Source organism: Neolamprologus brichardi, chromosome 7 (genome assembly GCF_056152115.1).
Source record: "Neolamprologus brichardi isolate AB-2024 chromosome 7, ASM5615211v1, whole genome shotgun sequence".
In the NCBI taxonomy this organism is placed as follows: Eukaryota; Metazoa; Chordata; class Actinopteri; order Cichliformes; family Cichlidae; genus Neolamprologus; species Neolamprologus brichardi.
The window spans coordinates 14,982,298-15,054,386 of record NC_142110.1 but is presented as its reverse complement, the minus strand read 5'-3'; the positions used below and the strand labels follow the sequence as shown (position 1 = coordinate 15,054,386).

Sequence of the window (72,089 nt, the reverse complement as noted above, 5' to 3'; positions counted from 1 at the left end):
CATGAATTAACCACTAAATCATCATCAAGTCTGAAATGGAGTAGGAAGAAATATCCACATGCTTATTAATCTCTGATTGATTGATTGATTGATTGACCATGTTCATCATTACCCACACTTCCCCTCAGCACTTGTATACACTCATAAAAAACACAATAAATTAATATAATTAGAGTGAAATAGTTCAATGCAGATAGGAATTTCCCCATGGGGATCAATAACGTATAAATTATTATCATTATTATTATTATCAGTCATCAATTTCATTAATTTCACATTCTTCAAAAGCAGGTTTTGAAAAATTTATTTGAACTGAAAAATGCTTGAACATTGCTGTAGGTCCACTGGAAAACTGTTCCACAATTTTAGTTGACAAATGGAAATGCAAAAAGTTTGAACTGTTGTTAAAGATTTGTATTTTATGAGTTCCATGAACTTCAAGATTTGTTGACTCCAAAAATAAAATGTTAGTGTGGTTGCTGAATCCGGCTTCATTTAATGATTGTAGTTGCTTTTCCTGACATTCAGATAATGACTGAATTTAAGCTTTTTATACATTAACCCAGACTTCCAGACAGTACTCTTAAGTATGGCAATATGAGTGAACAGTTGAAGTTCACAGAGTGATTTATAATGCAAAAGACTTTATTCAGTACAGAGATGCTTCTTATATAATGTTAATTATAGATATAAATGAATTATAATTGTTAAAAAGATATTATCTTTCTTCTCAGTGTCAAACTGCCACACTACGAGGCCGGAGTACAAGTGGAAAGAAATGCAGTCTACATCAAGCTCCAGTCCAAAGTTGGCATTATTGTCATGTGGAACCTTGATGATGCAGTCATGGTAAATCCTTAAAATAGACAGATCCAATACGACATTATTTTAAACACATTTCTTTTTATTAATGACTAACAGCCCAACCTCCAGAAATACTTTGCCATACTTTTATATTTTGGTCTGTGTGGCATTTAAATAAATACATTGTCCTCTAGTTGAATTGCCGATTACCTGGTTCACTACAACAATAGTTACAGTGGTTACTATTGTCCTTGCATACATGTAAAGTCCTTAAATGTGGCAACTTTGATGCATTTGTTTCTTTTTATTTTGTCATATTATATATTTTAATATCTTAAACATGTCATGTCTGGTTTCTAAAACTTTTTCTAACCCTTTACTCCATATTTAAGGTGGAAATTGATAATGATTACACTAACCGCACTTGTGGACTTTGTGGAGATTTTAACGGTGTTCCAGTTTACAACGAGTTCCTCCTTGATGGTAAAACCTGTTCACTATTCATTAATTTTTTAAATCTTCAATATGCTGGCTATTGCATGTCCCTACTAATGTAATTGTATGCAAAAGGTCGGAAAATCAGCCCCATTGAGTTTGGCAACATACATAAAGTCCATCGTCCAAATGATGATTGTGAGGACCCATATGAAGAGGAAGATGTCTCACAGGAAGCTATGAATGTGCCAGAGTCATGCAAAGAGTTTGTGAGTTTTGTTACCTACTTTAGCCAGGTTTAACGAAAGAGATCTGATGTTTTTTTTGTTTACATTAAATAATTGTGCACGTGTTTACTGTCGTTTAGCAAAACACCTGTGAAAAGATGCTGCATGCAGAAACCTGGAGCTCCTGTACCAAACTGATTGACCCTGAGCCTTACATTCAGGCCTGTGTGCAGGACATGTGTGGCTGTACCAACCATTCAGATGACTTTTGTGTCTGCAGCACACTCTCTGAGTTCTCTCGACAGTGTTCCCATGCAGGAGGGGAGCCTCCCAACTGGAGGACTTCTGAGTTCTGTGGTAAAGTTTTGTTTTTTCTTTCTTTTTCTTTTTGTATTTTATATATTAAGTGGTAGAGAGAGTACCAAAACACTGAAATCACCTGAGCCAAGTATATGGTGAAATTTGGCAAATGTCGGAAGTAAAATAAGTGCACAAAAAAAATCTGTTGTTTTTACACTCAAGTGAAAAACTTCAACAAGTTGATGTTTAGACACTTTGCGTAAATTCCCACTTCCTTCACAGCCAAACAGTGCCCATTCAACATGGTTTATGAAGAGAGTGGATCCCCTTGTGTGGATACCTGCACGCATCAAGACACAAGCTCATTCTGTGAGGACCACAAAATGGACGGCTGCTTCTGTCCTCCTGGTTAGCGCGCTTGTCAAATAAGTTTCTTTCTACACACCTGTTAATGCTTCTCTTTTCATGGGATGTTACCTTCAAATGCCAACCTTCCATTTCAGGAACCGTGTTCGATGACATTTCCATGAGGGGGTGTATTGCTCAGTCTGAATGCCAGTGCAAGCATGGAAAAATCTATGAATCTGGTGAAGTTTACAGACAGGAGCGAGAGGAATGGTAATGTTCATAATGCTACCAGAATGTAATTTTTTACAATGTGTCTGCATATTTTGTTATCTTAATGAATTTGGGGGGTTTTTTCAGCACGTGTTTTGAAGGTAGATGGGCTTGTGAAAGTCTTTCAACACCTTCTACATGTGCGGTTGAAGAAGGTTCACATGTAACCACCTTTGATGGGAAAGACTTCACCTTCCACGGAGACTGTTACTACACCCTGGCCAAGGTGGAAAGAAAGGTAAATGAGCCTTAGTACAGTACAGTCAAATTTTAGACAATACTGTGTTGGGCATATGTAAGTAAAAATATATTGGATTAGGCTACATTTTTTTTCTTTTGCTTACATTATGCGTATTTCAGGATGATGCAAGCCCTAAGTTTACCATTCTGGTCAAACTGGTACCATGTGCACACCAAGAGTATGACACCTGTCTGAAGACCATCAAAATCCTGCTGAACAATGACAGACACAATGTGAGTTTAATACCGGGCTCGTGCTTTAAATAGATACTGACAGCTGCAACATTTTAATGATCAATTCTGTTTTTATTCAGGTGTTAACATTCACTGCTGATGGCGCAGTAAAGCAGAATATGCAGAGTATCAGTTTGCCGTACTTCTCAGGTTAGTCAGAAAATAAGGAACTTTCGATTTAAGATGTTACTTTCATTTATGCTGAGACGTAAGAACTTAGCCAAACTGATTTTTGTGTATCTCTTCATTCACAGGGGATATCAGTATATTCCACGCTTCGTCCTTTCACATCATCCTCCAGACTAGTTTTGGTTTGCAAATTCAGATCCAACATGTGCCTCTCATGCAAGTCTATGTCAGCCTGGAGCAGAGCTACAGAGAAAAGACACGTGGTAAGTTTTACATTAGTCCTAAAGAATTATATCACAAGGGCTAGTATGCATTTATTAAGTAACTATTTATTGCAAGACTTAAAGAATGCTGTCTGTTGAAGATGATTACATGATTTTGATGTATCTGTGCATTTCGAAACAAACTTTGCCATTTGCAGCTTAAACAAATGAAACACCAGCAGATTATGTTGACTTCAGTGATTCATATGTTTTTTTTTTTTTTTTATTAAACACTGCCAACAACCTTATTATAACCTTTTGGCTAAAAGGTTGTAATAAATGGCCTCGCCCACTATTAGAGCTACGGCGAGAAATTTAAAAAATAACGAGGGCGCTCGTAATAGACTGTTAGCTTCTTCAGATGAAAAGGAACCAGCTAAGATGGTGTGGGCAGCTAACTGGTATGCCAAAATAAAAAGGCTATTTTGAAGATCAGGTTTTTTTTTTCAGATTTTCAGTGAAAAGTAGACACTGAGGTAGCCAAAGAACATAATAGAGAAATTGTGTTTTATGTGACCAGGGATGATCTCAGGATTGTCCCACTCTGAATACCACCCAACTAGCAAGCCATTGAAAATAATTTGGTTTCATATACTTTTTTCTTTAGCATTCTTATTTGCATTTCATGATAATTTCCTTCATTAAGAATCTGTAATTTTTAGGTTTATGTGGGAACTACAACATGGTCCTGTCTGATGACATGAACACTCGTCAGGGAATTGTGGAGGGAAGTGCAGCAGCTTTTAGTAACTCCTGGAAGGCTAGCCATACATGCCAAGACAGAGAAGACAGACTCGATGACCCTTGTTCTTTCAGCGTGGAAAATGGTAAACTGGAAAGTTTTTTTGTCCATCAAGTTTATTTCTTATTCCTTATTTTATTGTCCACGTTTACGTTTTTTCTGAACTCCACCTATTTATTTAGTGGGTTTGGATTAATTAGTAACTATAAATTGGTCATAGGTGTGGATGTGAGTGTGAATGGTTGTCTATCCTCTATGTGTTAGCCCTGTGACACACTGGCAATGTGTCCACGGTGTGTCCAGGGTGTACCCTGCCTCCCACCCACCCCGCGACCCTGACAAGGATAAGTGGAAGAGAATGGATGGATGGACGGATGGAAGTTTATTTCTTTAATTGCTATCATTTGCTTGAAACTGATTTTCCATGCACTAATTGCAGCATATATAAACAAGCAAGAAATATAAGCAAGAAGTGACATTTTTACTCATCTACTTATAGAAAAGTATGCCAATCACTGGTGCGCCTTGCTACGACAGCCAAATAGCACCTTTGCAGAGTGTCATTCTTTTGTGGATCCTGAGATTTACTACAAGGTACAACACAATCTATCTGTGTTTCTTTAACTAAATACAGTGGGACTGTAATACAATAAAAATGTGTTCACTGTTTTCTACAGCGATGCACTTATGCTAGCTGTAACTGTGAGAAGAGCGAGGACTGCCTGTGTGCTGTTTTCTCCTCCTACACAAGAGCTTGTGCATCAAAGGGAGTGTTCTTGACAGACTGGAGAGAGAATGTGTGCGGTAAGTGTATCTGAAACAGCTCAGTAATGAAGTTTGATGAGCGTGTTCTTTTTTTATTAGTTAGTCCAGAACTATGAGGTAATCATTATCATATTTTCTGTAAAACAGAAAAATACACCAAGAACTGCCCAGCATCTCAGACCTTCTCTTACAAAAATCAGAGATGCCAGCTGACTTGCAGATCATTGAGCTTAAAGCAGCAGAGCTGCACCTCTGATTTCTTGCCTGTGGATGGCTGTTCCTGCGCTGAGGGTCACTACCTAGATGACAACGGCATCTGTGTCCCAGTGGCAAAGTGTCCCTGTTACCATAATGAAGTCTACGTAAAGTCAGGCAAGTCCATCAGCACCAACAACGAGCGCTGGTGAGTCACTTCAGGATTTCAAATGAAACATCCTAAACTAAGGATTAAACAGGACCGTAATACATGTAGTATGATGGATTTACACAGACTTTGCTTTTTGTTGTGTATCTTTATAATTTTGGTGACTTTTTCTAGCATATGCACCAACGGCGTTCTTCATTGCCATTCTGGGAGAACCCGCATGTCAAGTCAGTTTTTTTTCTTCTTCAATGAGAGAGTTTTGTTAAGACAATATACAGTATATTAAAGGAATTTGTACTTTTTTTCCTACAGTTTCTACAGCTTGTCCTTCTCCAAAAGAATACTTCAACTGCTCCACTGCAAGCGCAGGAGTTGTTGGAGTGCAGTGTGCTCGAACTTGTTTAAATCTGGACAATGATGATTGTGTGAGTTGTTTTTGATGCACCTCCAAGTCTGAAAAAACAATATCTAATAAATATTATTTTTTATTTATTTATTTTTTTTATCAATGTGGTCTTTCTATCCTCCCAGGATGCCACAGAGTGTGAATCTGGTTGTCGGTGTCCCAGTGGCCTCCTTGATGATGGTAAAGGTTTCTGTGTGAAAGAAAGTGACTGTCCATGCAAACATGATGGCCATCTCTATGTCTCCGGGACACAAATACCTAATCAGTGCAACACCTGGTAGGATCTTATTTTATTTTTTAGTTATTTTCTAATTAATACTTGTAGAGTAATAAACAGTATGTGATATATATGGCACGTTTTTCTCACAGTATTCAAATTGTACTGTATTTACTTTTTTTGATACATTTAGTACCTGCCAAAGTGGAAAATGGACATGCTCTGAGAAAAAATGTCCAGGAACTTGCATTATTTATGGAAGTGGTCACTACACCACATTTGATCAGAAAACATATGCATTTCAAGGACAGTGTGGCTATATTGCTGTAAAGGTAAATAATGTGTGCCAAAATCATCCAAAGCACAACTGTCACCTAAATTGACCTTGTCATGTCCTCATCCAAAGTTTCTCATAAAAATAAACTCTGAACAATTAGGAGTAAAGTCAGTTATGCAACTCTAATTTCCTTTGTAAAAAAAAAAGTTACATGCCATTCACACTGTATATTTTGTTTACCAAATACAATTACTTACTTAGAACTCATAGGTGAAATTGCAAGGAGCAAATGCCTTATATTGTAAATAATATCTGGATCAGGGATAAGGAAAATCTTTTTTTCTAAGTGCAAAGATTTGAGACACAGTTAAGAATTACCTACACTGTGTCTCCAAAAGTCATTACATAAAGATTCAAAGGCAGTTAGTCAATATATAACATGTAAGTGCATAATCTTGTTCCTGTTATCTTCTACTTTAGCCCCCAAAAAACACAAAGTTTAACCTTTTTTTTTTCTTCTTTTTTTACAGAACAACTGTGGCAATAAAACGGTGCACAACAGCTTTGGAGTTATCACTGAAAATGTACCTTGTGGCTCTACGGGCACCACCTGCTCTAAAAGAGTCAGAATTCAACTGGGGGTAAGATCACTTACAAACAATAGCAAAGCTTTCTTATGCCAACTATAGTAAATCTAAGTAAATATATTTTCAGCATTGCAATTGAACCAACAGAAATTTCCTTTCCTTCATTACAGAGAAATGTAATTAAACTATCAAGGGGAAGAGTTGAAGAGGATGATCTGGGACATGGACCTGAGATAGTGTACAAGATAAGGAACGTTGGCTTGTATGTGGTTGTAGAATCTGAGATCGGAATGGCAGTGATGTGGGATCGCAAAACAGCTGTTCGGATCCTGCTTGAACCAACGCACAGCGTGAGTCACAGTAACTGTTACATTAAATTCTTGCATTAAAGTTTTACTATTTTAATGCAGTGTACCCTTTTTGTCTGACCACATACTTCTGGTTTTCAATACCTCATATTGAAAAAATTAACAGAATCATTTCTACAAAAGAAAGAAAATTCCTAGAGGAGCCTAATATACTAATGAAATTATGATAAATGTAAATCACTAAATTATATTTATTAAGATCTCACATTGCTCGATTGACTCTTTTGTTTAATTGCACAGGGAGAGGTGTGTGGCCTTTGTGGTAATTTCGATGGTGATGGACAGAATGACTACACCACTCAGGGTCAGCTGGTGGTGAGCAATCCACTTGAGTTTGCAAACAGCTGGAAAGTGTCTAGCTCTTGTCCAGATGCTGAGGTGAACATTGATCCGTGCGCAGTAACACCCGGTCGACATCAGTGGGCAAAATTGATGTGTAGCATCATAATTGGAAAAACATTTAAAGAATGCCACAAAAAGGTAATGAGAATTTGTAACTTGTTCACATTCACGCAAATCTAAAACAATGCTCTAAAATAAAATCATCATCAAATTTGCACCACTGTTCAGGTTAGCCCTTTTCCATTTTATGAAAACTGCATAAAAGACTCATGTGCCTGCGACACTGGAGGAGACTGTGAATGTTTCTGCACAGCAGTTGCAGCTTACGCTCAGGCTTGCAATGAGCATGATGTTTGCATTGCATGGAGAACTCCAGAGATCTGTCGTGAGTAACAGTTTGTTTTTTCCCCCACCTTTTCTGACACATGACTTTGTCGTTGAGGCTTTAAATTCTTGTGAGCCTGGTGTTTGCAACTACAGAGATCTATATATCAATCTGCTCAGTAAACATACCCCATCATTTTTTGTATTTTTTACTTTGTTATTATAAATTAATAAACTTGATCTTTTCTGTATCAAGCTACACTCAATAACCAATAGGGACCAAAGTGGACACGTGCTTTTGCAAGCTTATAAAGCATCTGAAACTGAATTTTCTCATTTTTACAAACATAGTCAGACCATTAATTAAACAGTGTAAACTGTGTGTATCTTTATAAAATGTATGTATTAAATTTGATAAATAGATTATTTTGTTGTTTTTGAGATTATTAATCTGCCCCCCTCTCCGGACAACACATTTCTAAGTGTTAAATGCAAAAGAAAATGGATGTGGCAAAGTGATTGTTCCAGAGTCGGTGTTTGGTTTGTGTTAACTTAAAAAAATCCTGTAATATAACATGTTGGGCTCTATTGAAAAGGATATGCAATTGTAGTGGGATCATTCCTAAATACTGAGTGTAGGTCAAATGTGATTAACGATAATCACAACAAAAATAATATGTGGAAAAGTGAAAGGAAACACATTTTGCATCTGTAATAATTAAAGACATTACTTATGTAATCTAACATCAAATATACTGCAGACAATATTTGCATCAGTTTATAACACTTGCATATGTAACATATTCACTTCAATTTAAACTCAGTGTATATTATAGTCAGGGTTACTGATTTCCAAAATCAAATAAATAATCTCATTGTAATCTTTTTATTTTAGTGCAATCAGACAGAAATTCCAAAATATTTTCAATAACCTTATTAAATTTTAATGTGAGAGTGGAGTTTGAACTGCATTCACATTATAAATTGAAATTTCATATATTTCAGTCAACATTTTAATCATCTAAGTAAATGGTATAATTTGTATCTTTTTCTCCTAGCTGTCTATTGTGATTACTACAACAACCCAATTATATGCACGTGGCACTATAACCCTTGCCACTCTCCGTGCTACAAGACCTGTTTGAATCCAGAAGGTGTATGTTTGAATCCGATACCCACCCTGGAAGGTAGGAGGTTAAGTCGTGTCAGTTTGTATTACCTTGAATCAGATAAATGTGCCATTCAGAAATATTAATTAAGATTATTATGTGATATCCTTTTGTACAGGCTGTTACCCTGTATGCCCAGAAGATAAGCCCATATTTGATGAGAAAAACAATACATGTGTGGATGTATGTGAGCCAACTACGACAATACCTCCAATTACCACAACTACACCTACAACAACTACGACTACACCTACTACAACTCCTTCTCCTACTACAACTACACCTACACCTCCGACAACCACAAGTACAACTACAGCCACACCTCCTACTACAACAACTACGACTACACCTACTACAACTACTCCTCCTACTACAACTACACCTACACCTCCGACAACCACAAGTACAACCACAATCTCATCGACTACTTGCATTCCAAGTACCACATGTGCGTGGTCAGACTGGTATGATGTGGATGATCCAACGGACAAAAGTGATTGGGAAACATATAAAAACATCACAGATAGCGGTCTTCAAATATGTGAAGATATTCAAGACATTGAGTGTAGAGCGGTACTATACCCGGACAAAACCTTTGATGACTTTGTGACTGAAACTGGCCAAGTTGTTAGTTGTGATCAGGACACTGGTTTAATATGTAGAGCAGAGGATCAGACCAAACCTCCAAGAAAGTGCTATGACTATGAGATAAGGGTATATTGTTGTAAGATATGTTCAACAACCACATCTCCTAGTACCACGACTACACCTACTACTACAACAACTACGACTACACCTCCTACAACTACAACTACTCCTCCTACAACAACAACCACTCCTCCTACAACAACTACGACTACACCTCCTACAACTACAACTACTTCTCCTACAACAACAACCACTCCTCCTACAACAACTACACCAACACCTCCTACTACAACAACTACGACTACACCTCCTACAACTACAACTACTCCTACTACAACAACAACCACTCCTCCTACAACAACTACACCAACACCTCCTACTACAACAACTACGACTACGCCTCCTACAACAACAACCACTCCTCCTACAACAACAACAACTACACCTCCTACAACTACAACTACTTCTCCTACAACAACAACCACTCCTCCTACAACAACTACACCAACACCTCCTACTACAATAACTACGACTACACCTCCTACAACTACAACTACTCCTACTACAACAACTACGACTACACCTCCTACAACTACAACTACTCCTACTACAACAACTACGACTACACCTCCTACAACTACAACCACTCCTCCTACAACAACAACCACTCCTCCTACAACAACTACACCAACACCTCCTCCTACAACAACTACGACTACACCTCCTACAACTACAACTACTCCTCCTACAACAACAACCACTCCTCCTACAACAACTACGACTACACCTCCTACAACTACAACTACTTCTCCTACAACAACAACCACTCCTGCTACAACAACTACACCAACACCTCCTACTACAACAACTACGACTACACCTCCTACAACAACAACCACTCCTACAACAACTACACCAACACCTCCTACTACAACAACTATGACTACACCTCCTACAACTACAACTACTCCTACTACAACAACTACGACTACACCTCCTACAACTACAACTACTTCTCCTACAACAACAACCACTCCTCCTACAACAACTACACCAACACCTCCTACTACAACAACTACGACTACACCTCCTACAACTACAACTACTCCTACTACAACAACTACGACTACACCTCCTACAACTACAACTACTTCTCCTACAACAACAACCACTCCTCCTACAACAACTACACCAACACCTCCTACTACAAAAACTACGACTACACCTCCTACAACAACAACCACTCTTCCTACAACAACTACAACTACACCTCCTACAACTACAACTACTTCTCCTACAACAACAACCACTCCTCCTACAACAACTACACCAACACCTCCTACTACAATAACTACGACTACACCTCCTACAACTACAACTACTCCTACTACAACAACTACGACTACACCTCCTACAACTACAACCACTCCTCCTACAACAACTACACCAACACCTCCTACAACAACAACTACGACTACACCTCCTACAACAACAACCACTCCTACAACAACTACACCAACACCTCCTACTACAACAACTACGACTACACCTCCTACAACTACAACTACTCCTCCTACAACAACAACCACTCCTCCTACAACAACTACACCAACACCTCCTACTACAACAACTACGACTACACCTCCTACAACTACAACCACTCCTCCTACAACAACTACACCAACACCTCCTACTACAACAACTACAACTACACCTCCTACAACAACTACTCCTCCTACAACAACAACCACTCCTCCTACAACAACTACGACTACACCTCCTACAACTACAACTACTTCTCCTACAACAACAACCACTCCTGCTACAACAACTACACCAACACCTCCTACTACAACAACTACGACTACACCTCCTACAACAACAACCACTCCTACAACAACTACACCAACACCTCCTACTACAACAACTATGACTACACCTCCTACAACTACAACTACTCCTACTACAACAACTATGACTAAACCTCCTAAAACTACAACTACTTCTCCTACAACAACAACCACTCCTCCTACAACAACTACACCAACACCTCCTACTACAACAACTACGACTATACCTCCTACAACTACAACTACTCCTACTACAACAACTACGACTACACCTCCTACAACTACAACTACTTCTCCTACAACAACAACCACTCCTCCTACAACAACTACACCAACACCTCCTACTACAAAAACTACGACTACACCTCCTACAACAACAACCACTCTTCCTACAACAACTACAACTACACCTCCTACAACTACAACTACTTCTCCTACAACAACAACCACTCCTCCTACAACAACTACACCAACACCTCCTACTACAATAACTACGACTACACCTCCTACAACTACAACTACTCCTACTACAACAACTACGACTACACCTGCTACAACTACAACCACTCCTCCTACAACAACTACACCAACACCTCCTACAACAACAACTACACCAACACCTCCTACTACAACAACTACGACTACACCTCCTACAACAACAACCACTCCTACTACAACAACTACGACTACACCTCCTACAACTACAACTACTCCTCCTACTACAATAACTACGACTACACCTACAACTCCTCCTACTACTACAACTACACCTACACCTCCGACTACCACAAGTACAACCACAATCTCATCGACTACTTGCATTCCAAGTACCACATGTGCGTGGTCAGACTGGTATGATGTGGATGATCCAACGGACAAAAGTGATTGGGAAACATACAAAAACATCACAGATAGCGGTCTTCAAATATGTGAAGATATTCAAGACATTGAGTGTAGAGCAGTACTATACCCGGACAAAACCTTTGATGACTTTGTGACTGAAACTGGCCAAGTTGTTAGTTGTGATCAGGACACTGGTTTAATATGTAGAGCAGAGGATCAGACCAAACCTCCAAGAAAGTGCTATGACTATGAGATAAGGGTATATTGTTGTAAGATATGTTCAACAACCACATCTCCTAGTACCACGACTACATCAACACTTCCGACTACCACAACTACAACCACTCCTCCTACAACAACTACAACCACACCTCCAACTACCACAACTACACCTACTACTACAACAACTACGACTACACCTCCTACAACTACAACTCCTCCTCCTACAACAACAACCACTCCTCCTACAACAACTACACCAACACCTCCTCCTACAACAACCACAACTACACCTCCTACTACAACAACTACAACCACACCTCCTACAACCACAACTACTTCTCCTACTACAACTACACCAACACCAACAACTACCACAACTACAAATCCTACTACAACAACTACAACCACTCCTCCTACAACAACTACGACTACACCTCCTACAACAACAACCAGTCCTCCTACAACAACTACAACCACACCTCCGACTACCACAACTACACCTCCCACTACAACAACTACACCTCCTACCACAACTACGACTACACCTCCTACAACAACAACCACTCCTCCTACTACAACAACTACAACTACACCTCCTACTACAACAACTACGACTACACCTCCTACAACTACAACTACTCCTACTACAACAACTATGACTACACCTCCTACAACAACAACCACTCCTCCTACAACAACAACCACTCCTCCTACAACAACTACACCAACACCTCCTACTACAACAACTACGACTACACCTCCTACAACTACAACCACTTCTCCTACAACAACTACGACTACACCTCCTACAACTACATCTACTCCTCCTACAACAACAACCACTCCTCCTACAACAACTACACCAACACCTCCTACTACAACAACTACGACTACACCTCCTACAACAACAACCACTCCTCCTACTACAACAACTACACCAACACCTCCTACTACAACAACTACGACTACACCTCCTACAACTACAACTACTCCTCCTACAACAACAACCATTCCTCCTACAACAACTACAACCACACCTCCGACTACCACAACTACACCTCCCACTACAACAACTACACCTCCTACCACAACTACGACTACACCTCCTACAACAACAACCACTCCTCCTACTACAACAACTACAACTACACCTTCTACTACAACAACTATGACTACACCTCCTACAACTACAACTCCTCCTCCTACAACAACTACGACTACACCTCCTACAACTACAACTACTCCTCCTACAACAACAACCACTCCTCCTACAACAACTACACCAACACCTCCTACTACAACAACTACGACTACACCTCCTACAACAACAACCACTCCTACAACAACTACACCAACACCTCCTACTACAACAACTACAACTACACCTCCTACAACTACAACTACTCGTCCTACAACAACAACCACTCCTACTACAACAACTACAACCACACCTCCGACTACCACAACTACACCTCCCACTACAACAACTACACCTCCTACAACAACAACCACTCCTCCTACTACAACAACTACACCAACACCTCCTACTACAACAACTACGACTACACCTCCTACAACTACAACTACTCCTACTACAACAACTACGACTACACCTCCTACAACAACAACCACTCCTCCTACTACAACTACACCAACGCCTCCTCCTACAACAACAACCACTCCTCCTACAACAACTACCACTCCTCCTACAACAACTACACCAACACCTCCTCCTACAACAACCACAACTACACCTCTTACTACAACAACTACAACCACACCTCCTACAACTACAACTACTTCTCCTACTACAACTACACCAACACCTACAACTACCACAACTACACCTCCTACTACAACAACAACAACCACTCCTCCTACAACAACTACGACTACACCTCCTACAACAACAACCACTCCTCCTACTACAACAACTACGACTACACCTCCTACAACTACAACTACTCCTCCTACAACAACTACAACCACACCTCCGACTACCACAACTACACCTCCCACTACAACAACTACAACCATTCCTCCTACAACAACTACGACTACACCTCCTACAACAACAACCACTCCTACAACAACTACACCAACACCTCCTACTACAACAACTACGACTACACCTCCTACAACAACAACCACTCCTCCTACTACAACTACACCAACGCCTCCAACTACCACTACTACACCTCCTACTACAACAACTACAGCCACACCTCCTACTACAACTACATCTCCTCCTCCACCAGACTGCCCTGATTGGGGTGTCTCAGTAAGACCCATTAAACATAAAAAAAATTTCAATAACTTTGTATTTAATGAGATTTTGACTGTTTTCACTTTTCCAGTAATTAACTTATAGGTTATATCTTAATGAACTCATAGGTGTTTGGCAAAAAAACATCTTAAAATACCTTTACTATTTTTGTTTGTGCTATTTTCTTCAAGCAAAATGAGACTTTCTATTTGTGCAACTGCACCATGGCCAGATGCATAGAGAACAACACAATAGAAATTATTCCATATGAATGTCCACCTCTTCAAAACATAACTTGCACCAATGGAAAGAAACCAGTTCTGGTATATGACGAGTACTACTGCTGTCAATATTACACTTGCGACTGTAAGTTATTTTGTGAGTAAAAAACATTCCAACAGTTCCATTCATGTTTTTTCCCCTCCATTAATTTATTTTTCTTTCTTTTCAGGTGTATGTGAAGGGTGGGGAGATCCACATTACATCACATTTGATGGACTTTACTACAGTTATCAAGGAAACTGTACTTATGTTTTGATGAAAGAGATCTTACCGATACATAACCTGGAGATTTATATTGACAATGTCTTTTGTGATCCAACTGAAGATGTTTCTTGTCCACGATCGATAACAGTATCATATGTATCACAAGTCATCTCACTCATTAATCATAATCTTATTGGAGCTGCACAGTTGGAGGTAAATTTATGCATATATGATTGCCAATATTTTATTGTATTTTTCTGCAAAATAACCAAGATAGATTGTTTTATAGTATATTTTTTACATATGGTGCAATTATTCTTTTGTAGGCACTGAAAAATGGAGAAAGTTTGAACCTACCTTATTCTCAACAAGGTGTTAAGATCATGAATTCAGGCATTAACCTGATTTTAGAGATTCCTCGTCTAAAAGTGGTTGTTACATTTGGAATAACTGGCTTCAGTGTAACCCTTCCATTCCAGTACTTTGGCAAAAACACACAGGGACATTGTGGTGAGAATGTTCACTAAAATTGTCATATTTCATAACCCTTACTTTGAGGTTGTACTGCAATATTAACTGTTTAATTACTATTGTCAGGAACGTGCAACAATAATCAGGCTGATGACTGCATGTTGCCTGGAGGTAAGCTGGTGGAAAGCTGTGCAGTGATGGCTGACTATTGGCCCGTTGAAGACCTTTACCAGCCCAACTGCCCAACACCACCCGCACTACCTACCAGTGCACCTGAACCACCACCTACTTTAGCTCCATGCAAACCAGACTCCATGTGTGACCTACTTAAAACTAGGTAAGCATGATCTGATCTGTCCCAAAAGTTTATTCCTGTACTATTAACAGTTTGCACTTAAAACAAAATACATTAATTTTTGTGTCTTTTGTTAAAACAGTCTCTTTGCAGAGTGCCATCCATTTGTCTCTCCAGAAAATTTCTACAGAGGTTGTGTTTTTGATAGCTGTCACGTTTCAAATCCAACAGTGGAGTGCACAAGTTTACAGACTTATGCTGCAGCCTGTGCTCAGGCTGGAGTTTGTATTTACTGGAGGAACCACACCACACTGTGCAGTAAGCAATCCCTCATCATTTTGTAAATGTTTTGAAATGGATGGAATCACAAGTTAAACTTTGTCAGCATGTAGATAAAAATCAAAGCACAAAACAATGAAGTTCTTTTCTTCATCATCAGCTGGTGAATGCCCATTAGGCAAAGTTTACAAGCCTTGTGGTCCTGCAGAACAGCCAACCTGTCAAGACGAGTAAGTTTCTGCAAAACTATGCAAAAACATTTCTAGGCACTATGATAATAACAAAATGTGGCAAAATATAAATGTTTACAGTGGCAATAAGTAAAAGTGACACTGTCTATCAACTTAACTGAATGAATTTAACTGTTCCAACGTAACTTATTTTACAGTCCAAGTGGACCAACTATGAACTACACTACTGAGGGCTGCTTTTGTCCTGATGGAATGAAACTCTTCAACCAGGAGTCTGGAATATGTGTTGAAAAATGTGGTAATTACTTTTTGTGATATTTTCAGCTTACTACTACTGACCTAAGTATATGATATAGTTTTAGTGACTTTTTTATTTTCCAACAGGATGTCTTGATCCTGAGGGCATTCCTCGTGAGGTGATCTTCTTCTTCCTCTATTTTTTTTTTTTTTTTTTTTACCAGAAATTCTATTCTTTATTGTTTACTTACAGGAGAAAATAATATAAGTTGTGGTTTATTCTTTCAGTTCAATGAAAGATTTGAGTACAAATGCCAGGACTGCATCTGTGAAGAATCTACGAAGACTGTGACTTGCAAGCCTAAGGTGTGCCCTCCACCGTCAGCCACTACAGACTGCTCTGCTCCTGGGTTTGTCCTTGTCAACCAGACCAGTCCATCAGACCCCTGCTGTTCTACCTATGTTTGCCGTAAGACATATAGTATCAAAGCACTTTAAATTTTTCCAGAATGTTATTTGATTTTGGTAGTATCTCACTGTGCCATCATCTCTGCAGAATGTCAACCTAACACCTGCCCAGTCACCAATATGAATTGTCCAATTGGATATAAGCCAGTTGTCAGTGTCCCTGATGGAAAATGCTGTGCAGAACATACATGTGGTAATCTCATTCAAACAGTTTGAATCTATCTATCTATCTATCTATCTATCTATCTATCTATAACTAGATATATGTGTGTGTGTTTGTGTGTGTGTACTTTCATGCAATTCACCTCGTCTTTGTCCAACTCTTTCCTAGAACCTAAAAGAGTTTGTGTACACAGAGAAACTGAATATCAGGTAAATAAGAAGCAGATGACTTGTCATTTCTCACCTTTTTATCTTTACCCTCCTAAGACCCGAACTCTTTCTCTTTGATATTTGGACATATTGGGGCCTGATGAATGTAAAAACAAAGAATTAACAGATTTTTTTTTTTGCCTTATTTTTGTTTTTAAGAAAAATGAGAGCCACATATGAGCATATTCATTTAAAATTTTGATATAACAGTAGCAGTATAATGTCCTCGTAAGTGGATATCAGGCCCTTGTAGAGCAAAATTCAGTATTTTGGTCTAAATAACCCAAAATGTGATGTCCACATATGTGGACGCCAGGTCCAAGGAGGTTAATGATGGAATAATTATGTATGACCTTTTCTCTTTATTTGTCAGCCTGGTTCTTCAGTTCCTGTGATTGCATGTCAGGATTGTACCTGTGCCAATCAGATTGACCCCAAATCTGGTCTATTAAAAATAATTTGTGTGTTTCAACAATGCAAAGAACACTGTGAACTGGTAAGAGACAATAAAGCCATCATCTTCACTTACACCATACATCCCAGTTTGTTTTCCTTTGGTGGCTTTAGTGTGTCACTTGCTAGATTGGGCTTCAGAAGCTAACGTCGCTCTCGGTGTCTCACAGGGATATGGATATGTGGAAAGTGATTCAGATGAATGCTGCGGGAAGTGTGTACAGACACACTGTGTTGTCAACATTAATGGAACCAAACACCTTTTGACTGTAAGCTGGTTGTAACTTCATGTGTTAATTCATCTAAGCCAACCACCAATAAGTGCTTATTTGTGTGTTTAAATAAATACTACTAAGTTTGTGTGGATTTGTGTATACGTCTATCTCACTGCTTTCTAGCAAGGAGAAACCTGGTCACCATCGGAGAATAAGTGTGATCATTACACCTGTGTTAAGAATGGTGAGACTTTAACAGCAAGTCGTTCACAGACTGTCTGTCCACCCTTCCAAGAGAGCAACTGCCAACCTGTAAGTATGCTTTTAAAAAATAATCTTGATTGATTGACTGCATCTGTCTGAAATGAAATTAAACAAATTTTGTTAATGTTGTATATTTTCCTCGTTAGGAAACAATTCAAACTGCAGCAAACGGCTGTTGCAAAATTTGTGAGTATAACATTTTGATATATAATATTTTAATCAGAGGCAGCACAGTGGCGTGGTGGTTAACATTGTTGCCTCACAGCCGGAAGGGACTTGTTTTGAATCCAGCATCTAGCCAGGGTCTTTCTGTGTGGAGTTTGCATGTTCCCCTAATGTCTGCATGGGTTCTCTCCGGGTACTGTGTCTTCCTCCAATAGTCCAGAGACATACACTTAGTGGAGTTAGGTTAACTGTTGATTCTAAATTCCACATAGGTGTGAATTTAGTTTTTAGTTTTTAATTGCTGTCTGTCGGTGTTAGCCCTATGACGGAGTCGACAGAGTGTCGACCTGTCCAGGATGTACCTGCCTTTCACCCTATGACATCTGGATAAGCGGAACAGTATGGATGGATGGATTTACATTAAATAGAAATAAAAGAAACTAACTCAACATCTTTTTTTGTAAAAGGTGTGGAGAAGGAGAAGGGATGCAAGTTAATGTCCATGAAAACCCATATTACATTCAACGGTTGTCAGTCCTCCCAGGAGGTAGATATGCCATATTGTGAAGGATCCTGCAACACTTACACCATGTAAGGATAACCTTAATGTTATATGGTTCCCTGGAAAGTTACAAAAAGTGTTATTTTACACTTTGACTATATTAATAATCCTGTCCCCTGCTATCTTTAGGTACTCTGAAGCAGCAGCAGCTATGGAGCATTCCTGCTCATGCTGTAAGGAGATAAACTTCAGCAATCGCACTGTTGACCTGGTCTGCCTGAATGGAGACACGGTCCCCTACACATACATGTATGTGGAACAGTGTGGGTGTACCAAGACGGACTGCACCACAGCTCGACATCATGTTCGCAGGAAGAGAAGCTTCACACTGCTGTGATGAAACAGTCCGTCTCTTCACAGATGTGACATTTAAATGTTTCTTCCCATATTTTCTTAAAAATCATTATATATCTTACAAAGTAATTGCTATTGTAGTTTGAGTATTTATCTGCTGATCAAAATAAAAAAGAACTTGCAACTCAGTTCATGTCTCATCTCTTCCATCTTCTTTTTTTCTAGTAAAACAAAATCTAAACATTTATTTTGTGTTTACATTTACATCACACAAACCCTAAATGTACTGTCTTATTCTCCACGATAACATTAAAGTTTAGCCAGCTGTTTTTTTAAATATACAATAAAGTTGGCAGGGTGAAATTTTGAAATAAAAAAACCAGGAGAGTCTGCATTTTGACTGTTCTTGGTGAAGCAGTAATAAGTAAAAATAGGAAAGAGTGGAGATGTGCTTATGGACTGTAGATATAGATACAAAATCACTAAACGCATATTTGAAAAGTGGTAGGGGTGAAACAAGCTGTTACAATATTAGTAAGTATAAGAATGAAACAGAAAAGAATTCAGCAATAATGTTGTTCATCTACTTGGATGTGAGTGAAGATTGTTGGCCACATAGATGTGATTGAGTTACAGACTGTTAAGCTTCAGTGATACAGTTGGTGTTTATTTCAAAGCAATTATACAGCATGAAAAAAGACGCTAGAATTATGTGAGAGCCAGAGTTTCTATTACTTTGAAAAACACGAATGCTTTTTGTTTTCAGAATTTAATTAAATGTATTTAAAAATCTTGGATACAAACATTCTATCACTTCAGTCCTTTATTGATCACATCAGATCATTTTGAAATTATTATTATGAAAGTATTCTAGATTTATATACAATTTTTCATCTGAAAAAAGACACAATATTTTCAGCTTCTTATATTCAATGGCTTCACTGCATGCAGATGAGTGAATAAACTGTAGACTAGTTGCAATGATTTAATAGGTAGTAAACATAAAAAATAAGTGAAGAAGCACTTAATTTGTAAATCAATCAAATATAGCAACACACCTCTGCAATGCAAATTAGTATAACTTTTGAATAGGTTACTAAAACAACCAGAATACCTTAATAATCCATAAGCAAATTGTGTAAATAATGATGATGAATGCTTAAGAAAAACTGAAGTCCGGAATAGTTCATCCTATGTTTAGTGTCTGTTTGGGAGCTTCAGGGTTGTTTGGGGTTTTAGAATAAGCTGAAGCAATTGCAAAGACTTTACAGCTTTCTTTTTTCACATATACAGGGAGTGCAGAATTATTAGGCAAGTTGTATTTTTGAGGAATAATTTTATTATTGAACAACAACCATGTTCTCAATGAACCCAAAAAACTCATTAATATCAAAGCTGAATGTTTTTGGAAGTAGTTTTTAGTTTGTTTTTAGTTTTAGCTATTTTAGGGGGATATCTGTGTGTGCAGGTGACTATTACTGTGCATAAATATTAGGCAACTTAACAAAAAACAAATATATACCAATTTCAATTATTTATTTTTACCAGTGAAACCAATATAACATCTCCACATTCACAAATATACATTTCTGACATTCAAAAACAAAACAAAAACAAATCAGCGACCAATATAGCCACCTTTCTTTGCAAGGACCCTCAAAAGCCTGCCATCCATGGATTCTGTCAGTGTTGTGATCTGTTCACCATCAACATTGCGTGCAGCAGCAACCACAGCCTCCCAGACACTGTTCAGAGAGGTGTACTGTTATCCCTCCTTGTAAATCTCACATTTGATGATGGACCACAGGTTCTCAATGGGGTTCAGATCAGGTGAACAAGGAGGCCATGTCATTAGTTTTTCTTCTTTTATACCCTTTCTTGCCAGCCACGCTGTGCAGTACTTGGACGCGTGTGATGGAGCATTGTCCTGCATGAAAATCATGTTTTTCTTGAAGGATGCAGACTTCTTCCTGTACCACTGCTTGAAGAAGGTGTCTTCCAGAAACTGGCAGTAGGACTGGGAGTTGAGCTTGACTCCATCCTCAACCCGAAAAGGCCCCACAAGCTCATCTTTGATGATACCAGCCCAAACCAGTACTCCACCTCCACCTTGCTGGCGTCTGAGTCGGACTGGAGCTCTCTGCCCTTTACCAATCCAGCCACGGGCCCATCCATCTGGCCCATCAAGACTCACTCTCATTTCATCAGTCCATAAAACCTTAGAAAAATCAGTCTTGAGATATTTCTTGGCCCAGTCTTGACATTTCAGCTTGTGTGTCTTGTTCAGTGGTGGTCGTCTTTCAGCCTTTCTTACCTTGGCCATGTCTCTGAGTATTGCACACCTTGTGCTTTTGGGCACTCCAGTGATGTTGCAGCTCTGAAATATGGCCAAACTAGTGGCAAGTGGCATCTTGGCAGCTGCACGCTTGACTTTTCTCAGTTCATGGGCAGTTATTTTGCGCCTTGGTTTTTCCACACGCTTCTTGCGACCCTGTTGACTGTTTTGAATGAAACGCTTGATTGTTCGATGATCACGCTTCAGAAGCTTTGCAATTTTGAGACTGCTGCATCCCTCTGCAAGATAGCTCACTATTTTTGACTTTTCTGAGCCTGTCAAGTCCTTCTTTTGACCCATTTTGCCAAAGGAAAGGAAGTTGCCTAATAATTATGCACACCTGATATAGGGTGTTGATGTCATTAGACCACACCCCTTCTCATTACAGAGATGCACATCACCTAATATGCTTAATTGGTAGTAGGCTTTCGAGCCTGTACAGCTTGGAGTAAGACAACATGCATGAAGAGGATGATGTGGACAAAATACTCATTTGCCTAATAATTCTGCACTCCCTGTATATTAGGAGCCAGCAGAGTAGGCCAGTCCATTTAGCAACTTGTACATAATGAACACCCTCTGCTGGGTATACAAGAACACGGCACAAATAACTGTCAGATGCTATAAGATTTCTTTTTCCTTCCATCAGTCCATTTTCTTTGCTGCTTGTTCAACCAGGCTGGAAACCATTCCCAGCCAAAACTGGGTAAAAGCCAGGGGTACACCAGTCCATAACCAGTCTAAAACACAGAAATAGACAACTACACACTCACACGCTCACAACTACAGTCAGTTTAGCATCACCAGTCAATCACATGTCTTTGTACTCTGGGTGGAAACTACAGTGATGTTAGCCAATTTTCAGACTCAGCTTTATTGTCATTCAACTATTTGTAATGATAACTAGTTTCAGTCTCAGTATATGCTGTATGCTACTAAACACAATGCAGTATAAATAACTAAATGAAAAGCTAAAATAAACACACAACTAAGTTCACACACACACACACACACACAAACCTGTGTTTAAATGGAGAACTCAGTTAAGTAAATGTTTTGGGGATTTTTGGAGGCTCTAGCTGCTTTGGATGGTCATGTAACCTGTTTCTCATCCAACCACACTAAGCATGAATTGTATTTGCTAAAGTCTGTTTACTCAGTACTTCATCTGGGGTTCTGGCGTACAAACTGAAAATGCCAAGGTAATTTAAATGTTGTCGAACAAATACTCAGGTGAGAGCTCCTCCAAGGACAAATATGAGTTGGCAGTAAGAACAAGGAAGGAAGATTAAGTTCTCAGAAGCAGCACGCACTGCGTTTATTCAGGGAGGACAAATGATTACACTGAAGCAGTTTTGGTCACTAGGACAGCTGCACACTTAATCCACAAAGATATATTACTATTTAAGTTCCAACACCTTTTATCATCCTCTAAAACCTGTCTGGCGCTTTCAACTGTCACTAAGACGGTAGTGTGTCAGATTGCAGCACAAGTTTAAAATTAGAGACTTAGCAGTAATGTGATGAAACTCTGTGCGAGATGCTGTAAAATGTATGCCTAAATGTTCCCCCAGTAGAGTTTCATACTCGATGTTAAATAATAATAAATCAATAACAGATAATCTGTTGGGATGTGTTAGCACTTAAATGTTTTACTGCGTCTGTTTTTGACTACAATACTTTAAAGAAAACCTAACCTCTAAACCAAAAGGCAACCTTGCTAAATGCATAATGCAAGTTTTAAATGATTTTGTGAAAATGTAACCATCTCTTTTTATCGGTCTCTCATCACTGTATAATTTTAGGCACATATATTTATTACTTATTTGGAAGTTATTTGGCTTTAATTTAAACTGTCACTGGGTCATAAAAACGAAGTCACTGGTCAAATCTAATGAAAACCACTAAAAGAAACTTTTTAAATTATTATTATTATTATTATTATGATTTTTTAAATTTTTTTGGCCTTTCACCATCTTTGCTGTTACACAAATCTCCCAAGTATTTAAACCCAGATTTTTAACAGTACCACGTCTTCACATTGTAGCATATCTGGTCCAGTTCAGTGAAAGAAATTAGTAGAGATGGGGCCTGGTGCACAAGACTGGCTACAGCTACACCTGGCAATCAAAGCAGCCTTGCCTCTAACTTTAAGCTTGAACAGTTTCCAAATCAATGAATTCACCCATCGTATAGTTGTTACTGTTCAAAAGCTGTAGACATGCATTTTAATTGTTAATGTGGGCATTTCACCATAGGAGTCTGTGGGATTTTGTTTCTCCACTTTGGAGTCAATGTCAAACAGCCTTTCCAGGATCTGCGTTTCTGGCACTTCCGTGTGGACGTTTCTGCTTGACTAAATTTTCTGAGTTAAAGCCAGCTGATCTATTTGCTTTGAGTCAGACCAAGAGTTTCTGTTATCATTAAACCATGCAAAGACAACAGTGCATGTGCTACTATAACATACGAAAACCAAACATTGTCTACTTTGACATGTTTTTTGGGAAAGGTTTTGTTGACACGATTAACATTTGCTCTGGTAAAACAAGCAGTTCATTGTATCTGACCTTTAAAAAAAAGTACATGGGCAAGAGATTGTCATTATTTATTATGATTATTCTTAATCTAAAAGATATCAGGTATAATAATATATATCATGTAGGACTTATTCTGAATGTGAGTCTATGATCTTGATATAATATTTATTATTGTTTATAACCTGCCTATTAGGTTTGATTCTCACTCGTAAATCAACCAGTGACAAATGCAAGAGTCTTGTAGTCACTCACTTGTAATCACAGGAGGTTGCTGTTGCTAGCACCAGCCGTGGAAAAGTGCAAGAGGAGGGACAGCAGTCTCAACAACAGATTGAGGAAGAGAGAGGAAGGTGAAAGTAATGTGGTTAGAACCGAGATAATTAGGAAGAAAGAGATTCAAGGATTCAGATAAAATCAATGGCTACTTTTACCATGAGCCACTCTTAATACCTAAAAAATAGCTTTTAACTGTCATACACTTGAAGTGCAACAACTGTACCAACCCGATGAAGTTAAAAAAAAAAGGAATTTATAACATAATATGTGTATGCATGATAAATATACACCACCAGTCAAAAGTGTTAGAACGCCTCAATTTTAACATTTTTGTTGAAAATTATGAAGTTTAATATCTCATTGCACTCTGAAATGAATGCATAGTAAAAAAAAAATGTATACTAAACTTTTGACTCATCAAAGTAGCCACCTTTGGCAGATATACCAGCTGAACACACCCGTGGCATTCTTTCTACAATAGAAGTCAAATATTCTTCAGAAAGTTTTCCCATAAATGTGTTCCACTTGTCGGTTGTTTTGCTTTCACTATTTTGTCCAGTTCATCCCAAACCAGCTTGATGGGGTTTAAATCTGGAGACAGTGCTGGCCACTCCATGTTTTCAAGCATACCATTATGTTCTTTTTTTCCTGAGGTAGTTCTCGCATAGTTCGGACGTATGTTTTTGGGTCATTATCTTGCTGCAGGTTGAACCCCTGACCAACTAGATGCATCGCAGAGGGTATTGCATGACACTGTAGAATGCTTTGGTAGCCGTTTTGGTTCAGGGTGCCTCTCACTCTGTACCAGTCACCAGCCCTGGATCCAGCAAAACAGCCCCAGACCATCATACTTCCTCCTCCAGGTTTGACAGTTGATGCCACACACTGTGGAACCATCCTTTTGCTTACTCGATGGCGTACAAGGATCCTGCGTGATGAACCGAAGATTTCAGATTTTGATTCATCAGTCCATAATACTTTCTTTTAGTCTTCAGTTGTACAATGGTAGTGTTTCATGGCACAGGGAAGCCTCTTTGTCTTATTCCGATATATTAGCAATGGCTATCTTACTGCAACTTGTCCTGTCAAATCTGAGACTTGCTTACTTCGACCACTATTAAGCTGTGCTTGAAGCTGGTGTCCTGTGAGCTGCCTATCACGGAAGCTCTTAACGCTCAGAAACTTGTCCTTTGACTCACTTGTGGCTTTGGATCTTCCAGACCTCTTTCTGTCAGAGTTTGCCCCAGTTTCTGACTGCATTTTGATGGTGCAGGAAATTGTACTCACGAACACCATGACTTTCTTTGTATTTTCTCCATAGGAAAGACCTACATTTTTAAGTGATATGGTGGTCTGTCTCTCTTCCATTGTTTATTGCCTTTTTCTCACCCTTTTTTGGACCAACACACTACTTTCTGCAGTACAATACTGTTGAACCGATGCTGATGAGGGGATGGTACCACAGTGGGTTCCAACGCTGCTTTCATAAAGACACAGGGAGTTGTAAGTAATGCAGAAAAGTTGAAACACTTGTAGAAATTAGTAGCACCAGCTTTCAAGTCTTGATCAACCTCTATTGATGCAGAACAGCTCTAAAAAAGATTTTTTCAGGGAACCCATTGTGTGTTTCCTGAAAAAGGCCTTTTGTACAATTCTGCAATGTTCATTATTTTTCAGTTTTGGATAACCCACCTTTTTTTAACCTCTGGCAGTTTACCAATTACCTTTGTACCATTTCAAGCTATTCATTTGATTCAAACTGCTTTTGCAGTGAACCGGTTCAAATAATTTAACTGAAATAAATAACTTAACTGTCACGGTCTGCCGAGGCAAGCCGTGTGGTAGTAATTTAGGACCCAGAAGCGGCAGCTCAGGTGCAGATGAGTATTTATTTACAGAAGGAAAATACAACAGAAATGGCGCGGGTGAAGCTGTAACAGAAGCCTAAACTGTGCAAACTAACAAAACAAACCAGAAACGTGGAAGCAGGGAAGTCCGGGGAAAAACACACAGAGAGACGGATGGAGAGACGCAGGGAGACCGAGGGGAAACAACACAGACGAACCAGCAACGACTATGACAGAAGACACGACTTAAAAACACTCAGAGAACACAGGGAGATTACACACAGGTGGGGGACACAGCTGGGAGTAATAAACGTGACGAGACTAGGGAGGCAAACTGAAAACACTTACATAAGACGCAGACCTTCACAATAAAACAGGAAACACACACGCAAAGACACAGACTAGGAAACGTGGACTTAACACAGGAACAGATGGCAGAACAGAATACACTAAACAGGAGGAACAGAACCAAAATCACTAATAGAAAACACAAAATGCTGGGTCAAAAGGACCCAGGATCATGACAGTACCCCCCCCTCAAAGGCTGGCACCAGACAGCCCAACAAGAAACCAAAAACCACCAAAAAACAGAAAACAACCCAACCAGGGCGGGCGGTGGGGGTCCAGGACGGAGGGCCAGCACCAAAAGCAACAACAAAAGAACACACCGGTGCCCAAGAAAACAGAGTCCAAAACAAAAGAGTTCAGGGGGCCGGCCAGGGGGCCGACAGCACAGGAGTCCAAACAGTTCAGGGGGCCGACCGTGCGGACGGCAACGGTGGTGACACGGAAACAGTTCGGGAGGCCGACCGTGCGGAAGGCCACGGCGGCGACTCAGACGAAGGGGGTCCGGAGGCCGGCCGCGAGGAAGGCCACGGCGGCGACGTGGAAGCAGTTCAGGGGGCCGACTGTGCAGACGGCAACGGCGGCGACTCAGGCAAAGGGAGTCTGGGGGCCGCTTAAGACGGCGAAAGGGTCCGGCCAGTGGCCAGGAAAGTGGCCGGTTAGCTGCAGCCCCGGTTGAGGCTGGACCAGACGAGGGCGAAGAGGATGCAGCCGGACCAGACGAGGGCGAAGAGGATGCAGCCGGACCAGACGAGGGCGAAGAGGATGCAGCCGGACCAGACGAGGGCGAAGAGGATGCAGCCGGACCAGACGAGGGCGAAGAGGATGCAGCCGGACCAGACGAGGGCGAAGAGGATGCAGCCGGACCAGACGAGGGCGAAGAGGATGCAGCCGGACCAGACGAGGGCGAAGAGGATGCAGCCGGACCAGACGAGGGCGAAGAGGATGCAGCCGGACCAGACGAGGGCGAAGAGGATGCAGCCGGACCAGAAGAGGGCGAAGAGGCTGCAGCCGGACCAGAAGAGGGCGAAGAGGCTGCAGCCGGACCAGAAGAGGGCGAAGAGGCTGCAGCCGGACCAGACGAGGGCGAAGAGGCTGCAGCCGGACCAGACGAGGGCGAAGAGGCTGCAGCCGGACCAGACGAGGGCGAAGAGGCTGCAGCCGGACCAGACGAGGGCGAAGACTCGGAGGCTGGACCAGACGAAGGCGAAGAGGCTGAAGAGGCTGCGGCTGGACCAGACGAGGGCGAAGACTCGGAGGCTGGACCAGACGAAGGCGAAGAGGCTGAAGAGGCTGCGGCTGGACCAGACGAGGGCGAAGACTCGGAGGCTGGACCAGACGAGGGCGAAGAGGCCGCAGGCGGCGTGGATGATGAGGCCGCAGGCGGCGTGGATGATGAGGCCGCAGGCGGCGTGGATGATGAGGCCGCAGGCGGCGTGGATGATGAGGCCGCAGGCGGAAGCGCTGCAGGCGGCGGCGTGGAAGCCGGAGGCGGCGTCGAAGCCGGAGGCGGAAGCGCTGCAGGCGGAAGCGCTGCAGGCGGCGGCGTGGAAGCCGGAGGCGGCGTGGAAGCCGGAGGCGGAAGTGCAGCAGGCGGCGGTGTGGGAGCCGGAGGCGGCGTGGAAGCCGGAGGCGGCGTGGGAGCCGGAGGCGGCGTGGGAGCCGGAGGCGGCGTGGGAGCCGGAGGCGGCGTGGGAGCCGGAGGCGGCGTGGGAGCCGGAGGCGGAAGCACTGCAGGCGGCGGCGTGGGAGCCGGAGGCGGCGTGGAAGCCGGAGGCGGAAGCGCTGCAGGTGGCGGCGTGGAAGCCGGAGGCGCAGCAGGCTGGACGGGTCCCTCGGACCCTCCAGCGGAGACAGAAGACAAAGGCCGGAGCGGTCCCTCGGACCCTCCAGCGGAGACAGGAGACAAAGGCCGGAGCGGTCCCTCGGACCCTCCAGCGGAGACAGGAGACAAAGGCCGGAGCGGTCCCTCGGACCCTCCAGCGGAGACAGGAGACAAAGGCCGGAGCGGTCCCTCGGACCCTCCAGCGGAGACAGGAGACAAAGGCCGGAGCGGTCCCTCGGACCCTCCAGCGGAGACAGGAGACAAAGGCCGGAGCGGTCCCTCGGACCCTCCAGGTGAAGCCATCACTAAGCCAGCAGTCATGGAGGCTACTAGCTGACACAAAGGTGACCGGCAATTCACTGAGCACTGGCTCTGCCCAGGCAACGCTGACATGGTGCAGTTCTCAGGTGGCTGCTTAAACTTCAGGGGTCCAGAATCAGCTGGGGACTGAGACCTAGCCTCTGGGGAAGCCCTGGAGCGGCAAACTGTGCCAATGGCAGCTAGACCATGAAAAGCACCCTGAGTGGTAATAAGACTTTCTCCCTGCATGGAGTGAACGAGTGACACTGGAGGCGCAGGGGCCTGAACTACAGGTGACACTGGAGGCGCAGGGGCCTGAACTACAGGTGACACTGGAGGCGCAGGGGCCTGAACTACAGGTGACACTGGAGGCGCAGGGGCCTGAACTACAGGTGACACTGGAGGCGCAGGGGCCTGAACTACAGGTGACACTGGAGGCGCAGGGGCCTGAACTACAGGTGACACTGGAGGCGCAGGGGCCTGAACTACAGGTGACACTGGAGGCGCAGGGGCCTGAACTACAGGTGACACTGGAGGCGCAGGGGCCTGAACTACAGGTGACACTGGAGGCGCAGGGGCCTGAACTACAGGTGACACTGGAGGCGCAGGGGCCTGAACTACAGGTGACACTGGAGGCGCAGGGGCCTGAACTACAGGTGACACTGGAGGCCGCGGTGACAGTGGAGCTACGGGTAGCGGGGGCACTGGAGCTACGGGTGACACTGGAGGCACTGGAGCGCGAGCTGAAAGTGACTGCGGAGACTGAGCTGAAAGTGACTGCGGAGACTGAGCTGAAAGTGACTGCGGAGACTGAGCTGAAAGTGACTGCGGAGACTGAACTGAAAGTGACTGCGGAGACTGAACTGAAAGTGGCTGCCGGGCGGCTGACTGAGCTGACAGTGGCTGCCGGGCGGCTGACTGAGCTGACAGTGGCTGCCGGGCGGCTGGCTGAGCTGACAGTGGCTGCCGGGCGGCTGGCTGAGCTGACAGTGGCTGCCGGGCGGCTGGCTGAGCTGACAGTGGCTGCCGGGCGGCTGGCTGAGCTGACAGTGGCTGCCGGGCGGCTGGCTGAGCTGACAGTGGCTGCCGGGCGGCTGGCTGAGCTGACAGTGGCTGCTGGGCAGGCGGCAAGCTGTTCACACCATCATCTGCCGCGCAGAACACAGCCCCTGAATGAACAGTCACACAGTCAAAAAACGGAAAAGAGTCCCCACTCACCACAGCCGGCGAATTAGAAGTCCGAACGTCCGGCTGTGGGGTGGCGCGCCGGCGGCGCGATCGGCGTTTCCTCCCCGCAGACGGCTCCGACGAGTCGGGCAGCGAGGCAGGAGCGGCTGAGAGAAGGTGTGGAGTGTGCTGGAGAAACGCCTGCATGGTCGGGGGAAGTGATTTCAAAAGCCATGGGAGGCCGGAAAAGAGCCGTTGTAGCCGCTCTTCAACGGTGCGGCGAAGCTCGTATGGAGGGTTCTCCAGCCACAGCCCGAGGAGAATTTCCACGTTGTAGCAGACGTCATCCTGGAGCTCCTCGGACGGATCGAGTGCCGCAGGGTCCATGTTGGCTGGTTCGTACTGTCACGGTCTGCCGAGGCAAGCCGTGTGGTAGTAATTTAGGACCCAGAAGCGGCAGCTCAGGTGCAGATGAGTATTTATTTACAGAAGGAAAATACAACAGAAATGGCGCGGGTGAAGCTGTAACAGAAGCCTAAACTGTGCAAACTAACAAAACAAACCAGAAACGTGGAAGCAGGGAAGTCCGGGGAAAAACACACAGAGAGACGGATGGAGAGACGCAGGGAGACCGAGGGGAAACAACACAGACGAACCAGCAACGACTATGACAGAAGACACGACTTAAAAACACTCAGAGAACACAGGGAGATTACACACAGGTGGGGGACACAGCTGGGAGTAATAAACGTGACGAGACTAGGGAGGCAAACTGAAAACACTTACATAAGACGCAGACCTTCACAATAAAACAGGAAACACACACGCAAAGACACAGACTAGGAAACGTGGACTTAACACAGGAACAGATGGCAGAACAGAATACACTAAACAGGAGGAACAGAACCAAAATCACTAATAGAAAACACAAAATGCTGGGTCAAAAGGACCCAGGATCATGACATTAACTTAATAAATAATTTCTAAAACTTTTAACCAGTATTGTATAGATGAAGACTTGTTTATTCATTTAGTCCCAGTCCTGTACTTTCTAGCGATGGTGTGTGCATAAGCATAAATGATTCAGATTAACTTACACAAGTTAGAACGTGCATTTAGTGTTAGGCTGCCAATGTGTAATTAAACTTGATGGTGATGAGAGGAAATGCAAACACTTTGAAATCACAGTTTAAATTCTTGCTAAATTGTTGCAGTTTTTTTCCCCCATAGACATTTAATGCATCATCACAGGCCACACTGGTGTTGACGATTCACAATGAATCTCACTTAAAAAAAACAGTGTGAATATGCATGTATATACCATAGCATAAAACATGTACAGGGTCTGAATCAGGGGTGGCCACACATGCTAATTATCCATTCATCCTCTTCCACTTCTTCAATTCAGGGTTGTGGGGGTACTTTAGCCGATCCTAGCTACCATAGGGTGAGAGGTGGGGTACACTCTGGACAGGTATCCAGAGAGGGCTAATACAGAGGACAGACAATCATTCGCACCTATGGGCAATTATGTTGAATAGATAATAGGTTGTGATGCTTTAGCACTTAAGCTGATCACTACCTGGGCTGTTGGGGGGTTCTTAATTTACAGAGGGAGACATACTATGCCTCGATTTCCACTCCTGTTTTCATTCTGGTAGGTCTTCATCTCCAAAAAACATTACTCTCCAGTTTTCTGATTTTAGCTAGGTCGCTCTGAATCACAAGACTTCAGCATCTCACTTGTCAGAACATTCCTCTTTGAAGAACCCTATTCATGTTGATATACCAATGAGCTCTAATGACTTCTATCCAATGGGTCCAGTTGCAAGTTGTCTTCAAAGTATTCCACGTGTAGTGACCAAGCATAGTGCACACACAGATTACCTCCCTAAGGCAGATACCTGAGCACAACATTTGAGTCACTTATGCTCTAAATACACTGCATGTTATAAGATACATTGCTTCTAAATAGGAGAAACACTATGAAAACTAAAATAAATTGTCCGATAGTGCTAAACCTTTATAATACTGCAGTATTTATTAGTGTTTATTGTAATGGTAATGTATTGTATGGTAATGACTTTGAATACATCCAGTGTTTACTTTGATATAGCGGATAGTCCAGTAAACACACCGATTAACTAATGGTTATAGAATTATCAGCTGTTATCGAATGTAAATAAACAGTAGTAATACTTTTCAATGTATATAATGTTACAGTGCTCAGACTAGTTGGACACAACTATAAAACCTTACAAAAACCTAACCTAAAGCAATTGCAACCTGAATAAACACAAAATTCACATTTTAATTTATAATTGTATTTATGAAAGAAATGTAATTCTTTAATCACCAGTGTCAAAAAGTAATTGTGACCTTTCCAGTAACTGTTACTGGCACTTTACTGTTACTGTCAGAGTGTTATTATTACTGTTTAATGCAAAACGTGTCAGGTGATGAAGTACAACTTCTTTTTAATACAAATAAGTTTAGCCATGTAAGCCTATAATCTGGCTCTAAAATATTAATTCTTTAAATTGATGTGCCACATCTAGACAAATTTAGAGTCAATCCAGTAGAAATAGTACCTTTCTTTAGAGCACTTCCAGAAATTTAGGCAGTTTTAGTATAAAATACCAGAAAGGGTGTTTGGATCCAGATTTGGGCTAGACATTGTCTTGTTTCCAAAAGTTGATTCTGTTCATCTGGACGTAGCGTCCAGATTAAGAATGCATCAAGACGACATTTGTCTTGGTTTATGCCTTCCATGGATATTCTATAATGACCCAAATCACATCAGAAAGTCTGCTCTGATTGGTGGTCATGAATCAGTCCTCTTAATATAAATATATAAATGTTAAAGTAGGAAGTAGGGGAAGCCCAAGATGGGATGTAGAGTTGCAGCTTGAAGGAAACAACTGCTTAGATGGCACATAATAATTTGCATTGTGAGATCCAGTAGACTTTACTTTGTGTACAAGTTGAATTGTGTTGCTGCTCTTTCTTGATTTAGCCAGTCGAATTTAAAAAGGTAAAAGCTAATCTTGTCTAACTCCTAGATAGTATAAAGCTAGTATAATTCACCTTCATCACCTTAAAAATGAGAAGCCAAATACACTCAGAACAGTAGAGAGTATTGCTTCATGGGGGATAGAATTATAAAAGACTACAAACGAAGACTGCAATATATTGTTTAAAAAATAAACATCACAGAATTACCACCACATGCCAAATTGTCAAAAAGGACACACCGTGTCAAGCAGTTAATGGTCGTTGTCTTCGCAAATGTAATTTTGTCAAGTATTTCAGTTGTGACCTATGTATTGTTGATACTTTTTTGCTATTATTATAATCTGTGACTATTTTAAAGTAATACTTATGTAGTATTATTTTTAAAATAGTCCCAAGATTGTAACATCAAGAGTTTTGGCTTACGTGTATTACTGTGAGTTTCCATAGTTATGTGTATAGTCTATAGACCTCATTTCACATTTTATTACATTTGAAAAGCAATTACTGTTGGAAAGAAAGCATAAAGATGATGGACACAGTGTAAACAGATATATCATCATGCATGAAAGCAGCCAAATTCTCTGGAAAGACCTCATACTACTGCATGTTTGCTCGGGATCAGATTGCATCAGGAAAAAAACAATTTAAGTGCTCATAGAGGGTTGGAGCAAAACAAATAAGCAATCTCTATATAAAGGGCCACTGGCCACTGTCTCACTGTCAGCTTCCTTTTTAACTGCGAGCTCACAGCGGCAACAATGAAGTGGAAAGTTGTGTGGTTGTGTTTCCTTGCTTGTTCTGTTTCCATTGTTATTGATATCCAAGCCGAGTCGGGTAAGATCAGATTCATAAGGGTGCAACTGCTTGTACAGATATTTGTGTAATGTGCATAATGTACAGGAATCTTTTAATGTTCATTAACGGTTAATTGTTATAGCTTTATGCAAAGGTCAGGACACTGGGAAAGTGTCTGCAATAAGATAGACCAGTAACTGTGATTTTCTGTTGTGTTTATTTATGGGCATGGAAATAAATTTTGGTAAATGTCTTCTTTCTTTTTTTTGGCTTCCCAGTTTACAAGAGAACATGTAGCACATGGGGCCGTGAGCACTTCAAGACGTTTGATGGTGATGTGTACCAGTTTCCCGGTATGTGTGAGTACAAGCTGGTCAAAACATGCGATGAGTCTCAGAATTCCCAGACGTTCTCAATGGACATAAAGAGGAAGGAGAATCCTGGAAACTCTACAATATGTTTTGTGGTTGTGAAAATTAATAGTTATTTATACAACATCAGCAAGGATTTGGTCACTCTGGATGAGCAGAGGTAAAAAGCAAAACAAAACAAAACCATGCCAAGTCAAACAACATTTCTTTTGGTCCTCAAAATTTGAAAAGAAAACAACTGTACTATACTTTGTGTCATATTGCTTTTGTTTTTCTCCCAAGTATTCAACTTCCATACTTCCAGGCCGGGGTACGGTTGGAAAAAACTGAGTTTCACTTAAAGCTTTACTCCCAAGTTGGCATCACTGTCATGTGGTACAATGATGATGCAGTCATGGTAATAACTTAGACATCATTTGTTTATGAACACTGCTGAAACTTAGAGTAACTCAAGACAGATTTTTTCCAGGTCGCAAACATATTTCTGATACTTGTTGCAAAAAGTCTTAAGTCGATTGGAATTGCTTTACACTTGAGAAATGCCAGGCATTGGTTACAGAGTAACTTTTAAAAAATCTTTGAGAAACACAAAGTCTACATTGTATTGTGCTGGAAGTAGATTTAAAATAACTAGTATTGTGTTCCAGCTGTAGGTGACATTATGACAGTATCAAATGTAACTTTGTTTGTGTGTGCGCGCCTATGTGTGTGCTAGCATGTGTGCGTGTGTGTTGGGGGGAGGGTCTTGTTTTCTTTTCTTTTTTTAAGAAGAAGTATGTGTGTGTGAATGGGTGGATGACTGAACACGTAAAGCGTTTTGGGGTCCTTAGGGACTAAGTAAAGTGCTATACAAATACAGGCCATTTACCATTTACCAAGAAGTAACAATAAGGTTTTTCCTTTGATTAATCAGTGGTTCAGTCATCTCACTGTTTAATGAACAACAATAAATAAACCTATTTCTGCATTTTTCAGGTGGAAATTGATGATGAATATGCTAATCGCATTTGTGGACTTTGTGGAGATTTCAATGGCAATTCAGACCTCCGCGATAAAGGTGTATACTCATTTCATATTAATGTGTTTCATCGGTAGTATGCAGGAGTTAGAATGTAATGATTAATGTCATCAGATACAGGTCAACAAATCAGCCCCATTACGTTTGGCAATGGATGGAAAACCGCTAATCCAAATAATTGTGAAGACCTCACTGAAGCGGTACAGACATCAGGGAAGACTGAGAATATGACGGATTCCTGCAAGGAGTTTGTGAGTTTTTGTTATCCAGCTAGCTTTAAAAATAGATATGTGGTTATGTGTATTTGCATAAAACCTTCTACACAGATTAACAATGCCTCTTTTTTGCCCCTTTAAGGAAATCGTCTGCAAAGACCTCTTTAAAAATGAATCCTGGAGCTCCTGCATTCCTCTGATTCACCCTGAGCCTTACATTCAGGCTTGTGTGAAGGATATGTGTCACTGTAGCAATTTAAATGGCTCCTGCGTCTGCAGCACACTCTCTGAGTTCTCTCGACAGTGCTCCCATGCTGGAGGACAACCTCCCAACTGGAGGACTCCGAAGTTGTGTGGTAAGGTTTTATGTTGTCATTTTTATTTCTTTCTCATGAGGTTGACTCTTGCACATAAAGAGTTACATTTCCCTGCAAAATTAAATTATTAAACTTGCATTTTGAGAGCAATTGGTTTTCTTACTACCGAATTTAACAATGGAAATGTAGGACGCATACGTAGATTGAAATGTGTCTGTAACAATACTGAGTATTTTATGCACAGAAGAGTGATTAAACTCATTAGGAAACTGAAATCTAGCTGGTAATAATCTAAAAGAAATCTGGCATTCCCTTTGTAACACTAACATACTCCACTCTTTATTAGTGTCAGATGCACTACAAATATCTTGCAGTTCATAGTCTGAGATTCTGAAAAGATTGTTGGGAATGTTCACCAGTGTTGTTTATGTGGTTTGATGTCCAGACACTTTTTCTTAAAATTAATTACTTACATGTAAAGTGAATTAAGAAGAAAAAAGATTATTAATTCAGTGGTACAATAAATAGTAATAAATCTCATCCATGTATTCTACGTATTCTTTTTTTTATTTAGTTTTTATAGACATTCAGCAATCACTGTACAGTATAATGTGCATTAACTTCAATAATTTGCTAAAGATATCTGCCTACAAATCTATTTTTCTTCTATTTTTAACAGAAATAACATAAATATGAAAGAAAGAAGAAGAAAAGATTAGATAAGATTAGCAAAATAAAAATCTGGTCTGAGTGTTATTATATAGTCCATCCGTTTCTGACATGATACACACAGGTCCCTCTTGTAATTCCCATCTGTTTGTCCATATATTCTAATCTTCGCAGCTAAACATTGTCCGCCCACGATGGTATATTATGAGAATGGGTCTCCTTGCATCAGTACCTGCAGATTCCCAGACACGAGTTTAGTTTGTGAAGATCACAATATAGACGGCTGCTTCTGTCCTCCTGGTTGGTGCTGTTTCTTTGTACTCATCATGCCTAAATGTTTAAGTACCAGTAATATATACGGTCTAAAATCATGTCACGTCTTTATTAGAAACTGTGCTTGATGATGTTTCCACGGGAAGGTGTATTCCTCTTTCTGAGTGTCCATGCAAACGTGACAAAGTCTACAAGTCCAATGAGGTTTACCAAGAGCGGGGAGAAAATTGGTATGTTTCAGATTTCATGTTTTTCAAAAAGTATTATTTTTAATTCATTAGTGTGTGCTTTTTCCTTAAAGTCTTTGTGTTTTCAGTACATGCATTGCAGGTAAATGGTCTTGTGAGAGCCTTCAAATGCATGCTACATGTTCAGTTGAACAGGGTTCATACATAACCACCTTTGATGGTAAAGACTTCACCTTCCATGGAGACTGTTTCTACACTCTGGCTAAAGTGAAAAGCAAGGTGAATGAGTCAACGCCTCCAACTGTTAAAGATATGCAATCTTCTGATATTAAGGTGGCATTTTATATAGGCTGTACTCATAATGCTCTATGTGTATTTCAGGATTATGTGAGTCCAAATTTTACCATTCTGGTCCATTTGACACGATGTTCACGTCAACAATACGACTCTTGTCTCAAGACCTTGAAAATTCAGTTGAACAGAGACAAAAACAATGTGAGTGTAAAACTATAGTAATTATAATAATTTACACTGAGCCACACTCTAATAGCATTTTTTTTTATTCAGGCCATAATTTTCACCTCTGAAGGCAGAGTGAAGAAGAATGGACAGAAGGTCACTTTGCCTTATAACTCAGGTATATCAGAAACTAAGATTGTAGTTGATCATTTTATCCCAAATATGATCTTCTGACTTTTATTTTTCTGTTGACTCACAGGAGACATCAGTATATTCCATGCTTCATCCTTTCACATCATGCTCCAGACAAGTTTTGGTTTACAAATTCAGATCCAGCATGTGCCTCTGATGCAAGTCTATGTCAGTCTGGAGCAGAGCTACAGAGAAAAGACGCGTGGTAGGTTTTATATTAGCCATTAACCATAATCAGAAGTACAACTATCAGTTAATATGTATATATTAAAATATCAATATACCATGGGTCTTGAAGGTAACAGTAATTGTGATTATTTCTGTGTTGTATTTTTTTTCTCACCATCATCAGCCATCATAGTGTAATTAAAAATTCTGGTTAAAAATAAAAAAGAAGAATTACAAATACTTTCAATATGCTCAAAACTGTTATAGAGGCAATGTTTTTAGAGCCTTTGTACTTACTCGACTTCCTGCAATCTTTAGGTTTATGTGGGAATTACAACATGATGCAGTCTGATGACATGAAGACTCGTCAGGGGATGGTGGAGGGAGAAGAAGGAACTTTTAGTAATTCTTGGAAAACTGACTATTCATGCAAAGATGGACAAGGACGACTTGATGACCCTTGTTCTCTTAGGACGGAAAATGGTAAGTTGTTAACTATTATCATCAAGCATTATTCCTTTGATTTTTTTACTGCTCAAGACAGATTTTCTGTGATATATGTATCTAATCACACCAGAAATACAATAAATGCAAAAATCTTCAAAACTGATAATCTACTTGTAGAAAAGTTTGCCAAGCACTGGTGCTCCTTGCTACGACAGCCAAATAGTACCTTTGCACTGTGCCATTCCGTGGTGGATGCTGAGACTTACTACAAGGTACAAAAAAACCTCTCTGTTTTTTTTCTTTAATTAAATTCAATAGGACTGTAATACCATAAAAATATTCACTGTGTTCTGCAGCGATGTATTTATGCTAGCTGTAACTGTGAGAAGAGCGAGGACTGCCTGTGTGCTGTCTTCTCCTCCTTTGCAAGAGCTTGTGCATCAAAGGGAGTGTTCTTGATAGGCTGGAGAAAGGATGTGTGCAGTAAGTGAAACAGCTCAGTAATGACGTTTTTTGGGCATTTTCTCCTTCATTAGTTAGTCCAAAACTATGATGTAATGACTATCATATTTTCCATAAAACAGACAAACGCACCAAGAACTGCCCAGCATCTCAGACCTTCTCTTACATACATCAGAGATGTCAGCTGACTTGCAGATCGCTGAGCTCAAAGGAGCAGAGCTGCACCTCTGACTTCTTGCCTGTGGGCGGCTGTTCCTGCGCTGAAAATCACTACCTAGATGACAATGACATCTGTGTCCCCAAAGCAAAGTGTCCCTGTTATCATAATGATGAAACCATTGAACCAGGAAAGACCATTAACATCAACATTGACTACTGGTGAGTTATTTAAGGACTACAAATTAAACTAATGATTAACCATGACTGTAATGCAAGCAATATATCAGATTGGTACAAACTATAATTTAGTCCTTTTGTGTTGCATTGTGTTTTTCTAGTGTATGCACTGATGGAGTTCTTCATTGTGATCCTTTGGCAGCTGGCTCTTCAAGTCAGTTATTAATGATGTTCTTTTTCTACTATAAAACTGATTTGTAGTTAATTTACAGAATATTAAAGTAGTTCCTGCTTCTGTTACAGCATGCACTTCTCCAAAAGAATACTTCAACTGCTCCACTGCAGACAAAAGAGATGTTGGAGTGCAGTGTGCTCAAACCTGTTCAAATCCGGACAATGAATGCGTAAGCTGTTTTTGCTGATCAAGACCTACATTTTAGGTCTACTAGCTTTTTCAAAATGTAGATACAAAGTCTGCCTTTGTGTTATCAATGTCATGTTGGTTTTACCAATCATCTATTTTTTTATTTTTTGTGTTTTTTCTATGACTGTGATCTTTCTATCCTTCCAGGATGCCACTGAGTGTAAATCTGGCTGTCTCTGTCCCAGAGGCCTTGTCGATGATGGTAAAGGTTCCTGTGTAAAAGAAAACCAATGCCCATGTCAGCATGGGAAGAAACTTTATTCCAGTGGAGAAAAAATCTCTAAGAAATGCAACACCTGGTACGATTGATTGATTGATTGATTGATTGATTGATTGATTGATTGATTGATTGATTGATTGATTGATTGATTGATTGATTGATTGATTGATTGATTGATTGATTGGCATAGCATCACTGAAACTGATAATATATTATATTAGTTTTAGTCTTATTACAAAAATGTATTTAATTTCAATCCTTTCTGAAACATTTAGCACCTGCAAAAGTGGAAAATGGGATTGCACAGACAATAAATGTCCAGGAACATGTATTATTTATGGAAGTGGTCACTATATTACATTTGATGAGAACTCATATGGCTTTCATGGACAGATGTCTTACACTGTAGTCAAGGTAAGACATGCCTTTTTTATCAAAAATAATTGTATGCTCATTTTATTGTGATTACTCAGAGTTCTTTAGTGGTAACAGAGTCTTATCATATTTGTTCTATTTGTTCACAAGGTGCATTTGCATATGTAATATGTTTTTTAGTAACATCAGCTGTCAAATAAGCAATTAACTTTACAATATTTAAAGAGATTTAACACTTGATTTAGAATAGTACAGGACAACCTGAATTTTGATTTGATCAGTAGTCTCTGTATAAAATAAACATGCTAATGCTTGTCTCTTTTAAGAACACATGTGGCAATAAAACACGGGAGAACAACTTCACTGTTATCATAGAAAGTGAGATTTGTGAACTTCCAAACCCCATATGCTTCAGAAAGATCAGGATCCACCTGGGGGTAAGGCCATGTAGCTACCGGAAAGTAGAGGAAAATATTTTAACTGCAATCTTACATTACATTGAAAGAAATCTCTCTTTACTTTCCATTATAGGAAAAGGAAATCACACTTTTAAAAGGTAAATCATTCCTACCTGTGACTATCTACCTGTACAACTCAAATTGCACATTAAAGAAATGCAAAAAATACACCCTTTTGCACATTTTTACAGTGAAAACAACAAACAAAGTTAAACAGTGTAGTGTCAACCCTATATATTGAATCTGTTTGATTTCTGGATGTTTATAATTGAGCTATTTTTTATATGTTGGAGCTATTTCTTATATTTTGTTACTTTGTAATATAATGAATTATTTAATATAGTTTAGTCTGTTGCTGCACTTACTTTCTTGGAGCAACTGTAACCACATATTTTATTTAGGGATTAAGAAAGTATTCTTATTCTGATTTTGATTCTGAAAATGAAGGGGACGTCATTTCTCCAAATGGTACTGAGATTCAGTACACCAAAAGGAAGCTTGGTTTCTATCTGGTCGTTGAATTTGACATTGGTCTAACAGTTATATCGGATCATAAAGCAACAGTTAAAATCCGACTGGAACCACAGTACTCTGTAAGTGACAGTTTAAAAATGAATTATTGCATGTATGTAATGTAATATCTGAAAACATTTCTCTGGCAGCGGGAGTTCTTTGGCCTGCTGCAGCGGAGAAAGCATCACAGTGAGCTCTTGGGGCTGTGCAGAGGCGAGGAGAATAGGTGCACAGGTACATAAATTGACTGTGTGTCTACTTTCTCCGCTGCAGCAGGCCAAAGACCACACCCCTGCCACAATTTACAAGTGCATATTTGTGAGAATGAAATCCCTTTTCCCTTTTTGTTAGGCCCTTCCTGAAAGAGTCAAATAAACCTTTATCTTTAAATACACATCTTGTTTTTTATGTGAAAGTCAGAACACATACTTTATGGAACACATGTCATGTGTTATAAAAAAAAGCAATGAACTTCTTTTGTTTCTTCAGGGGGAGGTGTGTGGCCTGTGTGGAAATTTTGATGGTAATGCGAAGAATGACTTCACTACCCAGGGTCAGCTGGTAGTGAGCAAACCACTAGAGTTTGCAAACAGCTGGAAACTGTACAGCAATTTCCCAGATCAGACAGCTGATCTTGAAACTTGTACATCAGCACCCAGAGAAAACTGGGCAAAAACTATGTGTCATATCATAAAAGACACATTTAACGAATGCCACTATATGGTAATATGTTTGTAATTTGTCCAAATGAGTTCTATGGCTAATTTTAGCATACATATTGTCACATATTTTTAATACATTTTTCGTGATTAAATAGGTAGACCACCTTCCATTTTATGAAAACTGTGTGAAAGACGCGTGTACCTGTGACAAAGGAGGAGACTGTGAATGTTTCTGCACAGCGGTTGCAGCTTATGCTCAGGCTTGTGCTGAGGCCGGTGTTTGTGTTGCATGGAGAACTCCAGAGATCTGTCGTAAGTAGTTATTCTTCACTCACAAAATAAAATGACATTTCAGCTTTTTATAGACTTGATTAAATTTTAATTAACAAATATATTTACTACTTGTTTCATTACTGGGAATCAAGCAGGTTCTAATATACAGTAGAACTGAGCTGAGCTCTATACATGTGTAAATTTAAATTTAAAAAAATGTTAAGTCATCGGTTATACGTTAGATATAAGAGGAAAAAAAATAGAACAAAGGCACTGTTGTCGTCATGCCATAGGTATGTTCTTCAGGTTTGGCTTCTTGTTTAATATTGCTGATAGTGCTGTCAGCGTTAATCTTGTTAAATTGACATTAACACCATAACCGCATTAACACGGCAAGTACTCCGTTAATGCTAACGTGCATGGGGCTGCACAGCGTCACCGTGTTAGCTCAGTTAGCTCGTTAAGTTAGCTCCCTGAGCGATCCCTTGGACCACTGTGAGAAACAGTAGACGTGTGGACTGTGGTCACGCCAGCATCCAATCCATCCACGTTACATGGTTTATTAAAATTATCAAATCACAGCATTTACATTTATGTTAGACTACTTTTATTTAAGAGCTTTAGCCCACTTACAATGAAAATTTAAAAAAAAATCCTGTTCATGACCTGTGTAGCATGTTAACACTATTGGAAGTAAAAACTTTCTTCTTCTTTTTTTTAAATAAAGCTCTGACTTGTATTATGAGTATGGGTCTGTGGTCTGGGAGAGAGTCTTGTAACTCTCTGTCTGCAAAATACAGTATATGATGACCAGTGTTGGGCGATTAATTACATAGTTACTTATTCAAAAATGTTACTGAGTTTTGCAAACAACAAAGTTTTTTGTAGCTGTTTACCTAAAAATGCTGCCAAGGTGGTTTTTTAAATAAACATGTCAAACTATTTACAGAACAATCAGCTGTTCTGCATCAAATCTGATGCCACAAAAATTACTTGTGCCACTCCAAAAAATAATTTCTGTCCACTATGAGATAAAGGAGAACAACAGCCTGATACCTGCAGGCCTGACAAAAGAAGATGTATCACTCCTATAACACCTGTAACATTCAGCAGTCGCCTCATTGTTCTGACACACAACAAAACTACTGACTACACTACACACTAACTACACAAGATTTGCGCTAAACTTCGCAAATCTCTCACATATCAAAACACCGCCGTAACTCCTAAAACTTCCTCCCGTTTCTTAACAACTAAATGCCATGTTTTGATTGGTCGACATGGGTTCAACCAATAGGAAAGGGCGGGGGACGGGGGTTGTTTTTCCTCACAGGCGGAGAGTGTTTAGAGCGTTTTCCTTATAAAACACAGTTTGTACCATTTCTTCCCACAGTAAATATCAACAACGATAGTATTCAGGAAAAAAGAAAGCATTGCATATTTTTTTTTATCATAACTCTGGTTTTACGTGGCCTGTGGTATAGTCCACACTTTTTCAGTCAATTGTTCTGCTCAATTCTCCAATGGTTGTACACGTTGTCATTAACGTGGCTTCACTCCTGATCAGCCACACCGCTTTGGGATAAGGTGGCATCGTTCTAATCCCATTCGGGAGCAGCCAGTCACTTACTGACTAAAACTGCAAAACAGAATTGTTAAAGTTTTAATTTTAATTTCAATTCAGGTTTGATTTTTTTTGCAGATTTTTGGTGTGCAGAGACTGTGCCAGCAGTGCGCAATTGCGCACGCGCGCAGCTTAGAGGGAACATTGCTTGCAGCGTTAATGCGGTTATGGCTTTAACATCATTATAACAAGATTAACGCTGACAGCACTAACTGGTGAATGTTCCTATTTAGATTGTATTGCTGCTTTAGTGTACAAAGTTTTGATTTTTGTCTATTTTTTAATCTTAAACTTAAAATCTGAGATTCTTGCTTTGGGTTAATTATTCTTGTGACACATTTCAGTTTTATAATTATTGTATTTTTTGGTTTGTGGCTAAATGTATTATTCCTGCCTCCCCCGAGTCCTTATCTATGTTGAGCATGAGTTTTCTTGTCTCTGTGCTTAGTAGGTGTCTTTTATTATTTTTCTGTTATTTTAATAGTTTTTGCTGGTGTCTTGCCTTGACTTCCTGTTTGTTAAATTATCTTGATTATTTTCACACTTGTTAATTACTTCATATACTGTCTCATTCTCAGTTCCAATTCAATTCAATTTATTTATATAGCACAAGATCACAGTCCTCGAGAGCTACTGTCCTGCAGCTTTTAGATGCATCCCTACTCCAACACAGCTGAATCAAATGTTTGATTACCTCTTCAGCATGCCATCAAGTTTGGAAAAGGCCTGATAACAAGCCATTCATTTGATTCAGCTGTGTCGGAACAAGGATGCATCCAAAAGCTGCAGGACAGTAGCTCTCGAGGACTGGGATTGGGCACCCCTGCAATAGACTATGGGAAAACACACACACACACAAACCATCCAGCCAGCCATCCATCCATCGATCATCTTCCACTTATCTGAGACCGTGTTGCAGGTGCAGCAGCCTAAGCACAGAAGCACAGTCCTCCCTCTCCCCAGCCACCTCTTCCAGCTTGTCAGGAGTAGGGATGGGTACCGGTATCCGGTGCCATGATGGCACCGGTTCTGACATAAACGGTAGTAACCAGACCGAAAAGCAGCGCACATTTCAGTGCTTTATTTCGGTGCTTTTTTTTTCCTGAGCTGTGATACACTTTAGATTCTAGCCAATCATTTTACCTTTCCGAGGATAGTAGGCAGGTCCAGGTACATACGTTCTTTTAGAGCAGAGCTACAGATTAAAAACACCCAAGGCGAAGCAGTCAAAAGTCTGGCTGTACTTCACAGCAAAAGATGCAAACTCAGCAGCCTGCAACAAGTGCTTTAAGGTGATACTGTGCAAAGGAGGTAACTCCTCGAATCTGATGAAACACCTGGCGACCCATAGCGTTTTTTTTAAAAGCCGAGAAACGCGCCGTATTTGATAGCTTGCTGCAAGACCTCACACCGAGCACATCTACTGCGGGTGGGTTGCCTGTTATTGCACCGGAGTTAGCAACATTCCCCAAAAACCCGAAGAGTAGAGTCCTAGCCCCTAGCACTGCCAGTGTAGCAGAAATGATGACGGATGATGATGGCAGCAGCAGCCATTCTTCTCTGCGTGAGTAGCTTAATGTTGTTCGTGTGTAATTTACGTTGAGTAGGCTAACCACATGATTACATTAATGCAGTAATTTGAACTAGCATACACCATCATAGCTACATGCGGCTGTCTTCTTGTTTGATGGCAGATACTCCCTTCACCCTGGCCAAAAAGGCTAAAATGACCAAAGAAGTGGGAAACAGTTAAACATGAGAGGTTTTTGGACAAAGTTTGTGTTTTTTCCATTGTTTAAGCACTGCTTCCAGCCAAGAGTGATACCATATATGCCCCATAGCTGCAGAAAAGGCTAACATTGTTATCTTTTTACAAAAAAACAGATGAACATGAGAGGTTTTTGGACCAATTTTGTGTTCTCCATTCTTTAAGCACCGGTTTGAGCACCGTTTAAGCACTGGCACCATTTCAAAAGTACCGGTTTGGCACCGGTATCGGATAAAACCTAAACGATACCCATCCCTAGTCAGGAGGGACATCAAGGTGTTCCCAGGCCAGCAGAGAGATAACATCTCCCCAGCGTGTCCTTGATCTGCCCTGGATCCTCCTCCCAGTGGGGCATGTCCAGAACACCTCACCAAGGAGGCATCCTTATCAGATGTCCAAACTACCTCAACTGGCCACTTTTGATGTGGAACCTCTTCGAGGCAGTCCAAAAGTCTTTTTCCATGGCCTCTCCAAAATCCTCCGACACACCTGAGTTTTTGCTTCATCCACTGCCTGAGCCACATCCCCTTAGCCTGATGGTACCTATCAGCTGCCTCCAAAGTGCCACAAGATTAACCAAGCCCAATAGGACTTCAGTCTGGTGGCTCCCTTCACCTCTGGTGTTCACCATTTGGTTCGGGAGTTATCACCACAGCAGGCACCAACCACCTTGTAGCTGCAGCTCAGTGCAGTGGCTTTGGCAATGGAGGTGCTGAACACGGTCCACTTACACTCAATGTCCCCAGTCTCCTTCGCAATGCTGTTGAAGCTCTGCCGGAGGTGTGTGTTGAAGATCTTGTGGTCCGGGGCCTCTGCCAGGTGTTCCCAGCACACCCTTACTATATCTGTTTAGGTGCGCCAGGTTTGTCCAGCATCCTCCCCAACCACCTGATCCAACTCACCACCAGGTGGTGATCAGTTGACAGCTCAGCCCCTCTCTTTACCTGAGTGTCCAGAACATATGGCCACAGGCCTGGTGATACGATTACAAAGTTGATCATCGACCTATTGCCTAGGGTGTCCTCGTGCCACGTGCACTTATGGACACTCTTATGTTCGAACATGGTGTTTGTTATGGACAAATTGTGATTTCCCCAGAAGTCCAACAACAAAACACCGCTCGGGATCAGATCCAGGAGGTTGTTCCTCCCAATCAAGCCCCTCCAGGTCTCACTTGCATTGCCCACATAAGCACTGAAGTCTCACAGTAGGACAACAAAGTCCCTAGGTGGAGCACCCTCAAGCACCCTGCCCAGAGACTCCAAGAAGGCTGGGTACTCTGAACCGTCAGTCAAAAGCACAGACAACAGTCAGGACCCATTCTCCGACCTGAAGGCACAGGAAACAAACCCTCTCGTCCACCGGGAGAAACCCCAACGTACTTTCAACAAGCCACCTTCGCCTCTAACACTCAGGGCAACTCCAGACTGAGTCCAGCCCCTCTCCAGGAGACTGGTTCCAGTGCCCAAGCCATCCATTGAGTTGAGCCCGACTAAATATAGCTGGTACTTCTCAACCTCATGCATTAACTCAGGGTCCTTCAGAGAGATGACATTCCATCTCCCAATTGCTAGTCTTGGGAGCCGGGGATCTGCCAGGGCCTCCACTCCTGGCCACTCCTGGGATCTGCTGGAGCCATTCGCCTAGCTTGCTGGTCATGGCACTGAGTGCTCCGATTAACCACTAGCACATTACTACATCGGGTTGGTTAACCATCACCAGTTTCTGTCTGTATCTGCATTTTAAACTTGGAACTTCCATACTCTGCACAGATGTTCCTTTATACTATGCCAGCCACTTGGTTATAACATTCTGTGTATGCCCTCCCTGCTAGCATCCTCCTGTTAAGTGCCAGATTGTGTCAGCGACATCTTTACACAACCTGCACCTGGAGTCTTGCCTGGTGTGGTTGACCCCTTCCTCTCTGGATCTTATACTTAGAGTTTGTTCCCATGCTGCCTCTGTGCTGTCTTTCAGTCCAGCTTTGTCCTGTTACTGGAAGTATATCTGGATGTCAGCCAGTTCCTCTATCTGCCGGTGGTACATACTGTGCCATTCATTTTCTATGGAACACCACAGATGTAACATAGTTGATTAAAACACTCAAAATTCAACAAAAGAGGTCTTCATCACTTTTAAATGTTCAAGTGCATAGCGTGGAGGATGTTATAAGACCTTGAGACAATCGGATATAAAACACAATATTTATGAGTTTTTAAATTTCTAAATTGGTCAGATTCGACCCGAATATGACAGGAAGGGCTAGGGACCCTTACCAGATTCATATACCCTGGTCAGGAGTAGAGATGGCACGATACCACTTTTTTATGTCCGATACCGATATCATAAATTTGGATATCTGCCGATAGCGATATGAATCCGATATAGTGTGTTTTCTAATCAATAAAACAGTTTTTTTAATATCTTGCTGCATTTTGTATAAGTTCATACTCAAGTTTAAATAAACAACAACACTAAAGCTATTCTGTTACACCTGTATGTAAAAAAATACACTGCACGCCAAATATTTCATAGTTCAGCAACACTGATCAATCTAATAAACTTAAACCTACTCAATCCTCCCTATTTTGGTATTTTAAAGAGTACTTAGCAGAAATATTAAGCAACCTAACTAATAGTGTTGCAAACTCCCAGCAAAAGAAAATAGGGAACCACCCCCCACCCTCCACCTCCATGATGCTTAATCGATGTAATCAACTTTAATTTGATGCAGGGTGAAGAAAAAAAATTCACAGAAATAAATTATTTTTCAAGAATAATTAAATAGATTCAACATCTTTCTTCAACAGAACTGCAGACTGCACAGACGGTATCTTCCCAAAGGAAAAAGTAGTATAGCTTACTAGGGTTTATTAGACTTAACAGTTACTATGTACAGTAATGGACTTCTATACATTTTACATCAGATTAAAACTTTGGGTGTAAGATTCAGATAATTATTAAATAATTAAAAGCTAGACATTTTAGATGAGAATAAGAAAGAAAAGTATGTCTTTGTGCCCCCCTTTCCCTGTTAATGCCCTATCGGCCCCCCTGGCTAAACTTTGCTAGATCCGCCCCTGCACAGTTACCAGCCGTCAGCTACGTAGAAAAAGATCCTGGTGTAGAAAGTAATATTAAATAAATTCTAACAACAGCTTATCAAGCTTAAACGTGCTGCTGTTGCTCAGCCGCTGGTTTCCTCTTTCTGGTGTAAAGTGGGCCAAAAACAAAGAAGAGAGACGGACTCCCGACAGAAAAGCCGTTCAGCTGATCATTAAGCAGTTTCACGATTGAAGTAGCAGCAGGAGAGGGAGAGAGAGAGGCAGTCGCTCCATATATTGGTTGTTAAGCTTAATGTGGGAATGCTTTACAAACAATCAGAGATGAACTTACACACTTGCTTTACTTCTCTCTGGGAAAACTTCCTCGGAGATGAGATGCTGGTTTGGTAGCGAGGCTACAAATACACACAGCCGCTCTATCACGTGAGCACACTGCTCCGAGTGCTACGGTTATGAGCCGAGTTACGCCATGTTGCAAGTTTTCCGAGGTGCTTTTTTTTATATTTAATGGATCGGATTACATTTTTTATTTCTCGCCGATATCCGATCCAGTAATTTAGGTCAGTATCGGACCGATACCGATACGTAATATCGGATTGGTCCATCTCTAGTCAGGAACCCCTGACCTGAAGTTCCAAAGGCGTGTGTCTGTGTGTATGGGGTTTTTTGTAAAATATGACACTGACAATTTTTAAGAGGTGATAAGGTCATAAGATTCATACTTAATTAACATTTTTAAAAAATGTACATCAGGTCTTCTATTTTAATTTGATTTATTGAAAACTAGCATCTAGTAAATAGGCTTAAGCTTGCTTTTTCATTTACACACATTTCTGTTGGTTTTTTTCTTTCTAGCTGTATTTTGTGATTACTACAATAAACCAGGTGAATGCACATGGCACTATAAAATGTGTCATAACAACTCCAATCACTGCCTCAAGACCTGTGACAATCCGGAAGGAATTTGTACTAAATATATGCACTCCCTTCATATACACCAACTTGAAGGTAAGCATATATGTATATATTCGATTGTGTTAAAGGTGAGAACTGAAGACATGAAAGGTAGCAAATCCCCACTTCACTCATTTATTTAAAAAACTGTGAAACTAGTTGGACCACTGTCCTACATTTCAAGAACTTTTTAATAAAAACAAGAAAATGAAATCAGTATATTAAATTGCTGTAACTTAACAATGTCTTTGTTTTTCATTAATGCAGGTTGTTACCCTGAGTGTGGAAAAGACACGCCGTATTTTAATGAGGACATACAAAGATGTGTAACTCATTGTGGAACAACCACAACAACTACTACGCCTGGAACACCGACTACAACACCAACTCATTCTACAACTACAAGTGGAACACCGACTACAACAACAGGTTTTACTACAACAACACCAACTCATTCTACAACCACAACTGGAACACCGACTACAACACCAACTCATTCTACAACTACAAGTGGAACACCGACTACAACACCAACTCATTCTACAACTACAAGTGGAACACCGACTACAACAACAGGTTTTACTACAACAACACCAACTCATTCTACAACACCAACTGGAACACCAACTACAACACCAACTCATTCTACAACTACAAGTGGAACACCAACTACAACAACAGGTTTTACTACAACAACACCAACTCATTCTACAACAACAACTGGAACACCGACTACAACACCCACTCATTCTACAACTACAAGTGGAACACCGACTACAACACCAACTCATTCTACAACTACAACAACGACTACAACAACACCAACTCATTCCACAACGACAACTGGAACACCGACTACTACACCAACTCATTCTACAACTACAAGCTGGACTACAACAACAGGTTTTACTACAACAACAACAACTCATTCTACAACTACAAGTGGAACACAGACTACAACACCAACTCATTCTACAACTACAAGTAGAACACCGACTACAACAACAGGTTTTACTACAACAACACCAACTCATTCTACAACAACAACTGGAACACCGACTACAACACCAACTCATTCTACAACTACAAGTGGAACACCGACTACAACACCAACTCATTCTACAACTACAACAACAACTACAACAACACCAACTCATTCCACAACAACAACTGGAACACCGACTACTACACCAACTCATTCTACAACTACAAGCTGGACTACAACAACAGGTTTTACTACAACAACACCAACTCATTCTACAACCACAACTGGAACACCGACTACAACACAAACTCATTCTACAACTACAAGCTGGACTACAACAACAGGTTTTACTACAACAACACCAACTCATTCTACAACTACAAGTGGAACACAGACTACAACACCAACTCATTCTACAACTACAAGTAGAACACCGACTACAACAACAGGTTTTACTACAACAACACCAACTCATTCTACAACAACAACTGGAACACCGACTACAACACCAACTCATTCTACAACTACAAGTGGAACACCGACTACAACACCAACTCATTCTACAACTACAACAACGACTACAACAACACCAACTCATTCCACAACAACAACTGGAACACCGACTACTACACCAACTCATTCTACAACTACAACCCCGACTACAACAACACCAACTCATTCTACAACCACAACTGGAACACCGACTACAACACCAACTCATTCTACAACTACAACCCTGACTACAACAACACCAACTCATTCTACAACTACAAGTGGAACACCGACTACTACACCAACTCATTCTACAACTACAAGTGGAACACCGACTACAACAACAGGTTTTACTACAACAACACCAACTCATTCTACAACCACAACTGGAACACCAACTACAACAGCAACTCATTCTACAACCACAACTGGAACACCGACTACAACACCAACTCATTCTACAACTACAACCCTGACTACAACAACACCAACTCATTCTACAACTACAAGTGGAACACCGACTACTACACCAACTCATTCTACAACTACAAGTGGAACACCGACTACAACAACAGGTTTTACTACAACAACACCAACTCATTCTACAACCACAACTGGAACACCGACTACTACACCAACTCATTCTACAACTACAAGCTGGACTACAACAACAGGTTTTACTACAACAACACCAACTCATTCTACAACCACAACTGGAACACCGACTACAACACCAACTCATTCTACAACTACAAGTGGAACACCGACTACAACAACAGGTTTTACTACAACAACACCAACTCATTCTACAACCACAACTGGAACACCAACTACAACACCAACTCATTCTACAACTACAACTGGAACACCAACTACTACACCAACTCATTCTACAACTACAAGCTGGACTACAACAACAGGTTTTACTACAACAACACCAACTCATTCTACAACTACAAGTGGAACACAGACTACAACACCAACTCATTCTACAACTACAAGTAGAACACCGACTACAACAACAGGTTTTACTACAACAACACCAACTCATTCTACAACAACAACTGGAACACCGACTACAACACCAACTCATTCTACAACTACAAGTGGAACACCGACTACAACACCAACTCATTCTACAACTACAACAACGACTACAACAACACCAACTCATTCCACAACAACAACTGGAACACCGACTACTACACCAACTCATTCTACAACTACAAGCTGGACTACAACAACAGGTTTTACTACAACAACACCAACTCATTCTACAACTACAAGTGGAACAAAGATTACAACACCAACTCATTCTACAACTACAAGTGCAACACCGACTACAACACCAACTCATTCTACAACTACAAGTGCAACACCGACTACAACACCAACTCATTCTACAACTACAACAACGACTACAACAACACCAACTCATTCCACAACAACAACTGGAACACCGACTACTACACCAACTCATTCTACAACTACAACCCCGACTACAACAACACCAACTCATTCTACAAAAACAACTGGAACACCGACTACAACACCAACTCATTCTACAACTACAACCCTGACTACAACAACACCAACTCATTCTACAACTACAAGTGGAACACCGACTACTACACCAACTCATTCTACAACTACAAGTGGAACACCGACTACAACAACAGGTTTTACTACAACAACACCAACTCATTCTACAACCACAACTGGAACACCAACTACAACACCAACTCATTCTACAACCACAACTGGAACACCGACTACAACACCAACTCATTCTACAACTACAACCCTGACTACAACAACACCAAATCATTCTACAACTACAAGTGGAACACCGACTACTACACCAACTCATTCTACAACTACAAGTGGAACACCGACTACAACAACAGGTTTTACTACAACAACACCAACTCATTCTACAACCACAACTGGAACACCAACTACAACACCAACTCATTCTACAACCACAACTGGAACACCGACTACTACACCAACTCATTCTACAACTACAAGCTGGACTACAACAACAGGTTTTACTACAACAACACCAACTCATTCTACAACCACAACTGGAACACCGACTACAACACCAACTCATTCTACAACTACAAGTGGAACACCGACTACAACAACAGGTTTTACTACAACAACACCAACTCATTCTACAACCACAACTGGAACACCAACTACAACACCAACTCATTCTACAACTACAACTGGAACACCAACTACTACACCAACTCATTCTACAACTACAAGCTGGACTACAACAACAGGTTTTACTACAACAACACCAACTCATTCTACAACTACAAGTGGAACACAGACTACAACACCAACTCATTCTACAACTACAAGTAGAACACCGACTACAACAACAGGTTTTACTACAACAACACCAACTCATTCTACAACAACAACTGGAACACCGACTACAACACCAACTCATTCTACAACTACAAGTGGAACACCGACTACAACACCAACTCATTCTACAACTACAACAATGACTACAACAACACCAACTCATTCCACAACAACAACTGGAACACCGACTACTACACCAACTCATTCTACAACTACAAGCTGGACTACAACAACAGGTTTTACTACAACAACACCAACTCATTCTACAACTACAAGTGGAACAAAGATTACAACACCAACTCATTCTACAACTACAAGTGCAACACCGACTACAACACCAACTCATTCTACAACTACAACCCCAACTACAACAACAACAACTCATTCTACAACCACAACTGGAACACCGACTACTACACAAACTCATTCTACAACTACAAGCTGGACTACAACAACAGGTTTTACTACAACAACACCAACTCATTCTACAACTACAAGTGGAACACAGACTAAAACACCAACTCATTCTACAACTACAAGTAGAACACCGACTACAACAACAGGTTTTACTACAACAACACCAACTCATTCTACAACAACAACTGGAACACCAACTACAACACCAACTCATTCTACAACTACAAGTGGAACACCAACTACAACAACAGGTTTTACTACAACAACACCAACTCATTCTACAACAACAACTGGAACACCGACTACAACACCCACTCATTCTACAACTACAAGTGGAACACCGACTACAACACCAACTCATTCTACAACTACAACAACGACTACAACAACACCAACTCATTCCACAACGACAACTGGAACACCGACTACTACACCAACTCATTCTACAACTACAAGCTGGACTACAACAACAGGTTTTACTACAACAACAACAACTCATTCTACAACTACAAGTGGAACACAGACTACAACACCAACTCATTCTACAACTACAAGTAGAACACCGACTACAACAACAGGTTTTACTACAACAACACCAACTCATTCTACAACAACAACTGGAACACCGACTACAACACCAACTCATTCTACAACTACAAGTGGAACACCGACTACAACACCAACTCATTCTACAACTACAACAACGACTACAAAAACACCAACTCATTCCACAACAACAACTGGAACACCGACTACTACACCAACTCATTCTACAACTACAACCCCGACTACAACAACACCAACTCATTCTACAACCACAACTGGAACACCGACTACAACACCAACTCATTCTACAACTACAACCCTGACTACAACAACACCAACTCATTCTACAACTACAAGTGGAACACCGACTACAACACCAACTCATTCTACAACTACAAGTGGAACACCGACTACAACAACAGGTTTTACTACAAAAACACCAACTCATTCTACAACCACAACTGGAACACGAACTACAACACCAACTCATTCTACAACTACAAGTGGAACACCGACTACAACAACAGGTTTTACTACAACAACACCAACTCATTCTACAACTACAAGTGGAACACAGACTACAACACCAACTCATTCTACAACTACAAGTAGAACACCGACTACAACAACAGGTTTTACTACAACAACACCAACTCCTTCTACAACAACAACTGGAACACCGACTACAACACCAACTCATTCTACAACTACAAGTGGAACACCGACTACAACACCAACTCATTCTACAACTACAACAACGACTACAACAACACCAACTCATTCCACAACAACAACTGGAACACCGACTACTACACCAACTCATTCTACAACTACAACCCCGACTACAACAACACCAACTCATTCTACAACCACAACTGGAACACCGACTACAACACCAACTCATTCTACAACTACAACCCTGACTACAACAACACCAACTCATTCTACAACTACAAGTGGAACACCAACTACAACACCAACTCATTCTACAACTACAAGTGGAACACCGACTACAACAACAGGTTTTACTACAACAACACCAACTCATTCTACAACCACAACTGGAACACCAACTACAACACCAACTCATTCTACAACAACAACTGGAACACCGACTACTACACCAACTCATTCTACAACTACAAGCTGGACTACAACAACAGGTTTTACTACAACAACACCAACTCATTCTACAACCACAACTGGAACACCGACTACAACACCAACTCATTCTACAACTACAACCCCAGCTACAACAACACCAACTCATTCTACAACAACAACTGGAACACCGACTACAACACCAACTCATTCTACAACTACAAGTGGAACACCGACTACAACACCAACTCATTCTACAACTACAACAACGACTACAACAACACCAACTCATTCCACAACAACAACTGGAACACCGACTACTACACCAACTCATTCTACAACTACAACCCCGACTACAACAACACCAACTCATTCTACAACCACAACTGGAACACCGACTACAACACCAACTCATTCTACAACTACAACCCTGACTACAACAACACCAACTCATTCTACAACTACAAGTGGAACACCGACTACAACACCAACTCATTCTACAACTACAAGTGGAACACCGACTACAACAACAGGTTTTACTACAAAAACACCAACTCATTCTACAACCACAACTGGAACACGAACTACAACACCAACTCATTCTACAACTACAAGTGGAACACCGACTACAACAACAGGTTTTACTACAACAACACCAACTCATTCTACAACTACAAGTGGAACACAGACTACAACACCAACTCATTCTACAACTACAAGTAGAACACCGACTACAACAACAGGTTTTACTACAACAACACCAACTCCTTCTACAACAACAACTGGAACACCGACTACAACACCAACTCATTCTACAACTACAAGTGGAACACCGACTACAACACCAACTCATTCTACAACTACAACAACGACTACAACAACACCAACTCATTCCACAACAACAACTGGAACACCGACTACTACACCAACTCATTCTACAACTACAACCCCGACTACAACAACACCAACTCATTCTACAACCACAACTGGAACACCGACTACAACACCAACTCATTCTACAACTACAACCCTGACTACAACAACACCAACTCATTCTACAACTACAAGTGGAACACCGACTACAACACCAACTCATTCTACAACTACAAGTGGAACACCGACTACAACAACAGGTTTTACTACAACAACACCAACTCATTCTACAACCACAACTGGAACACCAACTACAACACCAACTCATTCTACAACAACAACTGGAACACCGACTACTACACCAACTCATTCTACAACTACAAGCTGGACTACAACAACAGGTTTTACTACAACAACACCAACTCATTCTACAACCACAACTGGAACACCGACTACAACACCAACTCATTCTACAACTACAACCCCAGCTACAACAACACCAACTCATTCTACAACAACAACTGGAACACCGACTACAACACCAACTCATTCTACAACTACAAGTGGAACACCGACTACAACACCAACTCATTCTACAACTACAACAACGACTACAACAACACCAACTCATTCCACAACAACAACTGGAACACCGACTACTACACCAACTCATTCTACAACTACAACCCCGACTACAACAACACCAACTCATTCTACAACCACAACTGGAACACCGACTACAACACCAACTCATTCTACAACTACAACCCTGACTACAACAACACCAACTCATTCTACAACTACAAGTGGAACACCGACTACAACACCAACTCATTCTACAACTACAAGTGGAACACCGACTACAACAACAGGTTTTACTACAACAACACCAACTCATTCTACAACCACAACTGGAACACCAACTACAACACCAACTCATTCTACAACCACAACTGGAACACCGACTACTACACCAACTCATTCTACAACTACAAGCTGGACTACAACAACAGGTTTTACTACAACAACACCAACTCATTCTACAACCACAACTGGAACACCGACTACAACACCAACTCATTCTACAACTACAAGTGGAACACCGACTACAACACCAACTCATTCTACAACTACAAGTGGAACACCGACTACAACAACAGGTTTTACTACAACAACACCAACTCATTCTACAACCACAACTGGAACACCAACTACAACACCAACTCATTCTACAACTACAACTGGAACACCAACTACAACACCAACTCATTCTACAACTACAAGTGGAACACCGACTACAACACCAACTCATTCTACAACTACAACAACGACTACAACAACACCAACTCATTCCACAACAACAACTGGAACACCAACTACTACACCAACTCATTCTACAACTACAAGCTGGACTACAACAACAGGTTTTACTACAACAACACCAACTCATTCTACAACTACAAGTGGAACAAAGATTACAACACCAACTCATTCTACAACTACAAGTGGAACACCGACTACAACAACAGGTTTTACTACAACAACACCAACTCATTCTACAACCACAACTGGAACACCAACTACAACACCAACTCATTCTACAACCACAACTGGAACACCGACTACTACACCAACTCATTCTACAACTACAAGCTGGACTACAACAACAGGTTTTACTACAACAACACCAACTCATTCTACAACCACAACTGGAACACCGACTACAACACCAACTCATTCTACAACTACAAGTGGAACACCGACTACAACACCAACTCATTCTACAACTACAAGTGGAACACCGACTACAACAACAGGTTTTACTACAACAACACCAACTCATTCTACAACCACAACTGGAACACCGACTACAACACCAACTCATTCTACAACTACAACCCTGACTACAACAACACCAACTCATTCTACAACTACAAGTGGAACACCGACTACAACACCAACTCATTCTACAACTACAAGTGGAACACCGACTACAACAACAGGTTTTACTACAACAACACCAACTCATTCTACAACCACAACTGGAACACCGACTACAACACCCACTCATTCTACAACTACAAGTGGAACACCGACTACAACACCAACTCATTCTACAACTACAACAACGACTACAACAGCACCAACTCATTCCACAACAACAACTGGAACACCGACTACTACACCAACTCATTCTACAACTACAAGCTGGACTACAACAACAGGTTTTACTACAACAACACCAACTCATTCTACAACTACAAGTGGAACACAGACTACAACACCAACTCATTCTACAACTACAAGTAGAACACCGACTACAACAACAGGTTTTACTACAACAACACCAACTCATTCTACAACAACAACTGGAACACCGACTACAATACCAACTCATTCTACAACTACAAGTGGAACACCGACTACAACACCAACTCATTCTACAACTACAACAACGACTACAACAACACCAACTCATTCCACAACAACAACTGGAACACCAACTACTACACCAACTCATTCTACAACTACAAGCTGGACTACAACAACAGGTTTTACTACAACAACACCAACTCATTCTACAACTACAAGTGGAACAAAGATTACAACACCAACTCATTCTACAACTACAAGTGCAACACCGACTACAACACCAACTCATTCTACAACTACAACCCCAACTACAACAACAACAACTCATTCTACAACCACAACTGGAACACCGACTACTACAGAAACTCATTCTACAACTACAAGCTGGACTACAACAACAGGTTTTACTACAACAACACCAACTCATTCTACAACTACAAATGGAACACAGACTACAACACCAACTCATTCTACAACTACAAGTAGAACACTGACTACAACAACAGGTTTTACTACAACAACACCAACTCATTCTACAACAACAACTGGAACACCGACTACAACACCAACTCATTCTACAATTACAAGTGGAACACCGACTACAACACCAACTCATTCTACAACTACAACAACGACTACAACAACACCAACTCATTCCACAACAACAACTGGAACACCGACTACTACACCAACTCATTCTACAACTACAACCCCGACTACAACAACACCAACTCATTCTACAACCACAACTGGAACACCGACTACAACACCAACTCATTCTACAACTACAACCCTGACTACAACAACACCAACTCATTCTACAACTACAAGTGGAACACCGACTACAACACCAACTCATTCTACAACTACAAGTGGAACACCGACTACAACAACAGGTTTTACTACACCAACACCAACTCATTCTACAACCACAACTGGAACACCAACTACAACACCAACTCATTCTACAACCACAACTGGAACACCGACTACAACACCAACTCATTCTACAACTACAAGTGGAACACCGACTACAACACCAACTCATTCTACAACTACAAGTGGAACACCGACTACAACAACAGGTTTTACTACAACAACACCAACTCATTCTACAACCACAACTGGAACACCAACTACAACACCAACTCATTCTACAACTACAACTGGAACACCGACTACAACAACAGGTTTTACTACAACAACACCAACTCATTCTACAACAACAACTGGAACACCGACTACAACACCAACTCATTCTACAACTACAAGTGGAACACCGACTACAACACCAACTCATTCTACAACTACAAGTGGAACACCGACTACAACAACAGGTTTTACTACAACAACACCAACTCATTCTACAACCACAACTGGAACACCGACTACAACACCAACTCATTCTACAACTACAACCCTGACTACAACAACACCAACTCATTCTACAACTACAAGTGGAACACCGACTACAACACCAACTCATTCTACAACTACAAGTGGAACACCGACTACAACAACAGGTTTTACTACAACAACACCAACTCATTCTACAACCACAACTGGAACACCGACTACAACACCCACTCATTCTACAACTACAAGTGGAACACCGACTACAACACCAACTCATTCTACAACTACAACAACGACTACAACAGCACCAACTCATTCCACAACAACAACTGGAACACCGACTACTACACCAACTCATTCTACAACTACAAGCTGGACTACAACAACAGGTTTTACTACAACAACACCAACTCATTCTACAACTACAAGTGGAACACAGACTACAACACCAACTCATTCTACAACTACAAGTAGAACACCGACTACAACAACAGGTTTTACTACAACAACACCAACTCATTCTACAACAACAACTGGAACACCGACTACAATACCAACTCATTCTACAACTACAAGTGGAACACCGACTACAACACCAACTCATTCTACAACTACAACAACGACTACAACAACACCAACTCATTCCACAACAACAACTGGAACACCAACTACTACACCAACTCATTCTACAACTACAAGCTGGACTACAACAACAGGTTTTACTACAACAACACCAACTCATTCTACAACTACAAGTGGAACAAAGATTACAACACCAACTCATTCTACAACTACAAGTGCAACACCGACTACAACACCAACTCATTCTACAACTACAACCCCAACTACAACAACAACAACTCATTCTACAACCACAACTGGAACACCGACTACTACAGAAACTCATTCTACAACTACAAGCTGGACTACAACAACAGGTTTTACTACAACAACACCAACTCATTCTACAACTACAAATGGAACACAGACTACAACACCAACTCATTCTACAACTACAAGTAGAACACTGACTACAACAACAGGTTTTACTACAACAACACCAACTCATTCTACAACAACAACTGGAACACCGACTACAACACCAACTCATTCTACAACTACAAGTGGAACACCGACTACAACACCAACTCATTCTACAACTACAACAACGACTACAACAACACCAACTCATTCCACAACAACAACTGGAACACCGACTACTACACCAACTCATTCTACAACTACAACCCCGACTACAACAACACCAACTCATTCTACAACCACAACTGGAACACCGACTACAACACCAACTCATTCTACAACTACAACCCTGACTACAACAACACCAACTCATTCTACAACTACAAGTGGAACACCGACTACAACACCAACTCATTCTACAACTACAAGTGGAACACCGACTACAACAACAGGTTTTACTACACCAACACCAACTCATTCTACAACCACAACTGGAACACCAACTACAACACCAACTCATTCTACAACCACAACTGGAACACCGACTACAACACCAACTCATTCTACAACTACAAGTGGAACACCGACTACAACACCAACTCATTCTACAACTACAAGTGGAACACCGACTACAACAACAGGTTTTACTACAACAACACCAACTCATTCTACAACCACAACTGGAACACCAACTACAACACCAACTCATTCTACAACTACAACTGGAACACCGACTACAACAACAGGTTTTACTACAACAACACCAACTCATTCTACAACAACAACTGGAACACCGACTACAACACCAACTCATTCTACAACTACAAGTGGAACACAGACTACAACACCAACTCATTCTACAACTACAACGACGACTACAACAACACCAACTCATTCCACAACAACAACTGGAACACCGACTACTACACCAACTCATTCTACAACTACAAGCTGGACTACAACAACAGGTTTTACTACAACAACACCAACTCATTCTACAACTACAACTGAAACTCCAACTACTACTCCTACATCAACAACACCACTTCATTCTACAAGTACAGCTAAAACACCAACTACAATTTCAACTTCTATAAAACCTCATACTAGTAGTATAACTGGAACACCAAAATCCACCATATCTCCTACCACTTATGTTACAAAGGTATGATTGAACCTTATTTTATAATTTTACAGCCATATACTTTCTCTAGTTTTGCAATCATGTTTTTTTAACATCCCCCCCCCCCCCCCCCCCCCCCCCAATTTGTAACAGGAGCAAGTGCCTCTTCCTTTTTGCAAGTGCGCTGAGACCATATCCCTTGGCAACAACACATTTAAAATACTTCATCATCACTGTTCACCCATTGAAAACATAACTTGCAGCAATGGAAAGAAACCAGTTCTTCTATATAGCGAGTCCCAGTGCTGTCAACATTATGCTTGTGATTGTGAGTCTTTTTTTGTAAATTTGGTTAGTGCTTTTGTTTTTTTGTTTTTTAATGACATAAGTTTTTTTTGTTTTATCAATTTCAGATTTTAATTTTTTGCCCTCTTTTTCCAGGTGAATGCAAAGGATGGGGCAATCATCATTACATTACATTTGATGGCTTCTATTACAATTATCAAGGAAACTGCACTTATGTTTTAATGCAAGAAATTAATCCAAGGCATCGCTTAAGGATTTACATTGATAATGTGTTTTTTGATTCCACTGAAGATGTTTCCTGTCTTCGATCTATAATTATTTTAAATGGATCACAAGTTTTCAATTTGACAAATCATAACCTTACTGGAAGATCAAATTTGGAGGTAAAGCAAGGACCAGTGATTCTCTATTGTTGCTTGCACCGGCAGTTATACAGTATTTGTATACAGTATTTATACAGTATTTTTATTTGCCTAAAGTCATTCAAAGATAAGAGAACAACAAATAGAAACACTCATTGTTAATTTTGAGTATTCAACTTTTTTTTTCATGGCACTGTTTTCTGATATAGGCACTGAAAAATGGAGTACGTCTGAAACTGCCCTATTCACAAAATGGTGTTACAGTCATGAATTCAGGATTTGACTTGGTTTTGGAGATCCCTTCACTAGAAGTGGTCATTACATTTGGAGGAACTGGCTTCAGTGTTAATCTTCCATATAAAAACTTCGGCAATAATACCAAGGGTCATTGTGGTAGGAACTCTCTCTCTCTCTCGAGTAGCCACATTGCTTAACCCTTGGTTTGAGGTAAACCTCTATATTAATTGTATTATAATTACTGTCAGGAACATGTAACAATAACCCGAGTGATGACTGCATATTGCCTGGAGGTCAGCTTGCTGAAAGTTTTGCAGCGATGGCTGACAACTGGACTGCAAAAGATATTGGCCAAGGCAATTGCACTGTACCGCCTACAAAACCTACAAGTGCACAAGAACCACCACCTCTATACAAAACAGACATTTGTGAGCTGCTTAATAGCAGGTAGACATTATCCAATCTATTCTGCCAGATTATCTCCATTCTGTTTGCATTTAAAACACAATATTTTTCTTTTCTTTTTTACAGTCTCTTTGCAAAGTGCCATCCTATTATCTCGCCAAATAATTTCTACAAGGGTTGCATTTTTGATAACAGCAATGTTAACAAAACAGAAGTGCTGTGCACAAGTTTGCAAACTTATGCAGCAGCCTGTGCTCGTGCTGGAGTTTGTGTTTACTGGAGGAACCACACTAAAACAGAAAAGTGGTGTGGTAAGAAAGCTTGCAATATTTAATTGTAATTTCATTGGCTTGTTTGAGGAATTTTTTTGTTATCCTATAGTATTTAGGAGATAAAACAGGCTACGGTACATGTTATTTAACAAAATGGTTTAACAGGATGTATATTAAAAAAAAGATTTGTTTTTATATTTCACAAACAGCCAGTCACTGCCCATCACACCAAGTTTATCAGCCTTGTGGTCCTGCAGATCAGCCAACCTGTGAAGACAAGTAAGTTGTAATGGAAAAAAGGCATGTGTGTAAAGTGTCAAGCAACAAATTAGAAAAATATCCTTAATCTTGAAAACTGAAACAAATTTCAGAGTGACTCCTGAATGTTTTTATTAGAGGAAATGCTTTAAAAATAAATAAAATAAATATAATAAATAAATTATGTAAGCATTTGTATTAGTTTCCAATGGGTCGTAGGGTCATAGTCAATTCAATTTACATAGCACCAAATCTAAAATAATATTTGCCTCAAGGCACTTTAAATTTTAAGGTAACGACCCTAATATTATACAGAGAAGACCCTCTGTAGTTTTGCTGGATTATGGCAAAACAACATTTGCCTCATTCAGCTAGGGGGTGAAGAGAGGGAGACAGGACAAAAGATGTGCTGTGGACGAAAGTCAGAGATTAATAAAAACTATTAATAAATGCAGAGTGGTATATAAACACAGAGAGAGTGAAAAGAGTTCAGTGAGCAAGAGACACTCGTGGTATAATGCAAAGCCAACAAGCAGACTATTCCTACTGCAGCAAATCTAAAGAAGGGTTCAAGAACAATAAAGTAGTTCTACACATTTCCTGGTCAAAGTGACTCCAAGTTTCCTTACAGTGTTACTGATTCAAACCATCATCAACCAGGGCCTTACTCAGAGTTCCTGTCAGAATTCTGACTTTTTAAACAGATTTAGTCCTCAAATCAGATAAAATAATCCAAAACACTTGCACTCAGTACTCAAGTACTCAAGTAAATATGACTCATTCAAACACACATTCCTTTTCTGCATCTAAGTGTTTTCTTTTCTAACATTCACTCACACTCTGATAAACACACCATAGGTAACTTCAGTTAAGTATTTTGATTAAGGATAGAGATTGGAGCAACCAGGGATTACATCAAGTACTTGAGGGTGGTTATGGCTCAAGAGGTAAGCCGGAACAGAGGGTTATGTGCAATACGATAGATGATGCAGAGATGGATGTATGTGCTATTGTATGTTTCTCTGTATGTCTGAGTTTGTCAAGGTGAATGCTGTGGCAGGCAGGATGAGGACCCAATTGCAGAACTCAAACACAGATAACAAAAAGAGGCAGCTTTTTTTGCTGTAAACAATTTGTACACTAAAACCAAGAAAAAAAAACAGACTGGGAGACTTCAAACTAGGAACTAAGAAACTGGAACTGGAAACAACAAGTTAGAAACTAAAAGTAGAAACAGTGAGTGACGAGGGAAATGAGGAGCATGGTGGAAATATGCACAGCACGATTAGGGAAGACATGACAATGGACAGAGGGAAACAGAGAACCTAAATACGCAAAGGATAACAAGGGAATGAGACAGAGGAGGGAAATACAGCTGTGACTAATCAGACACAACAAGGCAGGGAAGAAGCAAAACTGAGTACACTAAACACAGGATGTGAGATGGTCAAATAAAACAGCAAACATGAGGCACACACTAAGATGCAGACTGAACATAGGAAACAGAGGGAGGGAGAAAAACAGAGACATGACTGGGGAACAGGGAAATAAACATAAGGACAAAACTATATGTGGGACATGAAACAGTGAAGAAGAAAGACCAAAAGACTGGAAATCAGAGGAAACTAAATTATTAAACAAGGTCTAGGAACTAGAACATTTTAAAAAAAACTCAGGAGGCACTCTAAACTGAACATCAGAACTTCAGTATTCATTATTCAATATTCTGGGACTTTATGATTCAAAGGTCGATATCAAATTTCTGTCATTTGATGTTTGGAGTACCATTACGTCCTTATACCTTTTCACATTTCCTGTCTTATTATGAAGGATTGTAAATAAAATGAGGGCTAAATTAAATGCAACATCTGGTACACTGGCCACCCGACACTAGTAAACAGAACCCGCAAAATAACCGAGCTAACATTAACATTAGTCCAATCAATCCTTCTTTTTTTTTATCAGAACTTTAAAAGCAGTATTGAGCTAAGTGAAAACTAGGAAGCATTCATAACTAAGCTACATTTTTCCGCTCGTTCAGTTTGTATTACTCTACAAATTATACAAAAAAAAGCAGCCAGACTAGAGATTCTGATGAATGCACTGAAAAATTGAGCTTTTTCTCCCAAAGCTATCATAATATAATATAATAATAATACAGTGAAGACATAACATCACTAACAAGATAATGGGCCTCTGTGAGAGGAATTTAGGTAGCTTCTTTGCACTGGGTTGGCACATGGCACTGAAGAAGTGGAGGAATAATATGCTATAATTTTACAACTCCTTCAGAAATACATCTGCAATAATAAAATATATTCCCAATAATGAAATAATGAAATATATTCCCACTGCTATATGATCCATAATTGTAAATGTAAACATGAATGTTGCCATGAATTATCATTTTACAAAATCAGTGTTTATCCTTAGTTTCAGCGTTTCTTCAGTTTGGCCCTTGGAAGACAATAGACTATGGTTTCAAGGTATCTCTGTCTTCTGTTTGTCAAAAGGTTTGTTTCCAAGTGAGGTAAAATGATTTGAAACGTAAATGGGTTGTCCTGTTTTCTCAACTCCTCTGGACAATCTGTTGGAGGAAAGCTAATAGTGGTTAAACTACTTTCAGGGGCCTGTCTAGCTACACTTATTACAAGTATTGTCATTATTAAAGGAGGTTGAGGAGCAGTTAAACATTTGACACAGTAAGCAGGAAATTGTGGAAGGGACAAAAAGTAAAATTTCATTTATAGATATTAAATTAAGGCATTAATTATGCATGATATGTCTTCATTGTATATCATCGTTCTTCCTAGTAGCCACCTAACAAGTTATTTCCTCATAAGTCAACTACAAAGACTGGCATGATTAATAAATTTGTGCCAGTCAAATCCGAACTGACACTGCTCCCTAAATCACTCTGCTTCACTTCTCCTCTTGCAGTTAAGCAAAAACAACACTCTGCCACTAAATATATGTATTTATTTATGCATTTTATACATTTGTTAAAGACCCCTTAGTTTAAATATATAGGGTACATTAGATTGGGAACAGCTTTCCAGGTTGAATTTAGTCTTCTCATAGTGTGATTGACACACTAATGTGTTTGAATGATGCAGCGCTTTTAGGTTACTGCTATCACTGATTGCTTTTTGCTTGTGGCATGGTCTTCAGCATGACATTTTTTATTCACTGAGTCATCAGACCTTTTTTTGCCTTTTTATATTACCTAAACTAACTAAGAAACTACAGGCAGATCCACACAAAAATGGGCAGAAGCTAGCAAAAGGAAGCAAAAAGGTATGTCACATTTTGAGCAACGCTGCTCTTAATCAGAGGATAATAAACACTGTGATGCCATTTTAAATAATGTTATGCTACACACAGTGAGGTTACATGAATGTAAGATGGAGATGTAAACATATTTGTATTACAACATTCAATTCAATTCAATTTTATTTATATAGCGCCAAATCACACCAAAAGTTGCCTCAAGGCACTTCATAGGTACAGAGAAAAACCCAACAATCATATGACCCCCTATGAGCAAGCAGTTTGGCGACAGTGGGAAGGAAAAACTCCCTTTTAACAGGAAGAAACCTCCGGCAGAACCAGGCTCAGGGAGGGGCGGCCATCTGCTGCGATCGGTTGGGGTGAGAGAAGAAAAACAGGATAAAGACATGCTGTGGAAGAGAGACAGAGGTTAATAACAGATATGATTCAATGCAGAGAGGTCTATTAACACATACTGAGTGAGAAAGGTGACTGGAAAGAAAAAACTCAATGCATCATGGGAATCCCCCGGCAGCCTACGTCTATTGCAGCACAACTAAGAGAGGATTCAGGGTCACCTGGTCCAGCCCTAATTATATGCTTTAGCAAAAAGGAATGTTTTAAGCCTAATCTTAAAAGTAGAGATAGTGTCTGTCTCCCGAATCAAAACTGGAAGCTGGTTCCACAGAAGAGGGGCCTGAAAACTGAAGGCTCTCCCTCCCATTCTACTTTTAAATACTCTAGGAACAACAAGCAGGCCTGCAGTGCGATAGCGAAGTGCTCTAATAGGGTGATATGATACTACAAGGTCATTAAGATAAGATGGGGCCTGATTATTTAAGAACTTGTATGTGAGGAGCAGGATTTTGAATTCAATTCTGGATTTAACAGGAAGCCAATGAAGGGAAGCCAAAAGAGGAGAAATATGCTCTTGCTGCAGCAAGAGTACTGACTGCAGCGAGTTTGTAGGACATCCTGATAATAATGAATTACAGTAGTCCAGCCTGGAAGTAATAAATGCTTGAACTAGTTTTTCAGCGTCACTCTGAGACAGGATATTTCTAACTTTAGAGATGTTGCGCAAATGGAAGAAAGCAGTCTTACATATCTGTTTAATATGTGCGTTGAAGGACATGTCCTGGTCAAAAATGACTCCAAGGTTCCTCACAGTGTTACTGGAGGCCAAGGTAATGTCATCCAGAGTAAGAATCTGGTTAGATACCATATTTCTAAGATTTTCAGCTCCGAGTAAAATAACCTCAGTTCTATCCGAATTAAGAAGCAGAAAGTTAGCGGCCATCCAGGTCTTTATGTCTTTAAGACATTCCTGCAGTTTAACTAATTGGTGTGTGTTATCTGGCTTCATGGACAGAGTTGGGTGTCATCTGCATAGCAGTGAAAATGTATGCTATGTTTTCTAATGTTACTGCCTAAGGGAAGCATGTATAATGTTAACCGAATTGGTCCTAGCACTGAGCCCTGTGGAACACCATAATTGACCTCAGTGTGTGAAGAGGACTCTCCATTTACATGTACAAATTGGAATCTATTAGATAGATATGATACAAACCACTGCAGCGCAGTACCTGTAATACCTACAGCATGTTCTAATCGCTCTAATAGGATATTATGGTCAACAGTATCAAACGCTGCACTAAGCTAGCAGGACAAGCACAGAGATGAGTCCACTGTCAGAGGCCATAAGAAGATCATTTGTAACCTTCACTAAAGCTGTTTCTGTGCTGTGATGAGCTCTGAAACCTGACTGAAACTCTTCAAATAAGCCACTCCTCTGCAGATGATCTGTTAGCTGTTTGACAACTACTCTTTCAAGGATTTTTGATATGAAAGGAATGTTGGAGATTGGCCTATAATTAGCTAAGACTGTTGGGTCTAGAGATGGCTAACATGACTGAAGGATAATAAACAAAAAGAAGAACCTTTATTATGTGGGGCTCAAATCAACCAGTAAAACTGCTCATGCCTCTATATTGTATTTATAGATTTTCAAAGGTGTACAAATTCTATAGTTGCTGTGACAGTGAGGTTTCACATACAATGTTGCAATTTAGTGTATAAATATTTTAGTAAATACTTTACACTTGCAGTGAAAAACAAATGCAGAGAGAAAAACACCCGATAGGCTATCCTAAACTGCTGTCAGACCTGTTAACTATCATGAAGGATCGGACAACTTTAAAGATATGCAAAAACATGCAGATGTCACTTGCACATGTTCAGTTCTGGTACAACTGGGAGGGGTCACAGTATGAGTTATTTATTCTATTTTTTTAAGCTGGTGAAATTCTAGTGTTCAGATTTGCCAAATTTAGAATTGCCTGATTGTTGGTCACATTTTTTCTGGTGCAACTAATAGATCAAACTGGAGCCCTGCCATGTGGTTTTTTGTTTTTTGTTTTGGTCCTCCCAGCAATGGGAAACAGTTTGTGATATTTGCCTTGAAAATCCATTATAGTCAAAAGGGCTAATGCTTTTTCTCACTGTCTGAATATTTTAGCTCTTACGAACCCACCATGAACTTTACTGCTGAGGGCTGTTTTTGTCCTGATGGAATGAAACTTTTCAGCAGACAGTCCAACATATGTGTGAAAACATGTGGTAAGTTTGGTATAATTGCCCGGGTTGTATCATTTCAGTGAATACACATTGTGATGCTTGTGATCTATATGTGTGGATCTATACGTGTGGAGGAAATTCTAAGTGACTTGTAATATAAGAAATCGCTTTACTGCATGCAGTGAATGAATGATTATGTTTGGAATTAATTACAATTAAGATTAAATCATTTTGTTTCAACAGGATGTCTTGATCCTGAGGGTAATTCTCGTGAGGTGAGCAAAGTCTTAATTTCATGTTCAGTTAAAATCCTAACCTTTACTTAGCTGCAAGAGACAAATGTGACATATTACATGAAACCACAGTATTATATATTACTTTCTATATGACTTTCAGTTCAATGAAAGATTTGAGCTCAAATGCCAGAAGTGCACCTGTGAAGAATCCACAAAGACTGTGACTTGCAAACCTAAGGAGTGCCCAAAACCAAACATAACAGAATGCTCTGATGATGGATTTGTCCTCATCAACCAAACTGATCCATCAGATCCCTGCTGTTCTACCCCTGTTTGCCGTAAGACTTGTAGCATCAAGGCAATCGTGTGTTTAATGTGTTTAGATGACTGTTGGCTGATGTTAATTCTTGACTCTGAATAAATGTTTTATCATCTCCACAGAGTGTAAACCTGGCGGTTGCCCAGACATAGATGTGACCTGTTCAATTGGAAAAAAGCCAGTTGTCAGTATTCCTAAGGGAAAATGCTGTCCAGAACTTAGATGCGGTAAACTAAAGACTGCAGTTTAAATTGGTGCATAACCTAATGACAACATTAGCACTTTCACTTATCTTTGGTCATTTTTTTCTTTTTCCTAGAACCTAAAAAGGTTTGTGTTCGCAATGAGACTGAATACCAGGTAAATAAGAAGCAAATGATTGGTCACCTTTTTTACCTTTAAGGACTTCTGCTGCACATAATTCTGTATGGCTATTTTCTGTTTATCTGCTAGCCTGGTTCTTCAGTTCCTGGGTCTGTATGTAAGGAGTGTACCTGTGAGGCTGAACAAAATTCTACTGTAATAAGCTGTAAGGATCAGGAATGTAACGAAACTTGTGACATGGTAAGAAACACCCAGTTTAAACAATATCAGTGTAGTGTAGATATTGCACTTGGCAACCAAAATGTGCCCCCTCTCTTTGTCTTTCAGGGATATAAATATGTAAAAACTGATTCAGATGAGTGCTGCGGGAAGTGTGTGCAGACACACTGTGTTGTCAATATTAACGGAGCCAAGCAACTCTTGTCTGTAAGTTGGCTGCAAGGCCACATGCTTATGTTTATTTATGTTTAAAAAAATATGTATGTGTACATATATATCTCTCTCAATTATCTTCAGCAAGGAGAAACCTGGTCACCAACTGAGAATAGGTGTAATAATTATACCTGTGTTAAGAATGGTGAGATTTTAACAACAAGCACTTCACACACAGTCTGCCCAGTATTCAATGAGAGCAGCTGTCAACCTGTAAGTATCCATTTTCTCATTATTCATCTTGTTCGCATTCATCTGAGTGAACAGAAGTTGAACAACTTTTGTTGCTGTATATTTTCTTGTATTTAGTCGTTGTTGTATATTTTCCTTCTTAGGGGACAATTCAAACTGCAGCAAACGGCTGTTGTAAAATTTGTGAGTATAACATTTGAGTTTGTTTTAGGTTAAGATACTTAAATTAAAATAGGCTAACTGTGCATCTTTTTTGAAAAGGCGCGGAGAAGGAGAAGGCATGCAAGTTCATGTCCATGAAAACCAATATTACACACAACAACTGTACGTCTGCCCAGGAGGTAGATATGCCATATTGTGAAGGATCCTGCAACACTTATACCATGTAAGGATAATCTTAAAAATACTTTCCTCTGAAACGTTTTAAAAAATACTATTATATAGTTTCAGTATTGATTAAACCCATCCTCTTCTATATTCAGGTACTCTAAAGAAGCAGCAGTTATGCAGCATTCTTGCTCCTGCTGTAAGGAGACATGCTTCAGCAATCGCACTGTAGACCTGGTCTGCCCAAATGGAGACACGGTCCCCTACACATACATGTATGTGGAGGAGTGTGGTTGTACCAACACAGAATGCACCGCAGCTGCTGGACAACATATTCGCAGGAAGCGAAGCTTTACACTGCTGTGATAAGCCAGTCTGTGTATGAGGAACACGTTTCCTCCCATATTATTAAAGCAATCATTAAATGTCTACAAAATAAATGCCAATATAAGGAGAGCATTTGTGAACATTGATTCAATAAAAAGGATGCAACTCAGTTCATGTGTCATTGTTTTCAATGTCTTGTATATGCCACTTAACCATGTATGACAGAAATTGGAATTGTTTTGCTAAGTTTAATGATAAAACTCCTTTATTTATCTATCTCCCAGTTTTGCATGGTTTCCTTTAAATATGCTACTGCAAAGAGAACAAA

General features: G+C 40.4%; 2 protein-coding genes across 3 annotated transcripts in view; both read left to right on the top strand.

Annotated features, from left to right (window-relative positions):
- Positions 1-19,435, top strand: part of muc2.1 (mucin 2.1) — a 20,015-nt gene extending 580 nt beyond the window's left edge. The window contains exons 3-46 of one of the 2 annotated variants that reach the window (XM_087843167.1): positions 735-849; positions 1,197-1,287; positions 1,375-1,508; positions 1,607-1,823; positions 2,049-2,174; positions 2,270-2,384; positions 2,472-2,622; positions 2,745-2,858; positions 2,939-3,008; positions 3,113-3,250; positions 3,913-4,077; positions 4,492-4,586; positions 4,670-4,796; positions 4,905-5,160; positions 5,296-5,348; positions 5,434-5,546; positions 5,653-5,804; positions 5,938-6,076; positions 6,552-6,662; positions 6,779-6,958; positions 7,217-7,456; positions 7,547-7,703; positions 8,701-8,829; positions 8,930-10,252; positions 10,709-11,135; positions 12,036-12,526; positions 12,791-14,655; positions 14,832-15,006; positions 15,092-15,339; positions 15,453-15,636; positions 15,724-15,934; positions 16,035-16,210; positions 16,332-16,400; positions 16,547-16,660; positions 16,747-16,778; positions 16,888-17,068; positions 17,156-17,260; positions 17,399-17,439; positions 17,813-17,935; positions 18,063-18,161; positions 18,291-18,419; positions 18,518-18,557; positions 19,004-19,127; positions 19,228-19,435. In XM_087843167.1, the coding sequence (XP_087699293.1) occupies positions 735-849; positions 1,197-1,287; positions 1,375-1,508; positions 1,607-1,823; positions 2,049-2,174; positions 2,270-2,384; positions 2,472-2,622; positions 2,745-2,858; positions 2,939-3,008; positions 3,113-3,250; positions 3,913-4,077; positions 4,492-4,586; positions 4,670-4,796; positions 4,905-5,160; positions 5,296-5,348; positions 5,434-5,546; positions 5,653-5,804; positions 5,938-6,076; positions 6,552-6,662; positions 6,779-6,958; positions 7,217-7,456; positions 7,547-7,703; positions 8,701-8,829; positions 8,930-10,252; positions 10,709-11,135; positions 12,036-12,526; positions 12,791-14,655; positions 14,832-15,006; positions 15,092-15,339; positions 15,453-15,636; positions 15,724-15,934; positions 16,035-16,210; positions 16,332-16,400; positions 16,547-16,660; positions 16,747-16,778; positions 16,888-17,068; positions 17,156-17,260; positions 17,399-17,439; positions 17,813-17,935; positions 18,063-18,161; positions 18,291-18,419; positions 18,518-18,557; positions 19,004-19,127; positions 19,228-19,435 (9,553 nt within the window). Of the gene's footprint in view, positions 1-734; positions 850-1,196; positions 1,288-1,374; positions 1,509-1,606; positions 1,824-2,048; positions 2,175-2,269; positions 2,385-2,471; positions 2,623-2,744; positions 2,859-2,938; positions 3,009-3,112; positions 3,251-3,912; positions 4,078-4,491; positions 4,587-4,669; positions 4,797-4,904; positions 5,161-5,295; positions 5,349-5,433; positions 5,547-5,652; positions 5,805-5,937; positions 6,077-6,551; positions 6,663-6,778; positions 6,959-7,216; positions 7,457-7,546; positions 7,704-8,700; positions 8,830-8,929; positions 10,253-10,708; positions 11,136-12,035; positions 12,527-12,790; positions 14,656-14,831; positions 15,007-15,091; positions 15,340-15,452; positions 15,637-15,723; positions 15,935-16,034; positions 16,211-16,331; positions 16,402-16,546; positions 16,661-16,746; positions 16,779-16,887; positions 17,069-17,155; positions 17,261-17,398; positions 17,440-17,812; positions 17,936-18,062; positions 18,162-18,290; positions 18,420-18,517; positions 18,558-19,003; positions 19,128-19,227 lie in introns of those variants that run through there. The other variant, XM_006789602.3, reaches the window with a different exon arrangement.
- Positions 19,436-33,797: 14,362 nt separating this feature from the next.
- Positions 33,798-71,800, top strand: LOC102785690 (mucin-2-like). The gene is made up of 46 exons (XM_087844604.1): positions 33,798-33,873; positions 34,113-34,365; positions 34,488-34,602; positions 35,181-35,262; positions 35,344-35,474; positions 35,581-35,794; positions 36,599-36,724; positions 36,813-36,927; positions 37,014-37,164; positions 37,267-37,380; positions 37,453-37,522; positions 37,604-37,741; positions 38,023-38,187; positions 38,329-38,423; positions 38,508-38,634; positions 38,736-38,991; positions 39,111-39,163; positions 39,235-39,353; positions 39,521-39,672; positions 39,869-40,007; positions 40,295-40,346; positions 40,874-41,019; positions 41,429-41,662; positions 41,757-41,913; positions 49,187-49,339; positions 49,553-49,611; positions 56,005-56,263; positions 56,393-56,875; positions 57,335-57,477; positions 62,098-62,245; positions 62,359-62,606; positions 62,795-62,978; positions 63,071-63,269; positions 63,354-63,538; positions 63,709-63,778; positions 69,546-69,646; positions 69,848-69,879; positions 70,001-70,178; positions 70,282-70,386; positions 70,479-70,519; positions 70,613-70,723; positions 70,811-70,909; positions 71,000-71,128; positions 71,251-71,290; positions 71,369-71,492; positions 71,590-71,800. The coding sequence occupies exons 1-46, from the start codon at positions 33,798-33,800 to the stop codon at positions 71,798-71,800; spliced, it is 6,582 nt and encodes a 2,193-aa protein (XP_087700730.1).
- The last annotated feature ends 289 nt before the right edge of the window (positions 71,801-72,089 follow it).

Bases quoted from the DNA above. Each gene is read 5' to 3' on its own strand.
- LOC102785690 (XM_087844604.1), top strand. From the start codon at position 33,798: ATGAAGTGGAAAGTTGTGTGGTTGTGTTTCCTTGCTTGTTCTGTTTCC. The intron at 34,603-35,180 runs GTAATAACTTAG...TGCATTTTTCAG, and splicing joins ACAATGATGATGCAGTCATG to GTGGAAATTGATGATGAATA. The intron at 35,795-36,598 runs GTAAGGTTTTAT...TAATCTTCGCAG, and splicing joins GAGGACTCCGAAGTTGTGTG to CTAAACATTGTCCGCCCACG.